The sequence below is a fragment of the Lepus europaeus genome, chromosome 1, assembly GCF_033115175.1.
Source record: "Lepus europaeus isolate LE1 chromosome 1, mLepTim1.pri, whole genome shotgun sequence".
NCBI lineage: Eukaryota > Metazoa > Chordata > Mammalia > Lagomorpha > Leporidae > Lepus > Lepus europaeus.
This window is the reverse complement of record NC_084827.1, coordinates 38,599,735-38,671,823: the sequence shown is the minus strand read 5'-3', so window position 1 is coordinate 38,671,823 and position 72,089 is coordinate 38,599,735. Positions and strand designations below refer to the sequence as shown.

At 38.9% G+C, this 72,089-nt stretch overlaps 1 non-coding gene across 1 annotated transcript; it reads right to left on the bottom strand.

The window, feature by feature from the left end:
- Window positions 1-56,782: 56,782 nt before the first annotated feature.
- On the bottom strand, window positions 56,783-56,884 carry LOC133768520 (U6 spliceosomal RNA). The gene has a single exon (XR_009866989.1). It is a non-coding gene; the product is annotated as a U6 spliceosomal RNA (small nuclear RNA).
- Window positions 56,885-72,089: the final 15,205 nt, after the last annotated feature.

The following is a 72,089-nucleotide window of genomic DNA, read 5'->3' as shown; positions in this document are numbered from 1 at the left end:
AAAAAATCTAATATGCTGTTCATATCTATTTTAACATACTTTTAAGACATCCTTCTTTTATGCATGTTTACTTAATGCCACTAAAATGTGCATTATACTGCTAGCAAACATTCATAGGCATTTATTTGGTAGAATCTTCCATAAATTTTTCATGGCTTAGTGGAAGAAAAGTTTTCTAGTTAAACAAACAAATATGGATATGAACAGAAATTTTGCCTTCTCATGGCTATTTAAAATGGCTTTGAACTTCAGTATATTCATCTGGAAAATAATAGGAAAAATAATATCAACCCTTTAGAATTGCAGAATCACAGATTGCAATGTAATATATAAGCTATCTTTGTTAATTCCTGAATAATAAATACAATTTTAAAACTTCCTGTTTGCTTATTTGTTTATTCCATAGGTAATGAATGAGTTATGCATCAGGCACTGAATATTCTAAATCAGACTTGTAGGTTATAGGCTGGCTTCTTTCCCAGGGTTTTCTCTGCTTCTTCTTACTCAGATTAATATTGAAGAAATTCCTGTGGTCATAACTAAGTCCATATTTCCCTTTGTTCTTCCTCTCCTACGACATTATTTTTAAGCAGTGATTTCTCTGTATTTTCCAAAGGAAGCCATAAAATGTGAAGCATCAAATCTATGAGATAGCTCCGAGTGGACTTCACCACTGAAAGAGGTAGGAGAGGAAGCTGTTTTCTTAGCTCCTTTCATTTACAAACTCAGGTCAACTATTCTGACATCCATTGTGTAGGGTTGCCCAAATAGATAATGGAACCCTCTTCCATCACTGCAAACCCCATGGGGCAGAGTTTCATCAGCTACACTGTATGGCAAATCCCTGCTATGAGGACAGTTTACATTATGCTGACTTTCAAAGAGGCTGACATGGTGCTTTGCAGATACAAAGGGAAAAGGAAATGGATCCACAATCTTCAATAAATAATGATTTCCTGATATTTAACCTTGGGGTATTTCAATTTATCCATTCACAATTTCTTGTGTGCATTGAAGGTAAATGTTTCTTCTAGAATAGTGGTTTTTAGATGATCAATAAAGTCATTAATGCTTCTATATTCACTGATTTAACAAAGTTTATGTGTGTAGTAGTTCTACACACTTTTGTATAATTTTTACCCAGAAGTTGCCATCAACAATTAGTCATTTTTAAGTTAAGAAGTGTGTACGTGGGGCCAACATTGTGGTGTAGATTAAGTCTCTGCTTGTGGTGTACAGGCACCACTTTCCATCCAGCTTCCTGCTAATGCACCTGGGAAAACAATGGAAGATGGCCCAAGTCCTTGGGCCCCAGCACATATATGGGAGACCCAGAAGAAGCTCTTGGCTCCTGGCTTCAGCCTGGTTGATCTCTGGCTATTGCAGCCATTAGGGGTGTGAACCAGCAAATGGAACTCTCTTTCTCTCTGCTCTCTCGCTCGCTCGCTCTCTCTTTCTTCTTCTTTTCCTTCTTCTTCTATATATCCACTTTTCATATAAATAAATAAATAAAACCTAAAAAAGTCATTTATGTCTCAAATTATCACATAATGCGAGAAATACTTTATAATTCAATAACTTATTCTTACAAATGTATTTGATTAGTGTTAAAAATTAGCCTAGAATTTTAAACTAATTCTACCCAAAACAATTCCTTTTGTTTGGCGGGGAATATTGAGTGGTGGATTATAAAGATGCAATGACTTTTTCCCAGTAAAATATAACACAAATCACTATAATTATTTAACTTATGTATTCATGAATTTGCAATTTTTTTCAGAAATGTATCAATTTACTCAAAAAGCAGGACTTAGATATACTTGATCTGAAGACCTCATTCAATAGGGCAGGCTTTGGGCACATTGGTTAAACAACTGCTTAGGAAGAATTCATCCCATGTTAGAGTGTCTGGATTAGAATGCTGGCTCCACTTTTTACTCCTCCTAATGCATACTCTGGGAGACGTTGGGTGACACCTCAAATAGTTCAATTCCTGTCACCCATGTGAGAGATCCAGGTTGAGTTCAGCTGAAACCCCACTTGTTGCAGGCATTTGGGAAGCAAACAAGCAGAAGGGAGCACTCTGTCTTTCTGTCTGTCGTTTTTTACACAAATATTTATAAATCTCATTCAACTCTTTAATTTTTCAAATGGAGTTTTAGTACATACTTTAGCACATATTTTATGGAAAGTTTCTATTGAATTTAGAATGTTAGAAATTATGAGCCTGGTTTAAAAATAATTATTCAATAAATGAAAGCTATAATATTATGTTAATGGTACTAGCATTTTGGTGCTGCAGGTTAAGCCAACATTTGTGACACTGGCAGCCCATAGGAGTGCTGGTTCAAGTCCTAACTGCTTTACTTCCCATCCAGCCCCCTGCTAATGTACCTGGAAAGCAGAAAATAATGGCCCAAGTACTTGGATTTCCTGACTCCTGGCATCAGCCTAGCCCTTCCTTGGCTGTTGTGGGCATTTGGAGAGTAGGTTAGCAGATTAAAGATCTCTCTCTCTCTCTTTCTCTCTTTCTCTTTGTATGTGTGTGTGTCTGTCTCCATCTGTGTGTGTGTATGTATGTGTGATGTGTGTCTCCCTCTCTCTCTGTCACTCTGCCTTTCAAATAAATAAATAAATAAATAAATTTATTAACGTAATATTATGTTCAATATTCAGTGTGTTTGTATATACTAGAAATAAACAATTGAAATAGTGGCAACATTGTGAATGTAAAATTGAGTTAACCTTAATGAAGATAAATGATTGTAGAGGAAAGACTATGATGATTAAGCAATTCAGCAAATATATGTACACAGACATACCCACATTTTATAGACACTTTCAAAGTCTTTCTAAGAATAATGATGCAAGAAATTTCCAAGGCAAATATTAATAGTTATAGCTGTATAAGAATTAATGTATGTTCTCTGTGTGTGAAAAAATATCACAAACACTAGAAAATAAAAACAATCAAAAGCTAATTTTATCAATTTATTTCAAGCAATAAGTTCTTAGGTCTCTGGAAACACTCACAAAACAAACAAAATTTGACAATTGCTTTAGGTTTAAAACTTAATGAAAGACAATAATAAATATTCCCCTATATTAGCTACAAAGCAATAAATATATGAAAAATATATTAAAACACAAACTGAGGTGAAAATTTTTATTTGCATTACATTTTGTGACAAGGTTATGCAGGACACAGAGGAAAGATCAGTCTCCTACACTTCAAGTTGAGGGGATAACATAGAAGGTGAAACTTTTCAAGGGGACCAAAGACCAAAAAAATGATGAACTTCGCCAAAAGCCATAAAGATGCCATAACATAACAATCCTAATTCCATATACTTAGGCTTATAATGTTGACCAACAGGAATAATTGTATGTATTATTTATAATTACTATTAAAGTATTGCTTTTGATCAGCATTTATGGTCATGGGAATAAGTAAACATTGTATTGTTCACTTTGAAATGAGAAAAAATGTACTTAGAATTATCTGATAAAAAATCAGATAATGCACCTACACATGCACACATACATACATACACACACACACGCACACACACACAGATGGAGAATTCACACATGTCCCTGACAGTTTTTATGTCAGGGTGATAACATGGGCATTTTTAATTTTTCTCAGTATTATTGTATGAGGCAACTTCAAAGAGTTAGTAGACAGTGGAATGAAAGGATAACTTTATTGTAGGACAAACATTTTTGAAATCGTACAGCCTTGCATTTTCTCATTGCTGGAGTGAAACTGGTAAAGGAAAGAAAACAAGATACAAATGAAGCAAAGATGTAGCCAGTTAATTTCTATCATGAACTCTGAGCACCTGAACACAAGCCAATATCAGTATCCCACAGATTCTTTCTGTTTGCTCTTGGATCAACTGTATTATAGGCTTGCCTGTTGGAAAACCTTAGTGAGACAAAATCTATCTGTAGCCTTCCATAATTACAAACACATCTATGTGCCTGCTGCTCTCCTTGTATGCAGGGATCATACAAAAGGTGATGTGTGCCCAGCAGTTCTTTCGACACTGCTGAACATACAAAGGTTGTTCTTGCTTTACATCTGAAGTTTTTGAAAGCTGTGATTTGTGATTCTGCATTTTTACTTTGTGATATAGTTCCATATGTACCCCCACTTCTACTTTCTGCACCTCAGAGTTGATGTGTTGACTGCTCGGTTCTTCATATTCCATCGCTCTGTGTTAAGAGGAGCTAGGTCAGTGTCTTCTTATAACATACTTTTCAAGACCCTGGAATCCTCTTGCCTCAAACTGTTTTCCATAAATAAGAATTATTTAAGAATCCAAGAGAAGGACTTTCCCATTTTACTATGGTCTTGGTTTCTTTGCTTGGTGGATGGTTAGTTTATGTGGCTAAATTTTGGGTTAACTTTTTGGTATTTAGTGTTAACATGTGACTCATAATTGTCTTGGATTTGAAAAGATAGAGTATATGAAAGAGCTATTTTGGAAGGGTTACATAGTATGACATAGTAACAATGGAAAAAGGCAAAAAGGTTACATGGCATGACATAAAAAGAAAGAATAATATTTGCCAAGATACAAAAGAAAGTATAATCATATTGGTGATAATACATCTTAACAGAAGGACGTACCAATCAATGGTTTCAATTATCCAAAATTCTTCCATCTGGTACAATTCTGGCAAGAAAATAAATAGTAAGGTGGAGTACTGAATCTCATTTTACAGAGTTAATAATAATAACAATAATGAAGTGGAGTGAAAAAATTATTCTTGTGTGCTCATATCTTTTGCAATAGCTACAGCTGGGTTCTATCTTTTAGTGTGTATATTATTTAAGAATTCTATTTCTATAAACTTTGGTCATGTAGTTTTCCTACATCTGGTTCTATTTGGCACTTGCAATGGAGAGTGTATACAGGGTCAGGTGAACATTAGTACCCATTTATAATGAGAGAGTGTAGATCTATAAATATGTATATATACATTTTCATGCATGATTTAATTGCTATTTATATTGCTTAGTGTTTATCAGTCTGATAAGAAATGGTGTTAAGTAAAATGGTTAAACTTGTAAGATGTTATTTTCATTCTGAATCTCAGTTTTGGTTGCTTGATTTCCATTTTTTCAATCTACTAGGTATACAAAGGACTTCAAGATAGTCTTGAAAAATGGAATTAAAAGATAAGTTTATTTTGGTGCAAGAAATTGTTGAAATCCATGTATAGATTTTCATGATGAACATGTTCATGAACTTTTGAAGACCCATTGTATGCATGAATTCAAATTTTTGCACTCAAATAAATTCATCTCTTAATTGAATTTTCCACATACTTTTTGGAGTATGCTCAAATCAAATATGTTTTAAATATTATATATACTTTTATTTTGTTACTTAGAACAAACTAGAAAGCAGTTTGAATAGAGGAGAGGCTAGGACCTCAGACTTTGGTTTAATCTGTACTTCAGTGTGCATAACTAAGACCCTCATTGATTCAGCTAACTCAGATGAAAAATTAGTCTAAATACAGTGTTATTGGCTGATAGTAAAGATTTGAGGAGATGATGCAGTAAAATACCAGGTCAATTTGTGGCAGGAACTAAGAAAGTTCCAATTTCATCTACCTGCTCCAAAAATCCACTTCATGTTATTTGTCACCATATAGATGAACCTGGAAAACATTATGCTAAGTGAAATAAGCCAGGCACAGGAATCAAATAATGCATGTACTCATTTATATGCAAAATCTAAAAACATTGGACTCAGAACGGGTGATACAAGGCTAATAGCCAGGCGTTGAGAGTAAATGAAGTTGGGAGATGCTAGTGTAAGGATACAAAGCTTTGGTTATTCAGGATCAGCGAATTCTGGAGATCTGACGTACAGCATGGTTAGTGACTGCCTCATGTTACAGAAGTTTGGGAAGGCAACTGTAGAAACTGGCTTAAACATGTTATTTGACTTTACTTTCCTCACTTAAAAAATGACAATAAGGGGCAGGTGCTTTGGCGTAGCAGGTAAAGCTACCACCTGCAGTGCCGGCATCCCATATGAGCACCAGTTCATGTCCCACTGCTCCACTCAGATCCAGCTCTCTGTTTATGGCCCAGGAAAGCAGTAGAAGATGGCCCAAGGGCTTGGGCCCCTGCACCCTATGGGAGACTTGGAAGAAGCTCCAGGCTCCTGGCTTCGGATCTTTGGATCGGCCCGGCTACCACCATAGTGGCCACCTGGGGAATGAACCAGTAGATGGAAAACATTCTCTCTCTCTCTCTCTCTCTCTCTCTCTCTCTCTCTCTCTTTCTCTCTCTCCTTCTGCCTCTGTAACTCTGCTTTTCAAATAAATAAATAAATCTTTTAAAAAATGATGATAAAAATTATTCCTCTTAGCAGAGTTCTTTGGATCCCCTAAATAAAGAATTATATCATCTGCAAAGAGGGATAGTTTGACTTCTTCCTTCCCAATTTGTATCCCTTTAATTTCTTTTTCTTGCCTAATGCCTCTGGCTTAAACTTCCAGAACTATATTGAATAGCAGTGGTGAGAGTGGGCATCCCTGTCTGGTACCAGATCTCACCAGAGAGCTATTCTTAACGTGCCTTCTCATTCCATTTTCAAACTAAGAGGGGGCTAGCATTGTGTCACAGAGGGCAGAGTGTGGATCCCTGGCCCCTGTGACTATACAATAGGGCAGGAGTTGTGGCTGGGTCTTCAGGCAATCACTGTGTCTGGCTGCGGCGGGGGGGGGGGGGGGGGGGTCGTCCCAGAAGGCTATGCACTCACAGTGAGGCCCTCGCAAACATTTGTATGGTTCCTGAGCCTGAGAGGGAGGGGCACACTCACAGTAGGCTCACCCAGGCAGTAGGTTTGCCTTGGCAGAGAGGGGCTGAGGCTATGAACACGCCAGCCGGTGAGCTCATACCCTCCCCTACCTGCTGATGATACAGGAGTTCTACCACACCATGGGTGTTTCTCGATCCTTGCCCTGCCCTTGAGCACTGACCAGAGCTCCCTGGCCCCTCCCAGCACAAGCCTCTGGAAACCCACTGAAGGAGCAGACACTCCGTGCTAAACCACAGAGCAATAATTCAAAGATAAAACCCTCAGAGAAGAAAACCAACAAGTGTTTCTTCAAATGTCTAAATGTAACTGTAGGAATATAAGAAACATGAACAAGGAAGACATCTCACTCCCCAAAAGGAACACAATATTTAGTGGAGGGTTGCACTTGTGATTATAAAATGAATTGAAAGTATATGATTGTTAAAAAAAATAAAGCAAAAAAGAAAGGAAGGAGAAGGGAGGGTCAGAGCAAGGGCGGATAGGGTGGGAAATATGCTCTTTATATGCAATATACGACATCTGTTCCTTTATATAAATAAAGCACTAAAAAAAGCAATACAATAGAAAATTAAGTAAAGTGATGTAAATAAATTTCTAAAAATGTCAAAAATTATGGAATATACAGTTAGATTATGCTGAGGAAAAAAAATTTAAGAAAATGCTAAAGTTCATGGTAAGTATTTGGCATAGTAATTAACGTAGTGCTTGGGCTACCTGCAATCCATATCAGAATGCCTGGGCATGTGTTCTGGCTCCACGCGGATTCCAGCTTCGTGCTAATACACATTCTAGGAAGCAGCAGGTGATGGCTCAAGGGCTTGGGTGCCTGCCACCAAGTGGGAAATCCAGATTGAGTTTCCAGATCTGGCTTTGGCCTTGTGTGGACCTAGCCACTACAGGCATTAGGAGAGTGAGTCAGCAGAAGGAAGCGCTTTCTCGCTCTCTCTCTCTCTCAAATAAAGAAAAATAAATAAATAAAAATTTAAGAAGAAGAAAAGATTAATTTTGATCCATAATTAAACACGGATTAAAATGGGTTTAATCTATTGGATCAGCAAATATGCTACAAGTTTCTAATAATAAATGAGGGAAAAACGGTCATACTCATACTTTGATGACAATATGAATTGGTGAAGTATTTCTGCAAAACATTTTGACAAAATACATCAAATTTTATAAAATATGTATGCAGAGAAGATATGTGGCCTATGGTTAAGATGTTGATCTGGGGGCTGGCACTGTGGTATAAGTGGGTAAAGCCAATGTCACCGCCTGAAGGGCCAGCATCCAATATGGGCACCAATTTGAGTCCCAGCTGCTCCACTTCCGATCCAGCTCTCTGCTATGGCCTGGGAAGGCAGTGGAAGATGGCCCAAGTTCTTGGCCTTGGACCCCTGCACTCACCTGGGAGACCCAAAAGAAGCTCCTGGCTCCTGGCTTCAGAGTAGCGTAGCTCTGGTTGTTGCGGCCAACTGGGGAGTGAACCAGTGGATGGAAGACCTCTTTCTCTCTCTCTGCCTCACCTTCTCTCTCTGTGTAATTCTGACTTTCAAATAAATAAATAAATCTTTAAAAAGAAAAAAGATGTTGGTCTGGTATCAGAGTGCCCGGCTTCAATTCCCAGCTCTGGCTCCCAATTCTAGTTTCCTGCTAATGCAGATGCTAGGAATGAACAGGTGATGACACAAGTAGCCAAGTATCTGCCATCCATGTGGGTGACATGGATTGCATTCAAGGCTCTCAGCTTTCTCCAGGCCAATGCTGGCCATCAAGAGCATTTCGGTACTGAATCAGTGAGTGAACTATCTGTCTTTTGTCTCCATCTCTGTCTCTCAAATAAGTTTAAAAACTTGTAGATACTTTTATTTACACCAATATCACAGCTTAGAATTTGCCTGTTATGTACATTGCTAGTAAATGTTTAAGGACCTATGCAGTATTGTTCCTAATAGCCACGGCCAGTGCGCTGCGGCCGGCGCACTGCGCTGATCCAAAGGCAGGAGCAGGTGCTTATCCTGGTCTCCCATGGGGTGCAGGGCCCAAGGACATGGGCCATCCTCCACTGCACTCCCTGGCCACAGCAGAGAGCTGGCCTGGAAGAGGGGCAACCGGGACAGAATCCGGTACCCCGACCAGGACTAGAACCCGGTGTGTCGGCGCCACAAGGCGGAGGATTAGCCTATTGAGCCACAGCGCCGGCCGTACTGCATGCTTATTGTTAAACATTTTGCTGCTGTTTAAAAGGAGGAGGCAGATTGGCCTTGCTGAGATGGAAGGTTTTTAAAGTATGTTTTAAATTTAGAAAAAGTCTGTCCAAGATAGCGAGCATCACAAACTTGTGATAAGGGCCTCCTTGTTTTCTCTCTGAGCACACAAGGCATTCCAAGTGCTTTGTCTACATCTTTCACATAAAATAGACACCTTCTGCCATCTAATCCAATCTGTTGTCTTTGGCCTCCAATTGTTGGTTCTGCAATGTGTTATCATGACTCTAGTTCAAAATGAGGACTTTGCTACAGGGCTCATCCGCAGTTTCTTCATTTTAAATCACTGATTTACAATCTTACAAATATTTTGCATTGAACTCTATGTGAATAAATAGAAGGCTGCTGCACACGTTCGATCTGATCGTCTATTTTTTATTTGTCTGATAAGTAGCAATGTAATTAATACAAATTAATGGAAAATATGTGGTTCCCTTAACCTTCGGCCAAACATTGCTCATCAGTTTGATAAATAACACTGCTTTGCTGTCATCCCGTGACCTTAAAATCGCCAACCTTTGTCCTCCCCAAACTTGGCACCTTAAAAGCAAGCATTTATCTCAAAGTTTCTGTGAGTCAACCATCTTGGAGCAGTTTTGCTGGGTGTTTCTTGCTCGGGATTTCTCAAGAGGTTGCACTCACGCTGTCAGCTGAGGTTGTGGTCATTTCTAAGCTCCTTTAAGTCTAGAGAAACTGCTTCCAAGCCCACTCACGTGATTGCTGGCCAGCCTCAGACTCTGCTGGCTCTTGGCTGGAGGTCTCGAATTTCTCCCCACACCCTGGACTCAGTGTCTTCACAGGGCTTGGCTGGCTACCCCAGAAAGAGTGATCTGAAATAGCACATAATTGCAGAATTGCTAAGATTTAATCTCTGCAGCAACATATCCCATCACTTTCCTTATACTCCCTTACCATGGGCACTCAGGATGAAGAGAATTAAGGTCTGTTTCAGGAAGAATTGAAAACGCACACACACACAAACATATATATATATATATATATATATATATATATATATATATAATTATTTCAACTTGGGAGACAGAATGAACTCCTATCCACTGGCTTACTACCTAAATGCATACCAGGACTATGCCAGATCTGAAGCAGGGAGCTAGAAACTCAGTTCAGGTTTCCCACATGAGGAGCAGAAATGCAAACATTTGCACCATCACCTGCTCTCTCAGGCTCTGCATTAGCAGGAAGCTGGAGTTAGGAGCCGCAATTGGGAATCAAATTCAGGTACTTCACCATGGGAACTGGGCACCTTAATCACTAGGCTAAATGCCCTTTGTCCATGACAAATTTTTGAAACACTTCACTTTGATTATAGAACTACTTAATTCTCTTTTTTCTCTTCACTGTGTCATGATTCGGTTTCAGATAAAGTGATTGGATGATCATGAATCTGTAAAATAACACAAAAAGTAGCATTCCACCTGTACATTGCAACATTATTGGTTAATCACTAATATAAAAAATCTTGCCTTGATAAGTATGTTTTCATATAGAATTTATATATAAATAAACTTTTGATTGAGGACATTTCCTTAATATGGAAAACTATTTATTTCTCTTTTTTTAAAGATTTCTTTTATTTATATCAAAGAAAAGGTTACAGAGAGTGAGACAGAGAGAGAGGTCTTCAATCTGCTGGTTCACTCCCCGGATGGCTGTAACAGCCAGAGTTGTGCCAATTCAAAGCCAGGAGCCAGGAGCTTCTTCTGGGTCTCCCATGCGGGTGTGGGGACCCAAGGATTTGGGTCATCTTCTACTGCTATCCCAGGCCACAGTAGAGAGCTGGATTGGAAGAGGAGCAGCTGGGACTAGAACCGGTGCCCATATGGGATGCCAGAACTTCAGGCCAGGGCTTTAACTCACTGAGCCACAGTGCCGGCCCCGGAAAACTATTTGTTTCTACCAATCAATACAAATTAGATGTTTGGAAAATATTTTCTATCCGTAATTTTTAATTAAATCAAAAACTTTCACATATTTTCATAATTAGGCAATTGTATTTCAACTTCTACATTTTAAGTTAATATCTAGAGAATTTCATATTAAATTAATATTTTAATATTGATTCCTACACATAAAGTAGCTGAAATTGTTCAAAGTCAACATGTCTTAATAAAGTTATAGTAATTAAACTATATAAAATAAATATATTTGCATTTCATTTATGGTTATATGATTTATTTCTATTCACAGCCTTCGAACTGGATTGTTTCCCACACATATCATTAATTATGTGAAAGCTTAATTTAACTAGCAGATCTGAGAATATTTTTAAATAAAAATTATACTAGTATCTCTATTTTTTTCCTTCTTTGTAGCATTTATCTTATTGCAAAGATAAAATTTGCAGTTTTCCTGAAATCCTTGTAATTCTATTCTTTCATTACCAATTAAGAAAAGTAAACCACTATTTGCATTTTTAAAACTATACACACCTGACTTTCTCTCATCCCATATCTATTCTTCTTTTATTATAGTAGATTCATACAAAATCTAGAGAGAAACTGACACAGGACACAGAAGCAACTGAAATATGCAGCACTCAGTGTTGGGTGCCCTTTGGGATAATGGCCAGAACATTAGGGTAGAAAACTGAATGAAATAAAATGTGTAGAGAAGGAGTAGGAAGTGGTCTTTTGGTGAGTCTGTAGGACTGAGAAATTGGCTTGAACCAGGAGATCATCCTAAAATCTTCAGCTAAACTGAAAGGCAGGCTTCTCATGCTGGGTTATGTGGGCTAGAAGCCCAGGAGTAGGGGAGCCTGGAGCTGCTAACTGATCCTCAGTGAAAGTCCTATCCAGTCAATAAATAGAAATAGTCATTGACCTTACCAGGGACTTAGAGCAGCTAGAATGACTTAGGTCAGTGTTAACCAATGGCTGATTTAGGGCTTAATATTGCATATTTAAATAGAGAGGGTAAAATGTGTACTATCCTGGAGTGGACAGTTAGTATAATGGATAAGATGCCAGTGTCCCACACTGGAATGCCTGGGTTGGATCCCCAGCTCCCGTCCCTGACTGCAGCTTCCTTCTGGTGCAAACCCTGGGAGGCAGCAGTGATGACTCAAGTAATTGGGTTCCATCCACCCACATCACAAGACCTAGGTTGAATTCCAGGCTCCCGGTTTCATTCTTAGTCCAGCCTGGGGCATTTGTGAGTATTTGGGGAGTGAATGGAGGGTGGGAACATCTCTCTCTCTCTCTCTCTCTCTCTCTCTCTCTTCACTTTCTCTCTATCTCATCCCTTTCTGCCTCTAGGATTAAAAAGAAAATAGTAGAAATAAAATGTGTACTATACTGAAAACATGAAAGACTTAAGTGTTAGATATGCTACTAATTTTGTGTGGCAGATTCAAAGCATGCAAATACCCGTGCTCTTTTGGTTGCACCTAAAAACTTGCCAGCATGCTCTCCTGATCAATGTTAGGGGTGGTGGTTGTCACTCCTTGCTACAATCAGGCTGCTGTCCCAGCTATTTGCACTTAGCACTCAGGATATGCAAGAACCTCTGTTCTCTCCTGGCAAATGTTAAGGATATTAACAGAGAAAATATTTGCATATCACACTTCCTTTCTAATAGAATATGGGATTGCTTTTTGCCTACACAGCTGTGTTAACAGGCAACAACCTCCTGCATATTCTTCATTGCATTCCAACCTCAATGGCCCTTTCTGCTTGGGTCACTTGGGTATGTAGGATTTGTCAATGTGCTGGACACAACTCAATCTGGTTTGCAAAGGCCGATTGTTACGTTTTCAGGAATTTGCCAATTTTTGGTTAAATAGTTGGTAACTTGAAATGGGCCACAGCAAGATGTTAATGTGTGTTCCCACCCTGAGTCCCCAGCTGGCTCTGTATGTCTCAGGAGGACCCTGCCTTCAACTCAAGTCAGTCTGAGCTCTGCTTGCTCAGTTGGTTTCTGCTCAAAGCTTACTGTGAGGAATAGGGAGCATAGACCTGCCTTCCTACCTGTTTGGGGAAAGTGCTTTTATTCTTGTCACGCTTTGCTTGAAATGACCACACCCTTTGCCTAAAGTTTCACAGATTTCTTGTGCCTCATGCATGCTTGTGGCTGGGATAGATTTCCCATTCTCTTCTTAAATGCTGGCCTGTGATTGTGACTTTTCCTGAGTTGACACTTTTTCCTAGTCTCTCTCCAGGTTCTGATCTTTTCTAGACTTTTCTACCCCTATCTCAACAACATTTCAGGGGATGGCTGAGCATCACCAGGGTGTGCTCAATAGAGCCAGCCACTGACAGAGGGAAAACATGTGCCCAATTAGGTCAATGCTGAGAATTTGATTCCTACAGTGAGGCTTTACCACCTGGTTTTTTGCTAAGGCTTTCCAATGTTCATTTTGGTGACCCGTGGCTACTGAGAGAATTGGGCTCATTGTGTACATCAGAGTCCCGTCTTTTCTAGATCTGAATTACATGGATCATTAATTGGGAATGTGGAAAAACTTTCCTTGGCACTACAACAAAACACCTATTTGAAAAGGCAGAGTCTGTCAACGTGGCTTCATGATGTCATTCAAATGGACTTGGTATTGAAAAGTACCTGAATCGGCCATTTGTTCTGAATTTAGATGGATGGGGTGATGATTACATTTAGCTGAAGTCACTGAGCACTTTTCACATACTAGTGTATACATGATTTCTCTAGCAGAATATAATGTCACCCATAAGCACACTTATTCCTTCAACAGTTTTGTTCTTAATATAATTTCAAAAATAGCCTGATTAGTTGTGACTATTAAAAAACTTCAAGCAACATAGAAGCATAAGAATATACTGAGGTTCTATTTACTTCTAGGTTTAAAAAATGATTTTCATTGTATTTGAAAAGTTTAGAGACAGAGAGGGAGAGACAGGTAGATACATACAGACCAACTGAGATCTTCCAACCACGAGTTCACTCGCTAACTGCTTGCAACATCCAGTTCTGTGCCATGTGAACAGTTGAGACTCAAGTACCTGAGTCATCACCGGCTGCTTCCTAAGCTGTGCATTAGCAGGAAGATGGATAGAAAATGAAATAGCCAGGACTTGAACCAGGCATTCCAATATGGCATGAGAATGCTTCAAGCAGTGATTTAACTGTTTCCCCAAATGCCTGCCCTCTTTACTTCTACTTGATCACAATACCACATATCCTCGACTTACCGTAAACAATTTAATAGAAACTCTGTTATTTAAATATCCTTTCATCTTCATAAACTTAAGTGCATTTCATAGATAGGGTCTATTGTGCATGTTTCATTAAAATTTTTGAAAGAATTTAATAATACATTAGATTCTCAGGGTTACAGCAAGTGCATAATTACTACAACACAATTCTCCTGTTACTGTGATATTAATTCAAAGATAACAGATTCAATGTAGTTTATAAATACAATTCTAAGAATATGATACTTCCTTTTCTCTTTCTTTCTTTTTCTTTCTTTTTTTCTTCTCTCTATTTCTTAGTTTTTGAGATAATAGTTTTAATTACATTATAGTCAAAGTTCTAATGTCCCACTAAAAAAGAGTTCAATAAGTAAAAAGTAAAAAGACCCTTATCTCAGTGGATATATAGGCAAGAGACATAAACAGTAATCAAATGAAAATATGACCCTTGCATTCACATACAATAAATTTTAAAATAATCAGATCATTAATGTTATCTACTTCATTTCATCTCTCTCTTTTTTTATGGTTTCATGGTGTTATATTTGAAAATGTAAGCATATCACAATTTATTCAATTAGTTTTTTTTTTTTTTGATGGATACCTAGGTACCTATTTTTATTTTCTACCATTACAACAAACATTGAAGTTAAAAACCTTGCACACCAAAATAAAAAGAAGTTCTGGTGTTCATTTGCACAGTAGGATGAGTACAGTCAATAAAAAGGTATTATATAATTTTGAAATAGCTAGAAGAGAAGATTTTGAATATTCATTACAAAGTAATAATATGTTGGAGGTGATAGATATGCTTTGTCTGCTGAGATGATCATATGGGTTTTGTGCCTTTGTTCTACTAATACTGTGTAAAATACTGGTTGATTTTCCTGTATTGAGTCACTCTTGCACACTCAGCATAAATCCCATAGGTCATAGTGTCTAGTGCATTGAATAGGCTGCTGGATTTAGTTTGTGAGTATTTTATTAAGGATTTTCCCATTATTTTCATCAGAGATACTATTTTGTACTTTTATCAGAATATATTTTCTTATTTTGGTGTCAAGGTACCTTCTTAGAATGAGTTAGACAGTGGTAACTTTTTTACTTTTTGTGAGGAAAAAATCTGAGAAGGATTAGTGTTAAATCTTTATGTGGTTGGTAAGAAATTACCATTGAGGTCATCTGGTTCTGGATTTTTCTTTATTTAAATCTTTGTTTTTCTGTGAGTGTGTTTTAAGAAAAGGGGTTTTTATTTCTTTATTTATGAAAATAGAGTGGTTGGCATTGTGGCACAGCAAGTTCAGCTGTTGCCTGTGATTACAGAACACATATGAGTGCCAATTTGAGTGCCGGCTCTTCTGTTTCTGATCCAGCTCCCTGCTAAAATCATGGAAAATCAGAGGAAGATAGCCCAAGTACTTAGGCCCCTGACAACCACATGGGAGATGCACATGGACCTCCAGGCTCCTGGCTTCAGCCTGGACCAGCCCCCACCATTGTGGTCATTTGGAGAGTGAACCAGTAGATAGAAGATATTTCTCTCTCTCTCTCTCTCTCTCTCTCTCTCTCTCTCTCTCTCTCTCTCCGTCTCTCTCTCTCTCTCTCTTTCACACACACACACACACACGTGCATACACACACATGCAGACACACACTCTCCCTTTAAAATAAATATATAACATTAAAAAAATAAAGACAGTGAGAGAGATCTTCCAATCACTGGTTCACTCCCTAGATGCCTTCAGTAGCCAGATCTGGGCCAGGCAGAAGCCAGGAGCCTGAAACACATTCCAAGTCTCTCACGTGGGTGGCAGAGACCCAAGTACTGAGCCATAATATGCTACTTTATAGAGTGCACATTAGTAGGAAGCTGAATCCAATATGGAGCCAAGACATGAACCCAGGGACTCCAAAATGGGATGCAGGCACCCCAAGTAGAGTCTGTATTGCCCTGTGAAATGCCAGACACTATTAAAAATTTTAGTTTCAAATTCGATTTCCTAACTTGTGAGAGGACTATTCAGATTTTCTATTTCTTTTGGAATTAGTTTGGGTAGTTTATGTGTTTATAGGCATTTGCTGATTTCATCTCTACTATCTAATTTCCTGGTTTCTGCAGAGCATCAAGGTCAGCAGGAAACGAGAACTTAGAGCCTTGAGGGATCTTTCCCGAGTGGACAGTGAGCTCTATAGATGCACATGGCCGTCTGGAGTCCCAGGAATATGTTGGAGCCCTTGAAAGACCTCAGACAAACAATCCTCAAGCTTTCCACACAAGTGCTTTGGCTGTTCTATTCTTTGTCCAGTTGTTACCTATTACCTTAGACAGCAGCATCTATGACATTATGAGCTTCGAGTAGTTCCAGCAAATGCCCTCCATAGCCCAGACGTCAGCTTCAGCACTGGAACAGTTTCAAGCTTTAGGGAATAAAGCCAAGCCTTGTGAGCTGTTCTGCCAGAGAGACACCAACCAGATTAGAACAAAAAGTTAATTGGAAGTATTTGTGGGGCAACTGCTGTGGCACAGTAGGTTAAGCTTCTGCCCGTGGCTCTGGCATCCTACATGAGCAGTGCTTCATGTGCGGGCTGCACCTCTTCCAGCCCAGCTCTCTGCTATGGCCTGGGAAAGCAGTAGAAGATGGCCCAAGTCCTTGGGCCCCTGCACTCATGTGGGAGACCCAGAAGAAGTTCCTGGCTCTTGGCTTTGGATCAGCTCAGCTTTGGTGTCCATTTGGGGAATGAAACACAGTTCTGTGGATTCTGCCAGGATTTGTTCATTTTTTACTTGACATTGTTTCAGGGTAGAGTGGGAGTTCCTTATTCTGCCATGTTTTTGGTGTCATTCCTTACCTAATTTTGAAGTCGTAGTGATGTGAGAAAGTCTATTTAGATAAGTTTATGTTTATGAGCTGGAAGCTGCACTTCCTTTAATCTGCATTGCCATATTCACCTACCTGTCAATCAGGGGATCCCTCCCCAGGAAGTACTTCCTCTTACCTAGAACATGGAGGTGGTACCACATAAACATGTCTGTTTTTCTAAAGCTCATAAAAAGCTCAGAAGAACAGAAGTGTTCTCTCTCCCCTTCGTGGACTCAGGACAAGCAGAGCAGGGTATGATAAGTCTCTTTCTTTGAGCCACTCTCCTTTAATAAAGCCCTAAAGAGCTTATGTATTTTTCTTACTTTGTAAATAAAGTATATCACACGCATGCCGTGTTTGGGACTGTACTCAGAATTCTTCTCTAAGTAAAAGACAAGAATCTGGAAAATTAATTTAGGTCCAAGCCAATCCATAATATTTGGCGCAGCCAGCCAGGAGACAAATTTATTTTCAAACACGGCTGTATGATATGCTGAGCAAACACAAGGGGTTTTCGCCTCAGGCGGTTTTCAGTTTTCAGAAGTGGTAGACATTGAGCTGTTTCAGTTTGAGAAGCAGTGGAGCCCTGTTGGCTCTTGCCTTGGAAATGTGCAGCTTCGAAAGCTAAAATGCAAATCTTAATGCCTTTTTTATTACTAATCTTGGTAGCTTCAGGTGAGCAAAAGCCAATACAAAATGGTACCGTTAATGGAATTAGGGAGAAAAGGTGAGAACAAAAGGGGCCAGTTTATGAATGCTTGCTGATATTTAAATTATTCCAAGTTGCTTGTGACATATTTTGGAGGATAATTGATGTATTTGGGAAAATGAAAACTTAAGCCTTTAAGTCATATGGAAGGATTTCTTGCTTACTGAAAATGAATTTGCCTCAAGTTTGGTTTTAAAAATCAGGAGTGCTAGAGCGACCTCTCATTTGCAGGTTTTGGGTAGTGCAAACTGGCAAAAACCAGTTCTGTTGTAACCACATAGTCTCAGGAAGTAGGAGTTCACTTCCTGTAGTGAGGGGTGGGACTTTCACCCCAAAATGGCAGTTTCTTGTAAAAACATATGGTTGCCAAGTGGGCAGACACCACGAGGACTTCCATCCTTTCCAGAAGATGGGCAACAGACTCTACCCCCAAGATGGTAGCCCCCATGGCTGGTCACATGATGCATGCCTGGTTAGACTTATTATTTTTTTTATTGTAGTCTGTTGTTTTCTTGGCTATGCTCTGGATGGTGGAATTCATGTAGTAGGACTTCTGGTCTTTTTATTTTAGCTTTTTTTTTGTTTCATGGCTCTACACTGGTCACCTCTTGGATTCCCCATTTTTTTTATCCTTTTGTCTTAGTGCCAGCTCCCTTATTATTTATGGCTCCGCACCAGTCAATTTTTAAATTTTTTTCTTTTTGTTTTTCTTTTCTCTGTTGTCCTTTTGGCTTCATGCTGGAATCTGTGGGCCTCCTGGAGTTCAGTATCCCAGGCATGGTGGGCCACCAGGAGGTTTTCTCTTTGGCCCCTTGGGGTCTGGTAGCCCAGGCATGGCAGTATTTCTGTTTTTATTTTGGTATGGTATTTTGGCTTTACACTAGTTTACAAAAAAAAGGAAAAAGGAAAAAATTGTGAGCCCCTTCAGTGGGCTGGGTAAAACAATGAACCCCATTTTGTATACAAATTTAGACTCTCAAGTGTCAAAATTATAGCTAATGCAATGTATCTACGTCACATGCTTAAGGATAATTAAGCTCAGAAAGAGCTCTGTCTGTTTTTAATCTTCTCAGGTCCTACAAAGAGACTATTCAACTATATAGTTCTGCATACATTCCCATGGACTTACTTCTAAGGATACAGTTTAAAAACTTGCCATGGGCTCCCAAGTCCCCATGAGCTGGATGATAAAAGTAGCATTTTAAGTGTTTAGTGATAATACAGGGAGGATTGAAGAGAAAGAAAAGCTCCAACATGGGAAGCTGTCCATGTAGCAGACTCGTAGAACAGCAATTGCTCTAAGTAACACTCAGTGACTTCAGAGTCAGAGCACAAGTCATTCTGGTCTGGCTGAAAAGCCCAGGAGAGCATTTTAGGCATGAAAAGCCAGGACACTGGTGCAAAGAGTGTCTCCCACCATGAAGGACCTCTGTGGGTGAGACAACAGTGGAAAGAAGTCATCATCAAAGAAGGATGTACTCTTCTCTGAAGGGAAGAGAGAGTTTCCACTTTGGTCATGGCCTTATCTGAATACTGATGGAGTTTGCAGATGCAAAAGGGCTTCCACAACCTAGACATCTCATGCCAAGATCCTTGGGTGGTCACTGACTTCACAAATAAGAGTGTTAATTGTTAAATTAACAGCAGAGTCACTGTGTACTAACTTCCCATGCAGGACCTCTGTTCTCAAAAAATTGTATTATTAGAGCTAATGGTAAAACTTGTTCTCAAAGATTTGCTTTATTTTAGTGTGTTAAGTAGAGGGTATTTTTATATCTCATAAGTTTTAGTCATGTCTAAGTGTCCAACTCCATTGCTTAAAAGAGATTTGTTATCATCCTTAGGTGCTTCTTTAAAGTTAATTATGTTTTCTACACATGGACACTTGGTTCTGTGTCATTATTCCTATAACACTTGCCTGTTTTAAGGTCAAATGGAGAGTACAGATGGTAAAGACCTTAGAGCTATTGAGACAACTGTTTCAATGCATCCTATCATGTGCTAAACCCTTGCCAAAGAGATATTTTCTTCTGCATCCCACTGAACCCAGGATCTAGCAGAAAGAGGACACAGAGTTTCCCCAAGAAAAGCTCAGGTTTCAATACAAGAGGTAGGTTACCTGGGATATATTCTAACCCCAGGAAAGTATGCTCTTTCAGTCAAGACAAAGAAAGCTAGTTTATGTATAAGGTCACCATAGACAAAAAAGCAGTTAAGAACATTTCTGGGAATGGCAGCGTTCTGTAGAATATGGATTTCAGGATTTGGATTAATAGCCAAGCCTTTGTATGAAACTTTAAAAGCTACTGACACAGACCCACTTTGCTGTTCAGGGGAGTTACAGAAGGTATTCCAAAGAATTAAAGAAGTTTTGACAGAAGCTCCAGCAGGGAGTCCATAAAATCCTCTCCATCTTAAAGGGCACTTCACTTGCAATTTGTTTTCTTCCAGTTTTGCACATGCTGATTGATAAACTTGTGTGTTTCAGAATTCAGTAACTTCCAAAAATAATGATGACCATGCAGGGGACACAGTCGGTGACTGAAAGTTCTCTAGCTAATAAAACATAGTCAATAGATGAGATAGGAAGAGATTTCTAGACCTGAGACAGGCTGGACCTGAATCCATGATCAGCAGGAAGGAGATATAGAAAATATGATGAGTCTACATCCTTCAGCATCCCCTTAAGGTTAAGGATCAGAAATCTCTAGGGGCAGGGGTAGGTGGAATGATGTGGGAAAGCTTAGTTAGATAATTTTAAGTGTATGAGCTGTGAGTTGCACCTCCTTCACTCTATTGCCATATTCACCTACCTGTCAATCAGGGGACCCCTCCCCAGAAAGTACTTCCTCTTACCTGTAATGTGGGGGTGGTACCATGTAAACACTTCCCTTTTTCTAAAGTTCATAAAAAACTAGGTAGAACAGACTCAGGACGACCAGAGCAGGGTATGATAAATTCCTTTCTTGACCCACTCTCCTTAATGAAGCCCTAATGAGCCTGTGTATTTTTCTCACTTTGTATAAAAGTATATCACACTGCATGTCATGTTTGAGCCTGTATTTAGAATTTTTCTCTGAGTAAAAGGCAGGAGTCTGGAAAATTAATTTAGGCCCAATCCAGCCCATAACAATAGCAACTTGCTCAGTATTTGATCCAATGAATGTTGGTTGATTCAATGAACACCTTACCAAATAAGGAAACTTCAGCAGTGCATTCCAAGGAAAAATAAGCTCTACATTATAGGTATCTTAGGCAAAATAATATTTCAGGGGATCAGGATGGGTAAGATATAAAATTACTTCCTCTCAACAATTTAATTCCTAAAATAATACCCCTCACAGGGTAGCACTTTCTCTAGGAATGTTTCTGTGACATTTAGAACACACAGTTATGTGACCTATGTGTTCACAGATATTTTTAAAAGCTACTTATACTTTAGTGTGTGGCATGAGATAAATCTAATAGGAAAGAAGACAACAACCAATTTTTAAAGGTGGAAGGAGGCTAAGCTGTGTGTTTCAGCACGGATAAAATAACTCATCCTGAAGCACATGTATGTTTTTAAAACTCCAATAAGAGTTTGAGGAAAAAGCTTCTATGAAGTAAACATCACACCAGGAATACAGAGATTTTATATTTCAAATGATAAACATGCTAATGGAATAAAAACATTGGTAAAGAAAGTCCTGGGGGTTTTAGCAACATCTTAAAGTGAATTTATCTATTTTTTATCTTGTTTCTTTTTATGCTAACTTTGGGACTTTTGGATTAAACGCATTTTTTTTTTAGTTGGAAAGAGGGACAACTTTAGTGCCTCGGGGGCCCTTATCAACTCCAGTAGTGTGAATCCATAGTTTTGTGATATCAGGTGAGACACAGTTTCTGAGCCTAACCTACTTTACATTTAATATGGGGAGATAAAGAGAATTCATCAGATTGTTCTAAATATTGAATGTGATTGAGTATGGGAGAACATAAAGTTCACAATGTTTGATTCATTTTCTGTTTTTATAAAGATTTATTTTATTTATTTGAAAGGAAGAATTAGAGAGAGAGATCTTCCATCTATTGGTTCACTCCCTAGATGACGGCAATGTCTAGGGCTAGGCCAGGCCATAGATTAACAGGGGTTCAACCACTTGGGCCATCTTCTGCTGCTTTTCCAGGAGCCTTAGCAGGGAGTTGGATCTGAAGTGAAGCAGTCAGAATTCAAACTGGTGCCCATATGGGATGTCAACATCTCATGCGGTGGCTTAACCAGCCTGCTGTGCTGTAACACCAGCCCCTTGATTAATTTTCAAGCTAGAAAGGTATATGTTTCAGATTTCCAGTTTATATTCATAAGGCTCTTCATATTTTATAATAAATTATATCTGCAATTTAGTTTATTATGTGCCTCTTCTCCATGAATTATGGATAAAATGTGGAAGCCATAAATGATATGGAAAGAAAGAAAACATTTACCACAAGAACAAGAATGCTTCATTCACTTTTTAAGTATAATAGTGATCAGGATCTGGACACCATGCTTAAATAAAAATAATTTTACTAAGTATATTTGGAAAGACAAAAATGAACATGTTCTGTTTGTAATTAGAGTTGTCTGCTAGATAATGGGACTTGAAATCTAAAAATGAAGTAACTGTGTGTTAGTAAAATGGTGCAGTCTTATCTATGGCATGATCTACATCCTGACACCATGCTAGGCTCTAGCCCCTGCCACCATTGCTGGAAGCCAGGTGGCCACATGGCCCAACCACCAGCGTCAGCTCCACCCCCTTCCTAATGGGATTTGCCGCTCCCACTTCCTTACCTCTGCAAAGCTATATAAGACCTATTCTCCCAGTACAGGCTGCTGTTCTCTCTGTGCACGGAGAGGCAGTCTGTCAGGTCTTCCCTACTCGACAATAAATCTTATCCCTTACTCAGATATTTGGTGTGTTTTGTGGTGGCCTTTCCTTTCTCTGTGTAACAAAAACTGTGCAATAACAATGGTTGAAGTCTGATTGCAACTATAAATGTAGTAAACATTTATGGGAACTTCTTTGGATACCAATTTTAACTATAGTTATATTTAGTGTCTGTTTGGAAATTCATATTTTGCTCACTATGGAGAATTGCATACTTCCAAATCAAACCATAAAATCATTATTCCATCCTTTCAACATAAATTGATGCATGTCCTTCTATGGTTTTTCATTATGTAATGGATAGCTCTTATCTCATTATCATAAGTGAGCCTTTGATTTACTATGTGAGCAGGTTTAAATCACTGCAATGTCATCCCTGCCACCACCAACTGTGGACTAGAATTATAAGCCAAGAAATGGGTAAGATGCATCAATAGAATGGCACTCTGCACCCTGGAGTCTGCTCTGTATTCCTAAACCATACTGTGTCCTACCAACATTTTTATGCATGCTTAAGTATACTTGGTTAATAACTCAGCAAGACACATACTTCTCTGTACAGAAATATTGGTCTGATATGTTCATGTTGGCATTCCAACCAAGTTCACTTTTCCAAAACAGCTTCTTTTACAATGATCTCTGGTCTTGGGTGCCTCACGTGGGAAGCATATAGAACTGCTTCTGACTTTAGCAATTCAAAGGTCACACTTTCTCAAAAGAAGAAGCAGTACCCTATTGATGCACATCAAAGTCACAGGAGTTCGTGGCCAACACCATGACTACCCATATTTTAGTCTGCTAAAGCTACCTTTTCTCATCTGGGTTGTTTGCAACCTGATGCTTTTTTCTGTATCTATTAGATGCCCATTGTGCATTCCAATTCTGCTGCTAGTTACCTCCTACAATGTCTTCAATAATCATTGAGAAAGTAGCCGATAGCTAGATCTATTAGACGAGGAAGTAAAAGTAAGTAAAAATACCTATATCTTTCATAGTGATAGTTAAAAAAATTAAAAGACTATTCAAAAATATAAGGACCTATGAAAAGCAAAGCTAGTTGCATTTGTAGTTCTAGAAAAAAAGAAAAATCATCTCAGAGCATGTTCTAGGACAAAATCAGCTGAAGAAAATGGAACTGCTCATGCCCCATACCATGAGTCCCATGGGGATCCATATTCCCAACTTGTTTTTATGAACTCTAGGTAAGGCACATCTGCTTCCTTCTTAAAACAGAAGAATCTGGTATGACATTTACATTGTCTTTTACTTAATTAACTATGCTCCAACTAAAATCACTCACATAAAAATATTTTATCAAATAAATGAATATTATAAGCTTTTTATCATAGTTGAATGAAAACCAGGATATCCGAGGCATTATTAGATGGTGGGTTAGGCAGCTCGTGATCACGTATGCAGAGGAGAGTCTGGCTGATTTTCTGGGAGGGGTGGATAGCAGTATAGAGGCTGGGTTTGGTGCAGCAGTTAAGCTATCTCTTGGAACTCCCACATCCCACACCAAGTGCCTGCATTTGACTCCTGACTCTGGTCCTGATTCCAGCTTCCTACCAATGTGAACCCTGAGAGGCAGCAGTGATGCCCCATGTAGCTGGGCCCCTGCCACTCAAGTGGGAGACTTGAACTTTGAGTTCCAGGTTCCTGGCTTCAGCTTGGCCCAGCATCAGCTGTCGCAAGCTTCTTGGGAGAGAACAAAAGGATGGACAATCTCTCTCTCTCTCTCTCTCTCTCTCTCTCTCTCTCTCTCTCTCTCTCTCCCTCTCTTTCCAAATGCAATTTTTAAGAAAGAGGGGTAGAACTGATTATACAATAAGTGTAAACAATTGGACATGGAAATGAATCAAAGTTTCAAGGATGTGATATAGTACTTAAGGAGAACAAACTGTGGCCTGTCTTCCAAGTGATCTTTGTTTACTGTAAAACCTGGCTGCTTTTGTTGGTATTCTTTTTTTTTTAACTTTTATTTAGTAGATATAAATTTCCAAAGTACAGTTTATGGATTACAATGGATCCCCCCCATAAAGCTTTTGTTGGTTTTCAATGCTAGAAGGACACATGTATCATAGTCTCCACATTTAGGATGACTCCCTTTGTGATTATATATCTACTGCATGATCCTTTCTTCAGGAAAGTCCACTTTCCACTCGTTCTTAGAAACTTCTCACATGTTAGCCTAACCTTTCCCTTCTCTCAAAATTTTCCAGGAGTTTTACAATATTTGTGGTATTATTTTACTACCCTAGCATTTACTAGCTTGTTTTTATGGTTCTACATTTCTTATCTCCTTCCCTTTTACCATTTAGTCGCAAGATACAAAGTTTAGAGGCATTCTCTCTCTTTTTTATAAGAGATATTCCAGTAACGGCAAAAAAAGTATTGTCATTTTTATGATGACTCACAATGCCTTTATGAATCCAGCAATTGAGAGTGGCTAAAGTAGACCAGATGTTGACTGTGGCAATTTCAGAGCCCACACCATATCTAAAGAAGCAAGGGCTACATATGATTCCTAATGATGCAGAAATACTCAGTCAATATTGTTCTATCAGCCAGGCTAGACATGAAACAACAAGATCTACTATCTATCTACCTACCTACCTACCAGCCTACCTACCTATCTATCTATCCATCCTTCCATCGTCATCATCATCATCATCAACCATCTCTGTGTTATCTATCTATCTATTCATCCACCTATCTGGAAAGGGAGAGAGATAAATTAAAAAAAAAAAAAAACTGACTTACACAATTGCAGGTGAATGGCTAGGTAAATTCTAAGCCTGTAAGGTGGATGTCAGAAGGGAAGGCTTGATCTTTGTAGCAGGAGCTGCTGGTTGTCTCCAGGCAGAATTTCTTCTTCAGGAAAACCTATTGTATTCTTAAATCCTTTCAACTGATTTACCCAAGCCCTCTCTCCAAGGTAATTTGAGCTCATCACCTTTCTTGAAGCAAACTGATTGCTGATCCTGATCAAATTTACGAAATACCTTCAAAGCAACACCTTATGTAACTGACAAGTTAGTTACTCTGAAACATGAAATTGAGTAGCACAGTGACCAGTGTTGTGTTGCAGTGGATTAAGCTGCCACCTGCGATGCCAGAAACACTGGTTCAAGTCCCAGATGCTCCTATTCCAATCCAGCTTCCTACTAATGAGCCCGTGGGGCAGTAGAATAGGGCCCGAGTGCTTGGGCACCTGCATCCCACAAGAAAGACCTGGATGAAGTTTCAGAGTCCTGGCTTTGGCCTGGCTGTTGAAGTCACTTGAAGAGTGAACCAGCAAATGGAAAAATCTTCCTCTGTCTTTTCTTCTCTCTTTGTCACTCTTTCAAATAAATAAATATTTTAAAAATTGACAATCACTGAAAATCCTGACTTTCAAAACCATCAGATCATTTGATTTTAAAATAGATTTCAAATTCAAACAAAAGAAAATAATACAAATTATTTTCCATCCAAAACAGTAGGGCAACTATCTCGTGTTGTCCAGGACTTCAAATTTCCTGGGACACAGGATGTGTAATGATGAAACCAAAACTGCCCCATTATTCACCCTGCAGCCAAACAAAGCCTTCATCATGTTTTATGATTCTTTCCCTTGATTTAAGGCCATCTTGAACCAAGAGATAAAGAGGTACCTGTAGAACTAAGTAGCACAAGCAGAGGTTATGGGTTTTATATGTCTTAGCACATGTAGAGACAACCACATATTGGGGTCCATGGCTTTCCTACTCAGACAATGACATCAATCAAGGTGAGTAGAGGATTGGAATTTTGGGACTGAATAGAATATTTACCAGAAATTTTATGGAGATGCATTTGGGGAAAAACCCTCACTTGATTTTGACATATATTTCTATTTCATTAGAGCAAACCACTAAAGTAGCATACCAGGGATATTAACAACTGACTCTCTTGTCATAGAAAGTCATGGTGTTGATCACCAAGAAAGTGAAGTCTGGGATGACAGCTAAAGGATGAGGACCAAGAGTTGTACAAATAAAAACTCAGAGGGAGAGTAGAGATGATGGCGGATTTGATCTGTTGGGTTTTGCATGTCTTCAACAATGTTTGCCCGCATTAAGTAAACAAGGATTTTTATTTGTTTGTCAAAACACCTCAGAATGCAGGCTCAGTTTAATAAAATAAATTTGAGAGAATACCAAAATTACATGTTCTGAATACTAAATTCCCTGATGATTTGAGTATGTTCAATGCAAGGGTGATTTCCATTTAATCAAGGCAGAGGCATTTAAGTTAAATGCATTCTGCAATAGGAAGCTACTTTATTTCTACAAGTAGGTAAATTTTCAACCAGGTACTTATGATAGAATCATTGAAAATTCCTTAGATTCAACTTCTTTGGTTTTAAAATGATTTTAGTAATCCTAAATTGAGAGCTCTGTTTTAATGACTAAATATTATAATATAAATAATGAAATTACCTATGTCTAGTTTTCCTTTAAAGAATAGAAACTTGAACCTCATTTCAGCATAATTTTTGTTTGTCCTTATCTTATGGATCTAACTATAGAACCAGCATCCCTTAAAAAAAACTGAAGTTAATTGATTTAATTGTTGCTCAACATCGCTGTAATATGAAATATGCATAATCCTCTATGAAATATGCATAGTATTCCACGTAATATGCATGATCTTGACTCACTTAGTATAGCAGGGTTCTTGTGTTTTACAAAAAGCTTTAACTTTAAACACTTACTTATAAAATAAACTGTAAATAAAAGCATAGCTGTAAGACAATACAGCCTGAGATGCACTACTGTATATCTACTTAACAAATTGCAAATTAATATATGTTATGTTTAGCACTTCCTGGAATCTAGTGATTTTTGGCAAAATCAATCTTTCAAAAATGATAAAACCCATCTCAAAGACAAAAATGCAAAACTAGGAGAGGGTACTGCATCCATACTTCATTCTTGTCAGCACTGGAGACAATTGATTGAGCATTTGAAAGAGGATTTTCCTTCATATTTCTTTGTCCTGCTTTCCAGACAAATTATTCCTTTTTCAAAATTTATAATGGAGTTAATTCTGAATTAATTATTGGACTGATGACAATGTATTCACTTCAATGGTATTTAGACAGATCCATTCATTACAGTTACTTATTAACCATGAGGAAATCCAATATCTTCACAGATATAGCTGTAGTATAATGTGATGACCTCACCCTACATTCTATGCCAAACCATTATTCAGTATCACAGTAGACTCTCAAAGGGGTAACATTGCTGTACCATGAAACCATCTATAAAACATGCTTTTTTTAAAGAATTCTTTTCATTTGGTATTAGAACTAAGACATATGGGATGCATTTAGAACCAGTTTGCTTTAGTAAAACTTGTCCAACTTAGACAATCATTGAAGGCATAAATCATTCTTATAATTAAGATCTGTTTATTGCTTCCAGTTGTAATGAATGATTGATGCAAATAATTGTCTTTGTCTTATAATAGGTAGGAGTTATCATAAGCTATATTCTTAATGTAAAATTGTATTTTATTACTTAAAATACTTTGGTGCATGCTGAAATATTTAGATGAATATATCATTAGTGATATTATAAAGCAAATCAAATTAAATATTGCATATTATGAAATAAATTCATCAAAATACAGATCAATTGGAGTCAATTTGTCAGATTGAATTAGATACTACATCAGCTCTTTTTTTAAAAAAGCAATTTATTAATTCATTTGAAAGAGAAGGTTATGGAGAGAGGGGAAAGGAGGGAGAGAGAGAGTGAGAGAGAGAGAGAGAAAGAGAGAGAATCTTCCATCCACTGGTTCACTCCCCAAATGGCCACAATAGCCAGAGCTGGGCAGGTTAGAAGCCAAGAGTTTCTTCCAGGTCTCCCATGTGGGTGCAGGGGCCCAAGCACTTGAGCCATCCTCCACTTATTTCCCAGGCCCATTAACAGAGAGCTGGATTGGAAGAGGAGCAGCCAGGACTTGATGGGATGCTGGTGTTGCAGGCAGCCCTACTCTCCACACTACAACACTGGCCCCAATCCATCAGTTCTAAATAATTATCTAACATGTATGAAGTGTTACTATGTCCTTGATAAAGTAGATATGAAGAGATATGGGTTATATCTGATTGCAATATTTTTCAAATTAGTTTGGTGTAGATAACAATTTTTAAAACACTTAGCAAAATGGTAATAAAATTCCTGTGTCTGCATAAAGTTGCTGAGAATTCAGAAAAGAAAGATGTGCATATTGTAGTAGAGAGAAGATGCTTCATGAAGAAGCAGAGAACTGAGTTGTTTCAAGTACAGATCTGACTAAGATAATAGAGAAACACTGAGGACATTTAGCTGGTCAGAGCAACAGGCGAAGGGATGACGCCAATACACATTTAGTGATAGTACATCTGGTTTTCTTCTGATTTAGTTCAGTGAGAGACAGAGAGACTTTGAAACCTAGAATTATATGTTAACATTGATTTTATAAATTATAAATAAAAGTGAAATGCTAGTAAATCTGAGAAACACTACAATCAAAATATTCCTGAGTTGATTGGATTATTGAAGTGATTTGAACTATGGGAAGAATTGGATAGGATGGACTTAGTAATAACATAATACACATATAGAGCAAATTCAGGCCACCGCTGCGGCTCAATAGGTTAATCCTCCACCTGCGGCGCCAGCACACTGGGTTCTAGTCTTGGTCAGGGCACCGGATTCTGTCCCAGTTGCCCCTCTTCCTGTCCAGCTCTCTGCTGTGGCCCGGGAGTGCAGTGGAGGATGGCCCAAGTGCTTGGGCCTTGCACCGGCATGGGAGACCAGGAGAAGCACCTGGCTCCTGGCTTCGGATAAGCACAGTGTGCTGGCCACAGCGCACCGGCCGCGCAGCCATTGGAGGATGAACCAACAGTAAAGGAAGACCTTTCTAAACTCTGTCTCTCTTTCTCTCACTGTCCACTCTGCCTGTCAAAAAAATAAATAAATAAAAAATAAATAAAAAGAGCAAATTCGAATTACAGATTGAAAATTTTTAATTAAACTATAATGAATAGTATTTATTTTTAAATTTACTTATTTACTTGAAGGGCAGAAAGAAAGAAAGACAGAGATATCTATCTGTTGGTTCACTCCCCAGATTCTTGAAACTGAAAGAAAATGGCTATAACAAAGCTAGAAGTTGGGAACTCCATCAAGGTTTCCCATGTGGGTAGCAGGTACTCATGCTTGGGCCATCCCCTCTGCCTCCCAGGGTGTGCATTAGCAGGAAGTTGGACTCAGGAGCAGAGTCAGGACTTGAAACCAGGCACTCTAATAAGGGAGACAAGGTTCATAAGCCCTACATCAAATGCCCATCCCAAATAATATTTATGAATTAGAGAAATCTATATACTGAAGTTATGCTGTATGTTTATATTCAAAAAATATTTTCAATAATTTAATGTTCAGTACAGTTTTTAAGAAATAATGCGGAAAATTGTATATTTAAAATGATATGCATTAGTAAGCTCAACTTAAACCAGAGCTCTAAATAATTTTATTAAGTGTACTGTTCAACAGCAAAAAGCCATGTCTTCTAAACAAATACAGATGCAATAAGTACTAAAACTATTTCTAAATGTATTTTGAAATTAGTATTTTCAAATTACCAACCAATTAAAAATAATAATACTTGAAATGTAATCATATAAGTTATGCTATATGTCATTCATTAGAAGGCATTAGCTTAAGAATGGATTTCTTACTATGTCTATATATCTTATTTGGTTCACATAGATTGATAAATCTTTTTTTTAAGATTTATTTATTTATTTGAAACAGAGTTACAGAGAGAGAGAAAGAGAGAGAGATCTTCCATCTGCTGGTTCACTCCCCAAATGGCCACACGGGCTGGAGCTGTGCTGATCTGAACTCAAGAGCCAGGAGCTTCTTCTGCATCTCCCACATGGCTGCAGGGGCCCAAGGACTTGGGCCATCTTCTATTGCCTTCCCAGGCCACAGTAGAGTGCTGGAACAGAAGTTCAGCACCCGAGACTCAAACTGCAGTGGTGGTTTAACCCACTATGCCACAGCTCTAGGCCCACTAAATATTTTTTTTAATTTTATTTATTTATTTATTTGAGAGGTAAAGTTACAGAGACTGGAAAGACAGAGAGAAAGGTCTTCCATCTGTTGGGTCACTTCCCAAGTGGCCATAAAGGCTGAAGCTGAGCTGATCTGAAGCCAAAAGTCAGAAGCTTCTTCCAGGTCTCCCATATGGGTGCAGGGACACAAGCACTTGGGCCATCTTCCATTGTATTCCCAGGCCATTAAGCAGAGAACTGGATCAGAAGAGGAGCAGCTGGGACAAGAACTTGCACCCATATGGGATGCCCGTGCCACAAATGGAAGCTTAACCGATTACACCACAGTATAGGGCCCAATTGCTCTCTTTATCTTCTACATTTTCTGATTATAAGGAGCCCTTCTCTAGGAAAATTATAACAGTGCTTGAAATATATTCCAATATTATATTATACAGGCTTTGCGATAATTTTGTAAAAATCTTGGCACAAGCACAATTATATTATAAAGATACATTTTGTTATTCCTATATAAGGCTTAAAATATATTTACATATAAAATAGCTAAATTACATCTTTAAGTCATTTCAAGAACACAACACAGTGTGTAATTATGAAAAAGAGTACAAACAACTTAAGGCCCTGCGATTTCCCTCTGATCCATTCTTTTTAACTTTTCATTATCTCTGGGTCTCTTAAAATACACCCTAATGATAAGGTGCAATCTTTTTTTTTTTTAATTTTTTTATTTAATTTTTTTTTTTGACAGGCAGAGTGGACAGTGAGAGAGAGAGACAAAGAGAAAGGTCTTCCTTTTGCCGTTGGTTCACCCTCCAATGGCCGCCGCGGTAGGCGCGCTGCGGCCTGCGCACCGCGCTGATCCGATGGCAGGAGCCAGGTGCTTCTCGTGGTCTCCCATGGGGTGCAGGGCCCAAGCACTTGGGCCATCCTCCACTACACTCGCTGGCCACAGCAGAGAGCTGTCCTGGAAGAGGGGCAACCGGGACAGGATCAGTGCCCCGACCGGGACTAGAACCCGTATATTAAACTGAATAGTCATTCTGCTATACTATTCACAAAAAAATTTAAGGGTTTTTCCTCTTTTAGTTTTGAGAGAGAGAGAGAGGGCTCATTCCCATTCCATGGCTCACTTACCAAATGCCTGTAGCTTCTTGGGCTGGGTCAGGTGAATCTCCCAGGTAGGTGGCAGGGACTCAACCATTCAACCTGCTTCCTCACAGGTTACTCATTAGCAGGAAATGGAAATAAAGAGTGGAACTAGGACTCAAGCCTAGGAACTTTGATGTGGCGTCACTAGGTCATCACTAGATCAGATATTTGTCACAAGATTTAAAATGTTTAATTAGAAGTTGAATGACGAATGACTTATTCCTCTTTTAAATGTTCATGTTAAGATTGTGTGCATAGATCTCAGTTTGTGTGTGTTTGTCCCAAAACAAATCCATGGTCGGCACAGGCATTTGCCACACTGGTTAAACAGCTGCTTGGGATGAAGACATAGCCTAATGGAGTGAGTGGGTTTGAGCTTCAGCCTCACTCTCCATTCCAGCTTCCTGCTAATATGCACTCTTGGAGACAGGAGGTAATGGCGCAGTTACTTGAATCCCTGTCTTTACGTGGGAGACCTGGATTGAGCACCTGGCTCCCGGCTTTGGCTTGCCCAGCCTTGTGTGTTGCAGGCATTTTGGGAGAGACCTAGTGGTTGGGAGGTCTTTCCCGTCTGTGTCTATCTCTCTCTCTGTGTCTCTGTCTTTCATATATATCAAATAAAATTTTAGTTAAAAAAACAGGTAAATCTTTCCATTCCATTTTCAACAAACTTTTGAAATATCCTTGTAAGTTAGAGTTTTTAAATTTTAATATTTAGTTTTTACTTAGAAAAGATTTGCCTCCTGTTGTGCAAAGTTGTATATTGTGTTTGCTTTGCTATGAGTAGTTGCAATAATAATATCTGAAAAAAGATTTGATTTAATTTTCCATAAGGAAATAAGATAATAATCTTTTATCCTAAATAATATATTAGAATATAGATTGCGTTAGGATGATTAAATGATGGTATGAATTGATGTTTCAGAAACAGCCAGTGTTTTGTTTACATATCTTATTTTGTTTGTCTTTAATAGTAATCTGTGACTAAAAAAAAATGTGACTCCACATTATATCTTATGACATATTATATTCCCTAAACAGAATGCTGAAATCAACATTAGGATTGACAGTTCCTGTAAGTGAGTGAGGAGAATGGTCTACATTTTTCACTTAAACTTCAAATGTCCTTGGAGAGAATTTGATTTTCCCTTACAAGATTTGATTAATATCCTACCAAGGTCTCAGATGCATAATTTCCGATCATATTCATCTTCCTTCCCTCTTAACTACACCTGGTACCAAAAGACTCTGTTGTTAACAAGACAGCAAAGTAACAAGTCAGAGGAAAAGACAAAGTGAAAATTCTAGGTTCAGATCCTAGAGATTGAACTGTACTTCATATTCATACTTTTAAATTTATATATCACTTACATAAAATCATAGGTGTGAAGTCTCAGTGGGATATAGAAGAAGTCTTTAAAAATTTGAAGAAAATACATCTATGGGGGCCAACACTTTGCTTAGTGGGTAAAGCCCCTGCCTGAAGTGCCAGCATCCCATATGAGCTCTGGTTCAAGTCCCAGCTGCTCCACTTCTGTTCCAGCTTTCCGTTGTGGCCTGGGAAAGCAGTAGAAGATGACCCAAGTCCTTGGGCCCCTGCACCCATGTGGGAGACCCAAAAGAACCTCCTGGCTTTGGATGGGCACAGCTTCGGCCGTTGTGACCATCTGGAGAGTGAACTAGCAGTTGGAAGACTTTCCCTCTGTCCCTCTCTCTCCCTCTCTCTCTCTAACTCTGCCTTTCAAATAAAGAAGTAAATCTTAAAAAAAAAAAAAAAAAAGGAAATGGCATCCATGAAAATACTTTGCACAGATTTCAAATGTTTATTGCAGCTCCATTTCTACACATCAGTCATCAGCTCTGAAATTACAAAAACTGCTTTATCAAGACTGCAGGTGAAGGAGAGCAATACTCTAAGTATATGAAAATTAAATAATAGCAAACTCCATTGATTTTAGTGCAGCACAAAATGAAAAGGGGGCACTAGTCTAGAATATGGTGCTTTTCTAAAGTGACCGGTAACTTGACCACATCCTATTGATAACCCTATTTTATGTTTATGTTTCCACAGAATGCTGATTTCAAAATCACTCTGCTGGTTACCATAAAAATTATACTGGCTTATGAATGACATAAAAAACTTGTGTTTATGGGATGAAGCAGATGATGACTAGTTTTCAGTCTACTAGTCTTTATTCCCTTGGATTTATATTTCTATAATTTGAAGAATTCAGTTCAACTTGGTCTTTGGAAATATTAAATCAAAATCAGATTGAGGACCACTTTTTTTAAAAAGATTGATTGATTTGAAAGAGAGAGGGAGAGAGAGGGGGAGAGAGAGAGAGAGAGAGAGAGAGAGAGAGAGAAATACCACCCATCTGTTGGCTCACTCCTCACATGTCCACAACAGGTGGGGCTGAGTCAGGCTAAACCCAGGAGCCAGAAACTCCACCTGAGTCTCTCACATCAGGCACTCAGGCACTTGAGCCATCCTGGGCTGCTTCCCAGGCCCACTAGGGGAGCTGTTTTGGAGGTGGGGCTGTGGGGACTTAGGAACTGGCATTTTGATTCAGGATGCAGTTGTCTCCAGTGGTGGCTTTACCTGCTGTGCCACAGCACCCACCCTGATCACCACTTATTATTCTGTTTTTATATTTCAGGTGGGAACTATGACGGCATCTTTGTGTGCTGATGTAAAAGACTCAGTGTAGAGGAAAGCTGGGAAGAGAAGAGAAACCTACAAGGCAGATATCTTGAGGTGGTTGGAAGAGGACTGAGACTGATTGAAGAGGTCAACTTCAGACTGAATTGAAGAATTATGAAAGTAAGAGGACAGTGGTAGGGAGTAGCAATTCCCTTCAGATTGTTTCTGAGACTGGTTCATGTGCTGAGGTCAAGGGAGGGGAGGATTAGCAGATGTTTAGGGAAACAAGAATCTCAGAAATTAATTCCCAGACAGTGGGGGAATGAACTAACAACAACAACAAAAAATGTAGTTGTATTACTTGTATCTGTAAGAGGTAAACTAAAATTACATAACCATGACTTCAAAGTCAACCTGATAGCATGCAGCAAAATTGTCCAAGGCATTGAGGAGGCATCAAAGGATATAATTAGAGAATCGGGCTCTGGACTCTAAGCCATGTCTGGAGTATTTAAGAAGAAAAAGAGGCTGAGAAACAGTGAAACATGTCTAGGTCCTGGGACGTCAAGGTGAATTTTTAGCAAACTCTATCAAGTGGGTACCTGAGGATGGGAGAACACAAGGGATGATGAAGCAGCAGGATTGGAAGAATAGTTGCAGGACTGATGATGTAAGGGAAATAGTTGTTGATAGAAAAGATGCACATATTGGTTAGAGTTTATCATGAGAATGGGGATGGGGTCTTAGGGTCCAGGCTTCAGTCACATTCCAATGGCCTGGGAAGGGGGATGGTGCTGGAACCATAAGCATCCACACAGAACCACTCAAATTATTCTCGTATACATAAACATCAGTACATAGATTGAATCATAATCCAATTTTTGCTCCTTATTGGCTCAAAGTTTCTTGCTAGAACTTTCTCTTTAAATAAGATTTATAATTTTTTTATATATTTCTAATCAAACAGGCAAAGGTTGTAAACATTTTCAAACAGTTATAAAAACAAAAGGAGGGTCACTATTAATTTTCTGGGAATTGTATGACTACATTAGATTACACAGATGTCAGTCAACAAATGAGCCTTGTAATAGCCTGAGAGCCTTATGTTACTCTGAAGCTGTCTCCATGTTTTCATCTAGTTTGGTTACAAGGAGTAGAACTTCGCCCAATGAAAGTCTAGCAAAGTGATTTCATTTTGCGGATTGCAAAGAGTCTAATGAGTTCATTGAATGATTTAAAGTAAAGCTCACCCTAATAGAACCTGAAATACTGTGTAGTTTTATTTCCCATTGGCTCTCCTCCTTCAACTTCATGTTCTCTCTGAGCTTTAGCTGTCCCTTCATATACCCAGCCTCCAGCCAAGGGATGGTGAAGCAGGGTGAAGCAGCAGCAATGGCTCAAGTAATTGGGTTCCTGCCACCCATGTGGGAGACCTGGATGGCATTCCTGGCTCCCTGTTGTCAGCATTTAGGGAGTGAGCCAGTGCAGAAGATGTGAGCTCTCTCCCTCTGCCTCTCTGCATTTCAAATAAAATTTGTTTTTCTAAAAGGAAACCTATGCAGCTTGTTCATAACCTAATCATCTGGATGTAGAAGGGACGGGGATTGCTGGTGGAAGGAGAAGTTGATGCAGAAGTTGCACATTTTACAGTCTTACTATGGCCAGCCTGTCTGTGGCACAAGTTACTCAAGAAGATGACACAGGTTGGGAGGAAATGAGTGGCTTCCTACTTGGGAAGGAATTATCAGAGTACCAAGAAGTCAATTGAGTGGATTACTTCTTTGGGGCTATAAACTCATCACAAATGCCCATTTTACAGATGACATGCTATGTTCTAATCACTTATTAAAAGTCACCTTAATAAACATACAGGGTATGTGTTTATGAAAACTACTGACCTTAGTGGGGGAAATGTGTATCCTGCTCTGATTTACATTTAGTACATGGAGTTATCCAAACATCCCAGCAACAGTATCTAGGGTACAACCGTCCTTAGGGAATGTTGCTACAATGGAGTGTTCATAACCTGGAATTTAATAATCTGTACGCACTCCTCACTGATGTTCTTTGTAGTACTTTACAATGCTAAATCATTTGCAGAGATTAAATGGTTTGCTAAATATCAGCACAGTCAGACTGTGAGTTCTGCCGAATCCAGAGACACTTGGCTGTGGGATTCGTTGACCTGCACGTGCTTGTGGCACATAAATTCCATGTAACTCTAATAGAACGTATTTTCTCCAGGAGGCTAACAGAAAGAATATGTCCAAACAAGTTTAAGAACATTCAGCGTGGTAGGAAAGTATGCTAAATTTTAAACTTGAAGCTTTTTGTCATTTGTTGGTTACTTTTCTCTGAGTTCCAACCAGGTGACTCCAAGGACATTTAGAAATTCTATGAGCTTTGTTTGATATTCACTCAGGGCTACCTAGCATAATTCCAGTGCCACACTGAAACACAGTACTTTAGCACAGTCTTTAATTACCACTTATTGATGCAAGACTATTTGGCCTGGGACAGGTCCAAGAAGAGAAGCCACTCTCTGTTGACAGGGAACGGTTCTGTTTCTCTTTTTAAAGTAACACTGGTTTCTCCCTTCCCTCTTTGTGACATCTCAAATAAACTCTCTATTTTCTTTTGTAGCTTTTAAAAGTTCTTTAGAAATTTACACAAAATCATGCAAAGGTATTTGCCAGATGAAACATTTCGAACTGATACAATACAAGTTACTCTTCGTACCACACCTACTCCCACCCCAAGTCTGTTTTGTCTCCTTTTACCGGTTTCTGCTGCCAGAATCTTGTTTTTCTCTTTGAATTTATAAACCTAGAATGCATACCTCATTCATTCATTTCCAGAAAAACCTGTATTTATAGTCAACGCTCAAATGTGCTTTTAAATTATTTTGGAACCCAGTCATGATATGACGTCAGGCACCACCTAGGTCAGCTGAAATGCCAAACCTGGGTCAGTAAGGGCTGCTCTGTGAGCCCATTAGTGCTGTTCACAGGCATAAACAGGCAAAGCCAGAAAGCAATGATTTTATTGAACACAAGGGAGAAAGCAGAGCTTTAATTAATCCCATTTTTCTTCTGCATGATATTGGTTACGGTGGACACTGCCCAAATGCACAATTGCCACAATTGCAGCCATTTTGACATAAAACATCTTTTGCTGAAGCTTTCTGCCCCAATTTTCTTGTAAACATCAAATTAAAAATTGCAAATAAACCCTGTGAAGAATCGCAGTACACCTTCAGTTTTTTTTCTTTCTTCTTTAATCTTAAAGAAGAGATATCAGGTAATAGAACCACAGGTGAAGACTAGCGTTTGCAAGTGATATATGAGGTTCTACACTTAAATGGAGAGTTTAACGGAATAAATGAAAATAGAAGAGGAGAGAGAAAAATCAAAACTGACTCTGAACTTTTATTATCGATACATAAGTCAGAAGAGTTGGCTAAGTAAATTTCTGTTCTCGCGCCTTTACTTGTAATAGTCAAGTAGTTTTTGCTTCTAAGGCCTCAAACCTGCAATTTGGAAAGTTGTCATCATAAAGCAGCTGTGTTTTGACTAGATAATGAAGAATTCATGGCAGGGGATTTGAAAAAGTACTAACATGATTTATTGTGTTACTGGTGTAATAAATGTTCAATTTATAACATGAGTATAAATTTGATAATTATTATAATTATAATGCTTATACAACCAAACAAATAACATATGTATACTTTCAGCATTTAGAGGCTCCTAAGAGTCCTGAATTCCAACATGTGTTTTTGCAGTCAAAGAGCTGGAAGGAACCCTCTCAGAAGATGTCATCCTGTATCAACCCATCATCAGGCATTATCAGTTTTCAATTTCACCTGAATTTGCAGTCCTGGTTGAATAAAACTATTTTTTTTTTTCACACTACCTTGAAGTCATCTCACTCTACGTTCTTCTTTGTGACATTTAATTAAAATTTTTCTACAGCTTCTACTGTTTCTGTTTTCTAGTTTTGGCTTGAAAGTTGAGTGTCAAAGTTTTATAGGATCTATGAAGGCACATATTGTGTGAAGGCTTCAGTCACCCTGTGTGTTATCTATCAAAGCTCTGGTGAATTCCCAATGATATTCAAAATTCTTTTTGTTTTTAAGGATCGAAAATTAGTAAGATTGTAGTACTTTTGTAATCCCTAAGGAATAACATTGTAGGATCAGAAAAGTTACATCTGAGGCCAGTGTTGTCATGCAATGGATTAAACTTCTGCTTGTGACTCCAACATCTCATATTGCTGCAAGAAGCTTAAGTCCCAGCTGCTCCACTTCCAGCTCAGCACCCTGTTAATGTTCAGCAGAAGACAGTCCAAGTGCTTGGTCCCCAGCTATCCACATGGGAGACCTGGATGAAGTTTCTGGCTTCCGGTTTCAGCCTGATCCACACCTTGATGTTACAGCTATTTGGGGAGTGAAACAGTGGATGGAAGATCTCTGTCTGTCACTTGTTCTGTGTGTGTGTGTGTGTCTCCATTCTCTTTCTCCCCCTACCCAGTTGCTCTGCCTTTTAATTAAACAAAAAAAATTAAAAATGGAAAAAAATCACATTCATGTGAAGTTGTGAAAGGATGCACTTCTTGTGCTGTTACCTTGAATAAAAACAAACAACAAATATGTTTATTAAACCCTGTTTATTGATCTAAGATTATAGGCAATATCCCAGATGTGGTTCCTATACAGAATCTTTTATAGAGTGCATTTTCCCTTTATTATTAATGGAAATATTAGAAAATGAATAATCCAAGAGAGAATAGGTTAAGTAGCAAGTAAGAGTATCAAAAGTACACAAAAAAGTAAACAAAGCCGTCAAATTACTCATTTCAAGCTGCTGAGACAAGGTACATAGAAACAAATGGAACTGGAAATATTAATGTGAATTATCATAAGGGCTCTTATATCAGAAGTGAAGTAATATTTATCACCAAGAGTTTTATGATCTCCTCCACACAGATAGGATCATCCTTCTCTATGAATAAATTGGATGCAAAAGCTGATGTTATATGAAAGTTACGGGGGCCTGTGCTGGAAGCATAGAAGGTGCAAGTACAATGAGCCCAGGGCATGTTGAACCTTTATGGTGGTAAAGGGATGGAGCTAGAGAAGGGTTCCCCTCAGGACATATACGTGCTGCCAATGCCAAGGACTTAAGAGGAGCCCTAATTTTCCTTGTATAAAGGGGGAATCTGATGGGCAGGGAAGGGAGGAGGCCTAAACGCTGCCACCAATGAGGCAACATTGAAAATGGAGTCAAACTATTACATCAAGTTAGGAAAAATGTGTGTGCACTGGTGATTTTTACAACTTTCCATGTTGTTAATAAGATGACAGAGTTAACATCTTGCAGACTTTGGAGAAAATGGTATCCTGAGGTGTAGAAAATGAAAATGGACTTTCAGACCATACAGCTCTACCTCCTACTTTCTATAGGAACGTCTAGTCTTGGGGCTTCAGGGACTGTTGACATCACCCTGGTAAGAAACACTCAGAGGTCTAGGCTTACATCAGAGGTTCTGGGTTTCCAAGCTGATGCACTTTCTAATTCTGTGTAATTATTGTGAAATCCATTCAGAAATACCTCCCAAAAAAACAGTTGGGTGAATGTAAATGTGAACTGTTGGTTACTTTGTATTTCCAATAAAACACTTCACCAAATATTTAAGTTTCTATGTTCCATCATGGTATTAGGAAATTTGTTGATTTCTGGTTCTGATTTACTTTAAATAAACCTTTTGTGCTGCATTCTGGGATAAATTCTGAAAAGATTCAATAATGAGTCTTGATTCTGTAGAATGAGCAGTCACAGCTTTCTTGTGAATGCAGCGTGATGGGATGTGATGCCCACAGAGGAAACAACCAACCTCCGAGATTGTGATGATGTGAACACACCTGTCAACTTGAAGGTGATTTAAAGCCATTTCTCTCAGAGTTGGTCTTGGTACAGCAAGTTGAGCCATAGGTTGCACTGCCTGCTTCCCATAATGATGGGGTACATTGGTTCAAGGGAGCACTAGTTCAAGTCCTGGCAGCTCTTCTTCTGATCCAGCTTCCTACTGGTGCATCCTCAGAGGTAATAGATGATGGCTCAAGTGCTTAAGCCTCTGTCACCCACATGGCAGACCCAGATGTAATTCTGGGTTCCTGGCTTTAGACTGGCACACCCAAGCTGTTTCAGGCATTCGGGGAGTGAATAAAAGGGATGGAAGCTGTCTTTCTCTTTGTCTCTGCCTTTAAAGTAGATGAAAATAAATAAATAAACATTTAGAAAGAAATAAAATATTTACTCCCATGGCATGTCTATGTGGATTGTATGCCCTTGAGTGTCTGAAGAGGCTTCCTCTAACCATTAGAGATCTTTAATATTCTATACCTTGCCAGGGAACTTGCTAATGACACATTGGGACCCAACATTATTTTTTTAATTTTTTTTTTATTTATTCAAGGGAAGAATTACACAGAGGCAGAGGCATAGAAAGAGAGAGAGGTCATCCACCTGCTATTTCACTCCCCAGATGGCCGCAATGGCTGAAGCTGCACTGATCTGAAGCCAGGAGCCAAAATCTCCAGGTCTCCCACTTGCATGTAGAGGCCCAAGGACCTGGGCCATCTTCCTCTGCTTTCACAGGCCATAGCAGAGAGTTGGATCAGAAGTGGAGCAGCCATGACTCAAATCGGCCCCCATATGGGATGCTGGCACTGAAGACAGTGGCCCTTACCCACCACTTCACAGTGCCGGCCCCTGGACCCAATATTATTAAACAATTATGGAATATCTTATTTATATAATTGTAGTTTATGAATAAAAACTAAAATTTTATTTTCAATTATGTGATTAGAGATATTTGAAAAAATATTTATTACTATCACTTTTTAAATTTCTACTGACATCTAGCACCTGGGTCATAATTCTTTGGTGAGAGGAACCAGGACTCCTAAGACAAATGACTGATCTGGGGTTGGACAGGAGGTTTACAGTCGAGGTTTACAGGCGGTTTCAGTTGAGCCTGAAGCATCTTACAGCCCCAAGAACAGAGAAAGTGTTCACAAAATTTTTTCGAAAACCCACAATGATGGGTACATTGAAGGAATCCAGGAGCCAACTATAAGAGTTCCTAATGGCAAAAGTTGGAAATTTGGGACAAGATAAGTAAAGTATTAATGGATCATAATCCAAAGTATAAAACAAATGTCTGCAAATGCATCCCAATATAAATAACAAATAAACAGACAAATGAAGTAGAGATAAATCTTCCTTGCAAAAAAATTTGAAAAAAAACGTGTTATCCTTGAGGAGGGGGGCACGGATTCCCATTCCTTAAGTATGGGCCATACATAGTGATGTACCCTCAAAGACTACAATAATGGAAAATGAAAAAACAAAAGAGTGGCTTAAATATGGGGAAATTGGACCACCCACATCCAACTAGGACTCCCAGGTTAACAGGTGGGACATGGGGACAGCAATCAGATGTGTCTTTGTCATGATGTGCTAAGAAGGATACTTTGTCTTTAAGCTCTTCCTCCTCCAGGTATATTTTTTCCCCTGTGATGATGAAAAAACATCAGACAACTCCAAGGAGAGGGATATTCCGTGGATATCTGACTACTAATCCTCAAAACTCTCAAGGTCACCAAAAATATGGTGAGTCTGAGAAGTTACCACAGTCGAAGGGGCTATGGCGAGTAAGCATAACAAAGTATCCTGGATAGGGTTCTGGACAACAAATGGGATGGTGAAGCAAACTTAGGAAATCTAATCAGAGCAGGGACTTTAGTTAACAATAACTGAGTATTGGTTCAGTCATCGTGCCATAAATCATGTGAATGTAAGACATAATAAAAGGGGAACTTGAGTGTAGAATATATGAGAACTCCCTGTGGTAGCTTCATGCTGATTCTGTAAATCTAAATGGTTCTAATATTAAAAAGTTTATTTAAAATACTTCTAGGTAAATAATACACACATATTAACATACATGTTGTGAAGTTTTGAAAAGTTATACATACCCTATTTATTTTCTTTTAGGCAAAAGTCATAACTTCAAAATAATTTCTTTGATTATTTTATTTATTGACTGAATTATGATTTTCTGGTTTAAACACAGCATACATTTTGTTTAGAACACATTTTATAATTCAACTGTAAATAAAAGGAGCTGGTTTTTCAGCAGTGAACAGATGTTTGGTATCTGATAACTATTTGGATTTTTGACAATAGTCTAGGTACAGCTGGGAGTCTTTGTAATAGTATGATTATTAACTCTTACAATAAATAATCCCAAAGCAAATTCTTTGTTTATTAGAAAGATATTTCTTAAAATCAGAGGATCAGGCACAAGGGTGTTTCCAAATTCCTTCGTTTCTTCCAAATGTTACAGAATTTAAACTCTTTCTCAAATGGAAGGCAGATTTATAATTTGAAAAAAATGAAGCACTTATTCATAAAAGTTAAGTATTTAAGTCACTAAGTACTAGGAAGGGTATAAGACAGCCTGATATTTATGCCATGTGGGTGAATATATATGAATCCTAGGTGTACAATATTTGTAAGTCCAAATGTCATGTCCTTCCTCATGGCGTACTTACAGAGTTTTCACCAACGAGAGACCTTTCAGATTAACTATTCCAGTTAACCTATTACCCAGATGAAAAAAATTAGGACAGCAGAGGGTAACTATGTGTATGTAAACCAAGTGGAGACTGCAGCTCAGTCTTTCTTGGTTACAAGTCAACATTCCTTCTGCTCCATCTGCCAGACCAAGTTAACCGAAGCATTGACCAGCCCTGTGGAAAACTCTGAAAAAAAGATGTTAAACAGAAAAATGTTATATCATGATACACGAGGCGAAAAAATACACCTTTTCTTGACAGCAACACCAATTTGAACTCACTTCTCTCTGAAAAATCTCTGGACTTTAATTTCTGCAGTGCATTTTTTTAGGACACTCATTATTTGTACAATGGCCAAAACTTCTCTAAATTTGTCATGATTGATTCTCACTCAATGAATGGACACCTTAAATAGACTCATGAAGAGAGGTTTAAAATAATTTTATTTCAGCACGGAGATGGCATTGTTAAGTGATAATCTAACTTAATTGGGGCATGTGTCTGAAACTGCTTTGTAACAACCATGCATTATGTGAATACTGCCTGCTTGATTTGTTTGCTTTTTTTCTCTTACTCCCTTCATCTTTAACCCTTACTTGAAGTCCTAAATTCATTTCTTTTCTAATCACTAGTCATTTTGAAAAGGACTAGGAAAAAAAAAGTAGGATGAAAAAGAACTGATAAAAGAGCCAGAGTATGAAATTTACATAGCTGGAATATTAGAAGGAAAAAGAATCCCAAACATAACTTAGTCCAATTCTTGATTTTTACAGAATGGAGAATAGGCATTGAGAGAGATGAGCTGGTTGTTCAAATACATAAAACTGAGTGGTTGGAATCTGGTGCAGTGCTTTGCCTAAACATTTACATTATTTCTACACAATTTCTAGAGAGTATTAAAATGTTCTCTCACACTCACAAGCACTCACATTCACAATGACATACAAGCATCACACAGCAACAGCTGTGATAATCTTTTTCACACTGTGCCCTGGAAATAATTCCCAGATGTCAATTTTATATTTATAGTCATGTAGTTTAATTCTTAGAATAGAAATACAAATGCATTCTTTAAATGACTGCCAAATTTGTGTCCATGCTATTTGTGTAGGTGATTCAGAATATGTTAGTCTTCCATTATACTAAAAAAAAAAAAATCTACAGTTGATAGGCTTGTTTTGGAATGTGTCAGGTCCTACTGTAGCTTCTCAGTGATGTCCATTTCCAAAATTGGGCTTAGTTTGTCATTTATTTAAAGATTCATTTTATCTGAAAGTCAGAGTGACAGAGACAGGGAGAGAGTAAGAGGCAGAGACAAGGAGGGAGACAGTTTATCCATCCACAGGATCACTCCCCAAATGGCCACAATAGCCAAAGACAGGAGCTAGAAACTCCATCCATGTCTCCCATGAGCGTAGCAGTGGCCCAAGCACTTGCAATCTTCTCCTGCTTTCCCAGGTTCACTAGAAGGGAGCTGGATTGGAAGCTGAGTAGCGAGGACTGGAACCAGTGCTCCAATATAGGATGCCGGAGTCACAGGCAGCCTCACCTACTGCACCACAATGCTGGTCCCGTTCTTAGTCTTTTAAAGGGGAATTAATTCACAATTCCATCAAGGGTGTTCCTTTTTGTTTGTTTGTTTGTTTAGGTATTTTTACTTGTATTTAATTTTTACCAGTATTCAAACTGCATTTAATTAAAAGTAATTCAATTGCAATCTTTTATGGAGGAAAGAGAATTCTCTAAAGATGCACTTATTGAGCTCTTTTGGTTTTTGTGTGTGTATGGGTATGTATCTGTACATGCATGTACTGACAAAGAAAGCTCTCAGTAAAGATATTTATTCTACTAAGTTAAAGTTTATAAAATGTTGAGAAACATTTCTTATAGGTCCCAACTTTTCTCTTAATTCTTGAAATTAGTTTGTAAAGAAACCAGCCAAAAGTTCGTGAGGGAGTATTCCATTTGGCTATGAAGAACCAAGAAAACAAAATTAATCATCGTCAAATAGACAATCTGACTCATTTGTTCTACACTGAGTCTTAGCCCAGCACAAGAAAATCAGATTTCTTTTTTACTTTTGAAACATATTTTATGATGACAAATTGAATCACAGAAGAGGTTTTTGGCATCACCTTCTGCCTAACAGTGTCTTAGGGATGCATGATCATCAAAACCCCACCTAATTGGGCACAGGTTTTAAGATTTAGCTATTTCCATAGCAAATGTGGAGAAACGTATTACTGGCACATTACATCTTTGCACTTTATGAGCTGCTTGCTCCACTCCCTAATCTCATACCACTAAATATCACATCTCTGAGGAGTCTTAAGAAAGATTAAAAGTTGGCACAAATATAAATCTCTGTCTGTGCCATAGTTGTCATGGTCCTTCCACCAGTTATGGAGAAGAAAGGCTATGGCTTTGTGTACAGAATGCCTGAATGACTCGTCAATCCATTGGATATCACTGAAGAAAGATTGGCTCATGCCTAATTGGCTCATGTCTTTGTGTCTACAATGCATGCACGCACACTTCTAAAGGATTGTGATCTGTGTATCATAAAGAAACAAACTCCATAAAATCAAAGTAATAATGAATAATGTGGCCGGCACCACGGCTCAATAGGCTAATCCTCTGCCTTGCGGCGCTGGCACACTGGGTTCTAGTCCTGGTCGGGCACCGGATTCTGTCCCGGTTGCCCCTCTTCCAGGCCAGCTCTCTGCTGTGGCCAGGGAGTGCAGAGGAGGATGGCCCAAGAACTTGGACCCTGCACCCCATGGGAGAGCAGGAGAAGCACCTGGCTCCTGCCATCGGATCAGCGCGGTGCGCCAGCCGCAACGCGCCAGCCGCAGCTGCCATTGGAGGGTGAACCAACGGCAAAGGAAGACCTTTCTCTCTGTCTCTCTCTCTCACTGTCCACTCTGCCTGTCAAAAAAATAAATAAATAAATAAAATGAATCATGTTTGATTTGGAATTAACATATGTCCATATTCAGTAGCCGAACTTCAATTTTATTACCCAGAAACAGGGGTATAAACCACTGCGAAAAATCTTACCCCTGTACTCTGGACAGGCCTGTTATGTAATCTGAATCAGCCACAGATACTTGCTTGATCTTGGATAATTAATTCTCACAGACTCAGTTTTGTTCTTTGCTAACTGAGCTGACAGTTATCGTTAAATAACACAATGTGCATATAAGGCTGGCATACACACAGCATGTACTTAAATGACAAAATGTAAATGACAGCCACTCTCTTGAGAAATACTTCTGCGAACACTCATATTTTTTGTTTGGATCTTTCTCAGTAAAGTGTGGGACTGAATGACATCTTGATAATGTACATGATTATGAGGACCGGGCCGATCTGCCTGCTTCCTGAACTTCACCATCACGAGAATACAACTTTCCCTCACTGCTCACTGCAAATGGAACAAACTTGAATTAACTTGAAAACACCTCTACACAGCTTTTTTATATTTTTAGCTTTTTCAACATTCTCCAGTCTGAATGGTAGTGAATTTCTTTTTCACTTATAGAGTGCATGAAATCCATGCCTAATGTAATCACTAGTTTTAACATGAAAATGAACTAGTTTTGATGGAAGTCCCATACCCAGAAAACCTCTGGCGGGGGAGGGGATGGGTAAATCAATGGTGAGGCTATTTAAGGGTAGGGGCTGTTTGAAGAAAGGCATTTCAAAGATTTCTAATTGTTTAGATGCCTTAGACATTTTTAATGATCTGTAGGTTTTGTATACCCATGGAGTGTTTCCACTGCACATAAATTTGGACAAGACAATGTGATCTAATGTAAGTGATGCTTCTGTATTCGGATCTTCCTCAAGAAGATGTACCCATAAGGCAGGCACCAAAATATGACAAAGGAATTGACGAGGATGTTTGATTCACTCTGATGATTACTTAGTGTCAATATCAATACCTTGTTTTCAGGGAACTATGTAAATAATGGGCCCCTAGTTAATATGTTCTGTGGGATTGATTGAAGTTAAACTGTGCTTGTGATAACATGTATCCTTTAAGAAGGAGGAATGCAAACTAGTTTTCCTTAAGAAAAAAAACAAAAACCAAGACACTTTGTATTTTCATGCAGGAACAGGTATTTTCATTAGGAACATGTGTTAAATTCTTAAGATTAGATCTAAGACTTCATTCTCAATAGTGATTTTTTTTCAGTCCTGCAATCCATACTTGTCTGCCTCCAAAGACAGACTGCAGCAGTGAGTGGACGGGAGAACTACAGCTGAGGTATGCAGCCATTCTCAGCAAGATCTCAAAAAGCGATGGAACCCAGTGGATTCACCAGGGTCTAGGGTTTGAATGAGGCTTCTACCTCAGACACCTCCACTCTGTGCATAGAGTCACCTTGTTTCCTTAGGACTGACCTGTCTTGAGGTGCAGAGGTGACATGTGACCAAACAAGCAAGGTTTATTCATTTGAATCAAGAAACCTGGGAATGGTATCCTTTTAGAAGGCTAAGCTACCCCATTTCTCCCACAATGAGAAGACTCTAGTAAGCCCTCTAGATTTTTTGGAGAACTTCATATACATTTACAACACTAAGTCTTAATAATCCTCTACTTCCCAGGAAGGAAATCAGGGGTGCCAAACTCTCCAGAATTGCCCATCCACTTGAGTCGAGAGTAACCCCACAGGAAGTCTGTCTACTGTTGGCATTGACCTGAGGGTCATGATTGTGAATTAAGAGCAGAGCCCTGCAGTCAACCCCAAGACTTCCAGTGGGCAATTAGCTGCTGTCAGATCACATGTGCATGTACACCACACACACACACACACACACAAAGTGGTGCTAAGGTAAGTAAATAAAACTGTCCAGACTTTTTTTTTAAACTTTTATTTAATGAATATAAATTTCCAGTGTACAGCTTATGGATTACAATGGCTTCCCCCTCCCCATAACTTCCCTCCCACCCGCAACCCTCCCCTCTCCCGCTCCCTCTCCCCTTCCATTTGCATCAAGATTCATTTTCAATTCTCTTTATATACAGAAGATCAATTTAGTATAAAGATTTCAACAGTTTGCACCCACATAGAAACACAAAGTGAAACATACTGTTTGAATACTAGTTATAGCATTAAATCACAATGTACAGCACATTAAGGACAGAGATCCCACATGAGGAGCAAGTGCACAGTGGCTCCTGTTGGTGACCCAACAAATTGACACTCTAGTTTATGGCGCCAGTAACCATCCTAGGCTGTCATCATGAGTTGCCAAGGCTATGGAAGCCTTCCAAGTTTGCCGACTCTGATCATATTTAGACAAGGTCATAAAAGACAGAGTGAGGGTAGTAACCAATGATCCTAAGAGTGGCATTTACCAGGTTTGAACAATTATACAGCATTAAGTGGGGAAGAGGACCATCAGTACACACATGTTGGGAGTAGAGCCATTGGTGGTAGAGTAGAGGTTATGATTACAAAGGAATGAGGCCCCAGTGTGCTAGACAGGGTCTAGAACAAAGGACAGAGTCATTATTAGAGGAGCTAAGAAAGGTGCTGTCTAAGCTACAATTAAGTTTTCTGATTGAGAGGCAAATAGAACCTGATAGAAGGGGCTTGATAATAATCTGGTGGGCTTTAGGCCTTGTAAATTCAGAGGCCCAGACCTATCTATCTCTTCACATAGGGTATATCCTAAGGGAGGTATGAACCTCCTAGGGGAAGGCACTCTGTTGACTTTCATTACTTGGCTGGGCTGGGAGGAGAGCTGGCCAGGTAAAGGCAGGTGGCATCTCTAACAAGAAATTTACATGTCCAGACTTTTACACTGCTAGTTACCTTGATGCATGGTTTATCTAATTTGAAAAGATAGCTATGGCTGACTTCCAAATATTACATATTTTGCTTCTTTCCAGCTGAATATCCTTAAAAGAGGAGTGGAGTGAAGTGGATAACCCCCCAGATGATAAGAAATAGTGTGTGTGCATTTGTGTGTGCATTTTTGTGTGTGAACATCAAAGAAAATGGGGATATTTCTCTTGGAAAGTAGAAAATCCATGTCTAGATAAAATTATAATTTGAAAGCTAGTGCTTCCATACATTTGGTGATAACTTGATTTAGAAAAAAGAAGACTGAAAATTTTTCAGAAAGCCGCTGATAAAGAAAAGTATTTCTACTGAATCCAGGATACAGGACTATATTGAAATAGAGTGACCTTCCAAACCATAATTCTGCTTTATTTTGTGGTTTATACCCATAGAAAACAATTTACTTAAAAACAAATATCTATAATGTGGTTAACAGGTTTTTCTGATGAATTGGCTGGTTCTGGCTTTATAGGAAACTCCCATCTATAGAATTATTCAGTACAAAAATTTCAAAATATTATTTTAGCAATATGGAAACCAAAAACTGAAGGCAACAATTAAGTATACCATTCATAAAAATTTATTACATAACTTGATTTATTGCTTTTATTCAATGTTATATTGGTATAACTTGTATTCCTTATTCCAAATTTTTTTTGACAGGCAGAGTGGAGAGTGAAAGAGAGAGACAGAGAGAAAGGTCTTTCTTTGCCGTTGGTTCACCCTCCAATGACCGCCGCTGCTGGCGCACTGTGGCCGGTGCACCTCGCTAATCTGAAGCCAGAAGCCAGGTGCTTCTTTTGGTCTCCCATGCAGGTGCAGGGCCCAAGCACTTGGGTCATCCTCCACTGCACTCCCGGGCCACAGCAGAGAGCTGGCCTGGAAGAGGGGCAACTGGGACAGAATCCAGCGACCTGACCGGGACTAGAACCCAGGCGGAGGATTAGCCTATTGAGCTCTGGTGCTGGCCCTAATTCCAAAATTTTATATCCAAATTTATATAATGTGGTAAAGAATGTAACACCTAGAAGTGATAAAGGATGCTTGTAAAACACAGATATAATATAATGATCACAAAAAGTGGGTTTTATTTTCCTTGTGTAAGATCATTACTTCTGTACTGTTAGTGTATTATTATCTCTGATTTAATCCCAAGTGATTTTAGGAAGGAAAGAGGGAGGAGGAAAGAGGAAGGAAAGGGAATCAAAGAGGGGAGAGGGAAGGTGAGGAGGGGAGGGAAGAGGGCAGAGGAGAGCAGGGGAGAGGAGAGGAGAGGAGGGGAGGGGAGGGAAGGAGAGGGGAAGAGGGGAGAGAAGGGGAGAGGAGAGGAGGAGAGGGGAGGAGGGGATAGGAGGAAAGAGGAGGGGAGGAGAGGGGAAGGGAGGAGAGGAGGAGAGGGGAGGGGAGAGGAGAGGAGAAGAAGGGAGAGGAGAGGAGGGGAGAGGAGGGGAGGGGAGGAAATGAGAGGAGGAGAGGGAAGAGAAGGGGAGGGGAAGAGGGGAGAGGAGGGGAGGGGAGAAGAGGGGAGGAGAGGGGAGGAGGGGATAGGAGGAAAGAGAAGGGGAGGAGAGGGGAGGGGAGGAGAGGAGGGGAGAGGAGAGGAGGAGAGAGGAGGAGAGGGGAGGGGAGGAGAGGAGGGGAGAGGAGAGGAGGAGAGAGGAGGAGAGGGGAGGGGAGGAGAGGGGAGAAGAGGAGAAGAAGGGAGAGGAGAGGAGGGGAGCAGAGGAGGAGGAGGGGAGGGAAGAAGCAAGGAGGGGAGAGGAGAGGAGGGGAGGAGATGGGAGGGTAGGGGAGGGAAGGGGAGGAAATAAGAGGGGAGGAGAGGGAAGAGAAGGGGAGGGGAAGAGGGGAGAGGAGAAGAGAGGAGGGGAGAGAAGGGGAGGGGAGGAGGGGAGAGGAGGAGAGAGGAGGGGACCCATATGTGTCCTGGCTCATGCCCCAGCTGCCCCACTTCTGATCCAACTCCCTGCTAATGGCCTGGGAAAAGCAGCAGAAGATGGCCCAAGAGCCTAGGCCCATGCTGCCCACTTGGAAGAAGCTTCTGGCTCCTGGCTTCAGCCTGGCCCAGTTCCAGCCATTACAGTCATCTGGGGAGTGAAATAGGGGATAGAAGATCTGTGTGTGTGTGTACTCTAACTTTCAAATAAATAATTAAATAAATAAATCTTTAAAAAAAGAAAGGAAGGAAGGAAAACAAAGAAAAGGTTTCTAATAATACTACTGTAGACATCCAACAATGAAATCAGAGAAGTTACCAACATCTGAGATTCTTCCACATCACAGGTTGTCTTCACAATACTTCTACCCTTCTGGTTATTTCACTAAACCTAATTATTCTCACTTAAAAAGTAATAACTTATGCACAATTCATATCCCTAGCTCAGCTCTTTAGCTATACATTTCTTTAGTACATTGTTTCCCTTGCTTCTTGCAATTTTTATCACCCAAGGGCAATAGAAAATTCCTTTACTTTATATATATATATATATATATATATATATATATTCAAAATTAACAAATGTAAGTATATAACTATGAAATAATTACTAACTGCTGTGTTGTCAAATTATTTTTATGTAAACTTCATGAGTTTTGACAGTAGAAAGTATAGGTAGGCATTAGGACTACAATGGGATTTTTTTTTGTAGGCAAACGGGCTTTCATGGTCATCCTAATTATGTGGGGTTCGAGAATGGAAAAGACATAGGATCTGCTTGTACTCTTTAAGTAAGAAAAAGAAAACATACATTAAAAATTTTAAATCAATCTAAGTAGTGTGCGTGCTTAAAGATAAGTAGGTGTTGCATTTTTTAAATGAATCTTGATGTGAATGGGATGGGAGAAGGAGTGGGAGATGGGAGGGTTGTGGGTGGGAGGGAGGTTATGGGGGGAAAATGCCACTGTAATCCAAAAAGCTGTACCTTGGAAATTTATATTTACTAAATAAAAGTTAAAAAAACACTTTAAAATACAAAAAATTTATTTATTTATTTATTTATTTATTTGACAGAGTTACAAACAGTGAGAGGGAGAGACAGAGAGAGAGGTCTTCCATCTGCTGGTTTACTCCCCAAATGGCCGTAATGGCCAGAACAGGGCTGATCTGAAGCCAGGAACCAGGAGCCTCCTTTAGGTCTCCCATGCGGGTGCAGGGGTCTAAGAACTTGGACCATCTTCTACTGCTTTCCTAGGCCATCAGCAGAGAACTGGATCAGGAGAGGAGCAGCTGGGACTAGAACCAGAACACATATGGGATGCCAGCACTGTAGGCAGAGGATTAACCTACTGTGCCACAGTGCTGGCTCCAATAGGTGTTGCATTTTATATGGTGTCCTCACAGGTAAAATAATGCACAGATATGTTTTCAGATTTCCCATGCCATATATTAAAATGGTAGAGGATTTGACTGCTCTGGTGGATGGTGAAGAGTTGACGATTTATAGGTTAAGGAATGTAAGTGTGGACAACATGGATGTTAATGCCATTCACATCAGTCCAGTGCATGCCTGATGCTGCCACATACACAGTGGGTGCAAAGATCATTTATTGTCCCTGGAGGGCTCACTCTAGTAAGGTGACCAATAAAATCGAATATTTAAATAAATTGTAAGTGCCATCGAAGGCATCCATAAACATATATAAGAGCATATGTAAGAGGGAAATGTGTTTTTCGAAGCCATGGAAATGTTTCAGAGATGGTTTTTCTGCATCTAGTTGAAGGAGGGTGGAATAAAAAATATGGAGTTGATGTGTTCCCAGAAAACACATAGAATGTTCCAAAGCAAAGATGTGCCTTTACTTATGACTGCAGAGCTCATGTCGTGACAGATTGTGTATGCCAGCCTATAGATTTTGGGATTTTACTGAATGGGGTGGGGGAGCTTTTAGAAGAGAGTTATATTTGAACTTCAAGGAGTTTTCTTTTGTGATAATCCTGTGAACGGGTTATGGAGTTGCCATAACCTAAGGCAAAAAGACAATTCAGAAGGATCTTGCAGTAAACTAAGAAATAGAAAGCACCTGGATTAAAATGAATTCAAGAAATATGGAGAACGGAGAGATCAAAGAGATCTTAAGGGTGTAGAGTAAACTGAACTGGATAAAGATGACTAGAGGGGCAGGTGTTTGATGTAGCTGTTAAGAACCCTCACATTGGCCCCAGCTTCCTGCTGGTGCAGACCATGGCACTCAGCCATGAGACTGCTAAAGTAACTGGGTTCCTGCCACTCACAGGAGAGACATCGATTGAGTGCCCAGCTCTTGGCTTTAGTGAGGCCCAGCTCTGACCTTTTTCAGCATTTGGGAAATGAACCAGTAGATGGGAACTCTGTCTATCTCTCTTCCTCTCTCTGTTTCTTTGTGAAAAGGAAAAAAAAAAAAAAAAAAAAAAAAAAACAAGCAAACAAAAAAGGAAATGACTCCTATAGTTCTTCTGAGAAAAGAAGATCTTAAGCAATGGTTGTAATTTAAACAGAAAATATATGAGGAGGATCAAAATTGGGATGTAAATGGTCCTTTTAAAAGCACTGAGGCTGAAGTCAAAGAACCTACAGTTAGGTGAATATTTCCAGAGATAAACGCACATGGAAAATTCAGGATGAAATTAGGATTAACTGCTGATTAAAAATTATGCTAAGAATGTATCTTCCAGATTTTCTGAGCATTATCTGCCTCCAGCACAAATCATCTTCTATTCTGATGATTTTTGTTGCAGTTAACACATTTTCCATGTCTTTCTTTTGCATATTTTGGAGATTTTTCTAGGATTTGATATTTCCTTGCCTTCCATTCTCACCAAATTATTCTCTGCCACCCCCATATGACTGAGTCTAATCCCAAGGTTCCAGGATTTCTTTGTGTTTCTGTTCCTAATAGTTCAATCATCTCAGACCATTCTTTTGTCATCGTTCTACTCTAGATACTAACTTTTTTTCTTTCCCAAGACTAAAATAATTGTGCCTAATGATAGATGCTTTAAAATACTGATAAGAATTTCTACCTGAAAAAGTTAGGACTGCAGAAAATTAAAAGAAAACTACCTATATTGTACTCTCAGTAAACCAAGTTTCCATTTCAGTGCAAAGATGTAAATTTAAGTCAACTCAGCAAACATGTATTGAGTGCCTCCTATATGCTTGGTAAAATGGTGGACATAAATAAAATGCATATCATTGGTTGTCAAAGCCTTCAAAGTTTAATAGAGAAGGCTTTCAAGTGGATCACTGAATAGCAATTTGGGCTTTTATAAATAAATTTCTTTATTTATTTGAAGTGCAGTGCAGAGAGAAACGAGGGAGAGAGAGAGAAAGAGAGATTTCAGCATTTGCTGGTTCATGCCCCCAAAAGCCCACAAGAGCCAAGACTGGGCCAGGACTGAGCCACAGTTCTGGAACACAATTTGGTCCACCAGTGAGATGGCAGATACCCAACCACTTGAGCTGTCAATGGCTGCCTTCCAGGATACACACCAACAGGAAGCTGGATCAGATCAAAGTTGGAATTCAGGCCCAGGCACTCTGACACACAATGTGGGCATCCCAAATGGTGTCCCAATCACTGCACCAAGCACCTACTGCTGCAACTTAGATATTTTTGTTAAAAAAAAATAGGTAAGGTACCTAGACATAGCACAAGAGAAGCACTGACCAACTCTATCTCTGGAGAGAGTTCATTCAAAATGGAACTTACCCACTATGCTTCTAATTTTTTATGCATTCCTGATAATAATTTCACTTGAGCATTTAAAAATTAAAACTATATAAGAAGATTTAGAAATGTCTGCTAAATTTGTCATAAAAATCACTGGTAAGTTACCAAGAAAAGTGAAGTTCAATGGTTATTTTCATGTAATGTCCATCCTTATAATTTTTCTATGGATTGTGAAAAATGCATTCATTGAACACATTTCTTAGGGTTTCTTAGGGTTTTTGTAAATTCCAGGTTAAATTCTGTCACTGTTCTTTTGTTACACTAAAAGGACAACTTATAAATGCATTATAATCATGTGTCCATTTTTTCATGACAAGGAAAATGATTCAATTGCCATTTGTTATAAACCCATAAAAAAAGTTGTTACAGGATAACTGATTTCTCAGAACCACACCTAACTATGATATAATACAATGAAATTTAAGAAGAAAGCAGCCAAGTTTTCCACAAAAAGTACTTTAACCAAAAAGAAACTTATTATAAAGTATGACTCTATTTCATTTTAACATGTAAATGCTGTCTCATTTTGAAACTAAAAATAACAGAAAGTCAGCACAATAGTTAGCAATTAAATGACGAAATATCAGATATTTTTCAGGGACACATACATGTAGGGCTTTTTTAAAAATACCCTTGTTTGACTTCAGGAAACCTAATAACTCATTTTGTGTTTTAGATTTATAACAGAACTCTCAAATACAGTTCAAAGATTAGACATATTGGATCTTGAAATTTCAGGATGGTCATCCATTATAGCTGCAAGAAACATCTTCTTTATGTGATTGGATGTTACATAATGTACAAATGTATCTAAAATTGCATATTAAGATCCAGTATTTATAAAAAGCTCAAGAAATTCAACAACAACAAAACAAACAATCAAGTTTAGAAATGGGCAAAGGACTTGAACAGGAATTTTTCAAGAGAAGAAATTCAAATGGTCAACAGATATATGAAAAAATGCTCAGGATCACTAGTCATGAGGGAAATGCAAATCCAAACCACAATGAGGTTCCATCTAACTTCAGTTAGAATGGCTCTCATACAGAAATCAACAAAAAACAAATGCTAGTGAGGATGTGAAGTGAAAAGTGCCCTAATCCACTGTTGATGGGAATGAAGCCTGGTCCAGCCACTATGGAATGCAGTATTGGAGTACCTCAGAAATTTGATTATATACCTACCATATGATCCAGCCATCCCACTCCTGGGAATTTACCTAAACCAAAAGATATTAGCAAATGAACAAGTAATCTGTACCCTATATTCATTGCAGCTCAATTTAAAATAGCTAAGATATGGAATCAACCCAGATGTCCATCAACTATTGATTGGATAAAGAAATTGTGATGAATATATACTATGGAGTACTATTCAGCTGTTAAAAAAATGAAATCTTGTCTTTTACAACAAAACGGATGCAAGTGGAAACCATTATACTTAGTGAAATAAACAAGTCCCCAAAAGACAGATATTATATGTTCTCCCTGATCTGTGGTAACTAATAAATTACCTAAAATGAAATGTATTGGAGTTAAATGGACATTTTGAGATTGGATGGTTGTTTAGAGCCCTTGTCTCTTCTTTTAAGAGACTTTTATTTTGTCTTCATACTATTTGCTGAACTGTTTACTTAATGTAGGGTTAACTTTATGATCATTCAGTAAACTTAAAGTATATCTTAGTAAAAAATTAAGAGTGGAAATGGGAGAGGGAGGAGGAAGAAAGGTTGGAGCATGGGTGGGAGGAAGGATAGGGTGGGAGGTATCACTATGTTGCTAAATCTGTATGTAGGAGATATAATGAAACTTGTATAATTTAAATAAAATTTTAAAAAATAAAATTGCGTATTACTAATGAATATATATAATTTTTATGTATCACTTAAACTTATTTTTGAATATTCAATGCTTCACAAATTTGCAGGTCATCCTTGCACAGGGGTCATGCTAATTTTCTCTGTATATTCCAATTTTAGTACATGTGCTTCTGAAGCAAGCATTAGCAAAAATTTTAAACAAAACCACTATGTTATTTCTTATGTTACACATTTATGTTTCAAATGTAATTATACTTTTCAAATGACAACATTTACAACTATTATTTGCTATCTTATCAAATGTTAAACTAATTGTTTTTAATTTGTGCTTAGAATGTTCAATAAACATATCCTTTAATGGCTCTTATAAAACCTGTTTATATTTTTGTAAAAATCCCTCCAAAATTCATTATTTTTACCCTACAAATGAGTGGCCTTCAAAAATTCATGGAAAATATGTGTTACTAAAAAAAAGTATGCATGAATTTTAAAATGTTTTTATGCAAAAATAAAATTATCTTTTAATTCCTTTTTTCCATGAGTGTTTAAAACTACCCTTGTATAGTTGTCATTTTGAGTAAATGGTTTACATGAAAAAAGAATGTCAAGCATGTATTCTATTTATATTTAACCGAAATAAATAAATGTAATGTTATATACTCAAAGGCAAATTCTGAGTTATATGATGAGTAATACATTTGACTAATCATTGTCCCTGGAAACAAAGCCAAGAACTTCTTTTGCCTTTAAGCTGATGGTAGAATTGTTATAACTTTCATGCTATTAAATTAGCTCCAATCACTCAATACAGGATTACAATTGGAGACAGATGGTGCTGGATTCTTGGCGATGGATTATAGGATTTGGAAAAACAGATAAGATCTTATCAAACTGACAGAAATCATAGTGACAATCTTTAGCGTTTCAAACACTTAAACTATAATACAGTTTAGGTGATCAAATTCAATATGGGAGACAGCCTTTCTAACCTGAGCTATCACCTGCTGCCTCCCAGTGTATGTATTAGCAATAAACCAGAATTAGCAGTGTAGCCAGGGCTCCAACTCCTCAAACACTATGGGCTGTGTCAAATGCCCTTTCCAAAAAGCATTGTCTTGATGAATAATTAATATTGGTGGAAATGTAGTCTGTTGCAGTATTTAAAGGACTGAAAGCAATTAATTGGCTCTTGAATAATGTATGCTAATTATTTTACTTGTCCTAAATTAAAAACTGTTAACTTTCAACTTAAATATTCCAGTTTCCGGATTGACATTGTGGCAATAGTGGGTTAAGCTGCCACCTGTCACACTGGCATCCCATATAGAAGTCACTTCAAGTCCTAGCATCTCCACCTCTGGTCCAGCTTTCTGCTAAAGCACCTGGGAAAGCAATGGAAGATGATCCAAGTATTTTGTCTCCTGAACCCAAGTGCCCAAGTGGGAGAGCTGGACAAACCACTTGGCTCCTGGTTCAACCTGGTCCAGCCCTAGCAGTTGCAGCCATTTGGGAAATGAACCAATAGATAGAACATTTCTCTCTCTCTCACTCTCTCTCTTTCTCTCTCTCTCTCTCTCTGTAATCCTGCCTTTCAAATAAAATAAATCTTTAATAAATAAATATTCCACATTTTCATAAATTTTTCTATATTGTTCTATAAAGCATACCATGTTTTGCATTTATAGTTTCATTTTGACATTGTCATTATAGGACACTACAATAATTATTTTGAGTGCTTGCTTAGGGGTCAACTAGTGACCTCTCAAAAATTATGGTATACATACACTTTGGAATACCACATATTGGGGTAAGAACATGAAATCCTATCTTTTGCAATAAAATGGATGCAGCTGAAAACTATATACATAGTGAAATAAGCTAGTCCCAAAAAGACAAATACCATGTTTCCCCTAATATGTGATAACTAATCAAGTACAAAAAATATAATGTATAGGAGTTGAATGGACATTTTGAGGCTTGATGATGTTCAGAGCTCTTGTCGCAACTGTTGAGGAACAGTGTTTTATTCTTCATACTATTTGTTGAACTCTTCACTTAGTGAAAAATTAATCTTATGAGTATAAAGTAAACTGAAAATAGATCTTTATAAAAATTAAGAATGGGGATAGGAGAGGGAGGAAGAAGAATGGCAGGAGAGTAGGTGGGAGGGAGGGTAGCATGAGAAGTATTGCAATGCTCCTGAATCTGTATATAGGAAATACATGAAATTTGTATACCTTAAATAAATAAAAAGATAAGCTGCTATAAAAAGATAAGTGATTTATTTTTATGTGACATCATAAGATACATTTGGATTTTGCATATTATTAAAAGGAAGCAAATGTCAAAATTCCTACTTGCCTTTGGAGCTACCAAGTGTTTAAAGGGAAGTATATTTGTATCCATTTTATTATGTCTATCAGACATTTATTATTCTGTGAGTTTAATTTAGAAATATTTCAAATTTTGTAACTGACATAATGCATTGAATACAAGATTTTTTTTTAAATTTATTTTATTTATTTGTAAGTCAGAGTTAACAGAGAGAGGTAGAGGCAGAGAGAGAGGTCTTTCATCGCTGGTTCACTCCCCAGATGGCCACAATGGCCGGAGCTGCACCGATCTGAAGACAGGAGCCAGGAGCTTCTTCTGGGTCTCCACGTGGGTGCAGGGGCCATCTTCTACCAATTCCCCAGGCCGTAGCAGAGAGCTGGATTGGAAGAGGAGCAGCCAGGACTCGAACTGGCACCCTTATGGGATGCCAGGGCTTTAGGCCAGGGCTTTAACCCACTGTGCCACAGCACCGGCCCATTTTTATATGTCTATGACATAATAATTTTTCCAGGTACATAGGCTAATGAGATTTATATTTACTTCCAGTTCACACAGAGAAGATTTTTTCAGAGAACCGTGTGGCTGTGGTTCTTTGTGGACATCTGTCCCATAGTTTCCTAAAATTATAAAGAAATTATGGGACATGTACTCTATAGAAACAGTTTAATATACTAAAACATCCTACTTCCTTTATTTAAAAACATTTATTTATTTACTTGAACAGCTGAGTGAAAGATAAAGAGTAAAGATGGAGAGAGAGAGAGAGCTTCCATCTCTTGAGTCACTCCTCAAATGGCCACAAAAGTCAATTCTAGCCAAGGCTGAAGCCAGGAGACTGGAACGACATCTGGGTCTCCCACAAGGGTAGTAGGGGCCAAGCACTTGAACAATCCTCTGCTGTTTTCTCAGGTGCATTAGCAGAGAGCTTGATCAGAAGTGAAGCAGTCAGGTTCTAAACTGGGACTTTGACAAGGGATGCTGGCGTCACAAGTGGTGGCTAAGTCTAAAGCTGGGTCTCAGTGCCAGCCATGACATTCAAGCTTCTTAAAGGCAAATCATTTCTTTGTACAGCTGAAGAAAAAAGTCTCAAAAGTAGTTTGCTTTGAGCCTTAACAAAATGGCATCTAGGAACACATATGACCAAACTCAGGTGTTTACAAAATACTATAGTTAATACCTTAAGCAGATTTGAATCAATCTTTTCTAATGCACCACTGATGTTGTTATTTAAGATATCACAATAAATTCAAATTGACCCATTTAAGATGGGTCTCTTTTGGTTCTGTAATTTTGGAAAAGCAAAACACACTTTTTTTAAAAAAACTTTTATTTAGTAAATATAAATTTCCAAAGTACAGTTTATGGATTACAATGGCTTTCTCCCCCTCATAACTTCCCTCCCACCCACAACCCTCCCAACTCCCGCTCCCTCTCCCATTCCATTCACATCAAGATTCATTTTCAATTATCTTTATATACAGAAGATCAATTTAGAATATATTAAGTAAAGATTTCAACAGTTTGCACCCACACAGAACATAAAGTGAAAAATACTGTTTGAGTACTAGTTATAACATTAATTCACATTGAACAACACATTAAGGACAGAGATCCTACATGGGGAGTAAGTGTGCAGTGACTCCTGTTGTTGACTTAACAATTGACACTCTTGTTTATGGTGTCAGTAATCACCCTAGGCTCCAGGCATGAGTTGCCAAGGCTATGACAGAGTTCACCGACTCTTATCTTATATAGACAAGGTCATAGTCAAAGTGGAAGTTCTCTCCTCCCTTCAGAGAAAGGTACCTCCTTCTTTGATGGCCCATTCTTTCTACTGGGATCTCACATGCAGAGATCTTTCATTTAGGTCTTTTTTTTTTTTCCCCAGAGTGTCTTGGCTTTCCGTGAATAAAATACTCTCATGGGCTCTTCAGCCATATCTGAATGCCTTAAGGGCTGATTCTGAGGCCAGAATGCTATTTAGGACATCTGCCATTCTATGAGTCTGCTGTGTATCCCACTTCCCATGTCGGATCGTTTTCTCCCTTTTTGATTCTATCAATTAGTATTAGCAGACACTAGTCTTGTTTGTGTGATCCCTTTGACTCTTAGACCTATCAGAGTGATCAGTTGTGAACTGAAATTGCTCACTTTGACTAGTGAGATGGCATTGGTACATGCCGCCTTGATGGGATTGAATTGGAATCCCCTGGCACGTTTATAACCCCACCATTTGGGGCAAGTCAGCTTGAGCATGTCCCAAATTGTACATCTCCTCCCTCTCTTATTCCCACTCTTATATTTAACAGGGATCACTTTTCAGTTAAAATTTAAACACCTAAGAATAATTGTGTGTTAATTACAGAGTTCAACCAATAGTATTAAGTAGGACAAAAAAATACTAAAAGGAATAAAGTATTAAGTTGTACATTAACAGTTTGGACAAGGGCCAATCAAGTTACTGTTTCTCATAGTGTCAATTTCACTTCAACAGGTTTCCTTTTTGGTGCTTAGTTAGTTGTCACCGATCAGGGAGAACATATGATATTTGTCCCTCTGGGACTGGCTTATTTCACTCAGCATGATGTGTTCCAGATTCCTCCATTTTGTTGCAGATGACCGGATTTCATTGTTTTTTTTTTAGTGCTGTGTAGTATTCTATAGAGTACATGTCCCATAATTTGTTTATCCAGTCTACTGTTCGTGGGCATTTGGGTTGATTCCAGGGCTTAGCTATTGTGAATTGAGCTGCAATAAACATTAAGATGCAGACAGCTTTTATGTTTGCCAATTTAATTGCCTTTGGTTAAATTCCAAGGTGTGGGATGGCTGGGTTGTATTGTAGGGTTATATTCAGGTTTCTGAGGAATCTCCAGACTGACTTCAATAGTGGCTTTACCAATTTGCATTCCCACCAACAGTGGGTTAGCAAAACACACTTTTAAAGATACAATATCAAAACCAAAGTTTTAAACATCAAAGTGAACTTATCTTAACAGTAATTTTATTGTTTTATTGATTTTCATACTAGTTTTAATAAAGGCTACTTATAAGAAAAAATATTTTCAATGAAATATTTGTTAATCTATTGATTATGAATCTATTAATATTATTTGAAAATACATAAACCACTTCAGGATGTACTCATTAGAGTTGCTTAATTTTTAGCAATTGATCTACTCATTTCCTGAATAGTAATTGGGTTTCCAGTTATGGTCCAGGCTGGCTTCTGGAGCACACATTGATAAATAAGGTACATATGATTTCCTGCCCATAGGAGAGCACAGGTCCTCTTTGGGGCTAGAGATGGTGCAAGGCTGGAATCCATGGAAAGGATTCACATGTTCAAGGACAGTATGACTGAGGCCACATAAGCGGACAGAGGTTTTGCAATGGCACATGCTGACATGAAGAGGAGTAAAGGAGGGGCAGTCTACACACAGTGTTGGTAAGAAGTCAAAGTGTTTGTGGGACTTGGGAGTGAGTTTCCATGCACATACTACATTCTTAAAAGATTTCTGTGGATAATGAATACAGAATGGATGAGACGGTGAGGGTAGAACATGACCCAAGCAGGGACCATAGTAGAAACAGATAGCACACATTCTTTGGAAAAGGAATCAGTGAAAGGACTTATTATAGATGGATAGGTTTCTTATGTTTTGGCCATGAGCAACTCAAAAGGATATAATGTGAAAGAAATATCAAGAAGATACTGAATTTAAGATTTCTGTTATGATCCATAAGAAGATGTCTAATATATGAATAAGAATTGAGGAGAGACTTGCAAACTGGAGATGTACTTACATAATTGGAAGTAACCGGGAGATTAATTAAAGATCTAAAACCAGCTTAGACTTTTTAATGCCATATCCATTTTGCCACATATATTTATCCCTTCAAAAAACACATATTTCCAACTTACTATGACAAAGCCAAAAAATTCCTACCTCTATGTATATTACATGAAAATAGAACTTATCTTTTATTTTTGATCCAGATTAATTTGAATAAGAGACATCATTTTAAGGAAGAGAAAAAAGCATTATGTGAAAATATGGACGTACATTTAAACTTTCAAAAAGAGCAACAAATTTCCATACTAAAGTTCTTCTAAATGTTGAATCAAAAATGAAAGGCTACCATATCATCCATAGACACTAAATTTTAAAATAATCGTAGATCATTAAAAAGAAAACAAAAAATAGGGAAGGAATGGAGGACAAGAGTCAAAAGCAAAGCAATGCTATGCTGAGTGTCAAGGTATAAACACTTCGCAGTCTGTGCTTAACCATGACCGTATTTGGCACAGCTTTATTGGGAAATCTTATAAATGATGCATAAGACACAGTAAGGAATGGTAACTCGGTGCTGTTATTATTCTGCAGTGTAGTTGCAATGGTTATATTAATCGGGACTTTCCAAAGTTCTGTATATGACATGAAGGAAGATGCTAACACAGTAAAAGGGCTTTGGGTCTGAAACTGACAGAAATACTCCGATTTGGAAGGAAATGAAAATTCTATACTTAGAAAATAATGAGTTTGGGTTCCCCAAATGCACCACAGGTGTCACACCTTGTCGTTGGCAGTGACTTACAGGAAAGATTACACTCATGATGGATCTCAGCACGGCAAAGGGTGAAAATGATGAAGAAGAAACAGCCAAGGGACAGTAGGTAACCAGAGCACCAGCCAAGGTACAGATAAAACCCAGGTAAAGAGTTAAGCTTCAGCGATTTGCACATACAATGAGCAGCCTGCTTCCTTGCTTTCATTAGCATCCAAAGAAGGCCACAGAGCACAATTTGGCTCCCATAAATATTATTGCAATCCTAGGCTTTTAAATCAAGGTCACTCATAGCCAAGCATGATTAGGAAGTCAAGCCCAAAGGCATAATCTCACACCAGGGTCCTTCCTCTATCCCTCTGATAACACAAGCCCATTTGAGTACATAGGTTCTCACGATCATGCATGACAACACAGGGCCATTTTCAGACTTGCTTTCAGAAAGTAAGCCCTAGTCTTGAAATTCTCATGAGCACTTAGCACATTCTAGCGCTCCAGCCCTGCTTTGTTTGCTCTGGAGATGGGGATGCTGCAAGTGAACCTGAAGCTTGTGGGTTGTTTATTGTTCCCAGCTGCAACATACAGCTGCCAGATAACACACAGGACCCTCCCAGTGAAAGTTGAATTCAGATAAACAGTAGATTTTTCATTTTAGTGTAAGTATGTCCCCGATGTTGCGAACTGAATGTTCCGTATAATAAAACTTATTTGTTGTTTATCTGAAAGTCAGGTATCACTGTGTGTTCTGAATTTTTATTGCAGACTCTGACATGAGTCTCTCCTGACACTAACTGCCTGCTCGATCCCTAAGCACATTCCTCGGAGCTTCCTTCCTGGGCCAGTCAGTGCGCGTGGTTGTCAGTGTCATGGTATTGTATCTCTAGCGACTTTTCTGAAGATCTGTCTCACCATACTTTTGATCCGAGTGAAAAACTGAGGCATATGTCAAAAGTGCTTTGGATTTTAGCAGCCAAGTGGCTATGATTACCTTTCCAGAACAGGAAATTAATAAACCTCCCAAATCACTAATGAGCTCGTTTGAACAATTCATCTTAAAGACATACTAAAATCAAGGCAGGGTCATAAGAATTGCTAATAGTCTATTTTCTGAAGACAAGATGTTGTTCCAAGTTTGTCTCTATGTCTCACTCCTCCTGGCTTAACTCCATGGGGTGAGAAGTATTATATTACAACTTAAGGAAACTAAAAAATAGAAACAAAGCAGGAATACTTTGTTAATTGTTGCCTATAGTGCATCAGTAAAAATAGAATCGAAATAGAGGAAATGTCATATTAAAGAAACTGATCTAGTGTTCTCTGGTCAGGATAATTGAGCACACATTTAAACATATCACATATCTTCCAGGAATGAATTCCAAAGACACCATGAGTTGGGCTACCAAGGGAGCCCTGCCACTACTATCAGGAAGGTACCACGTCACGAATCTCACCCTCACTGCTGGGATTCAGAAAGCTGACTCGTTCAGGTACGTGTTATGATCAGGAAGCCTTAGCTACTTCTGCAGTCACTTGCGTGATTACACCTAGCTTATTATAAACCACATCAGCAAAATGGGTATCTCAAGCCCTGCCTCCGCACAACTGTAAAGTAAAAGACGGGAAGCTGAAACCACTGCCCCTTGCTTCAGAAAATGAAATGAACTTTGCAGCAACAACGGTGGTTTCTGCAAAAGCTGGGGTTCCACCTTCTAAGTGTCCTGCACACTTACCTTATTTGGCTAAACCTAAACTCCATCCAGAACCCCAGTTCCAACCACATCTGGAAAGTTCAGCCTGTTGTCCAGCATCCAAATGCAAGGGGCACTAGAAAGAGAACAGATCACTTACTGTGTGCCAATCCACTACATATGTATAGAATGTCATAATATTTTGTTAAAGTATGAAACAAAACAAAAATCTAAAAGTGTATGTTTATATCAAATAGAACCACTGGGGCTAGTGTTGTGCCACAGCGGGTTAAGCCTCCTCTTGCAATGCCAGCATCCCATATGGGCACAAATTTGAGTCCTGTCTCCTCCACTTCTGATCCAACTTCCTGCTAATGTGCTTGGGAAAACAGTAAAAGATATCTCAAGTGCTTGTGCCCCTGCCACCTCCATGGGAGACCAGGATATAGTTCCAGACCCCTGGCTTCAGCCTGGCCCTGCCCTTGCCTTTGCAGCAATTTGGTGAATGAACCCACTGATAGAAGATTCTCCTCTCCCTTCCCCTCCCCTCCCCTCCCTTCCCCTCCCCTCCCTTCCCCTCCCCTCTTCCCCTCCCCTCCTCTCCTTTCCTCTTCTCTCCTCTCCTCTCTACTCCTTTCCCCTCCCCTCCTCCCCTCCCCTCCCCTCCCCTCCTCTCCTCTCCTCTCCTCTCTTCTCCCTCTATGTCTATCTCCCTCTATCATCTCTGTCTTTTTTCTGTCTCTTTCACTCTGTCCTTCCCTCTCTCTATAAATCACCCTTTCAAATAAGTAAATCCTCATTGTACTTAAGAAATGCATGAAGTTTGTATTCATTAAATAAAATGTTAAAATGTAAATCTTAAAAAAACATACAGTAACTGACTGTGAAATACTGGCATTAAATAAATAAACCTTAAATAATGTAAATAGTGATAATAATTCTATAAACTTGATATAATAAATGCTGAAAATAATGCAGATTGGAAGGCTGAAACTTCAAGAACTACTTTGATACATTCATGGATAAGGGATAGAGTTTATTAGGAGAAATGAGATGGTACAGTTTTTGTGTTTGCAACCTCTTGAAATTAATGCCCACACAATATATCTGGCTACTTAATTTAATCACTTAAGAGCCTCAGAAAAATATCAATGTCCAGGCTACTTCCTAGACAAATTCAATCGGAGCACCTGGATGCTCAGAAATCCCAGGTGAATGTAATATGCATCTAGTTTCAAGTGTGTGGGTTTTTTTTTTTTTTTTTGACAGGCAGAGTTAGTGAAAGAGAGAGACAGAGAGAAAGGTCTTCCTTTTTCCGTTGGTTCACCCCCCAAGTGGCCGCCACGGGTGGTGTGTTGTGGCCGGCGCACTGCGCCCATCTGAATCCAGGAGCCAGGTGCTTCCTCCTGATCTCCCATATACATCTAGTTTCAATACCATTAGTTTGGCTTGAAAATCAGATCTTACAGAAACAAAACTTTAATAACAAATTATGGACTGTTGAACTCATGGATCTAACCTAGAATAGCAGTTATTACAATGGTCTCCTTTTATCTGCAGGGAATGTGTTCCAACATCCCCCAGTAAATTCCCAAAACTGCAGCTAGTACATGCCCTAAAAACACCCCATGTCCTTTCCTATGCACACATGACTATAACAAAGTTTCATTTATAAATTAGGCACAGTAATAATGACCACTAATAAAATGGAACAACTACCACAATGCATTGCCATAAAAGTCATGTGAATGTGGTTTCTCCCAAAATATTTTATTGGACTATACTCACCTTTCTTCTTGTGATGACATGAGATGATGCAATACTTTGTGATGAAATGAAGAGTGGTGAATGGGGACTGGCAGTGGCATAGAAGGTAAAGCTGTCCCTTGTATCCTACATGTGCACTGGTTCCAAACCCGGTTGCTCCACTTCTAATCCAGCTGCCTGCTAAGCTTCCTGGGAAAGTAGCAGAAAATAGGCCAAGTGCTTGGACTTCTGCACCCTGTGGGAGACCTGGAAGAAGCCCCTGGCCCAGCCTCAGCTGTTTAAGCCATTTGGGAGAGAACCAGTGGAGTGGATGGGTGCATATTCTCTCTCTCTCTCTCTCTCTCTCTCTCTCTCTCTCTCTCTTCTTTCTCTTGCTTTCTCCCTCTCTGCCTTTCAAATAAACAAAATAAATCTCACAAAAAGGGTGGTGAATGATGTATGTAAATGTAGCACTTTGATACATCAACCATCAGTCTGAACTGAAGTAGCTGAGTGATTCACAGGAAGATAGCACGTACAGTATGGATGCACAGGACGAAAGGGTGATTCACATCCAGGTAGATGGCAGAAGATTTCATCATGCTGCTCAGAATGACTTGCGATTTAAAACCTATGAGTTGTGGGTTTGTATTTTAAGATTTTATTTATTTATTTGAGAGGTAGAGTTATAGACAGTGAGAGGGAGAGACAGAAAGGTCCTCCCTCCACTGATTCACTCCCCAAATGGCCGCAATAGCCGGAGCTGGCTAATCCAAAGCCAGGAGCCAGGCGCTTCTTCCTGGTCTCCCATGTGGGTGCAGGGGCCCAAGCACCTAGGCCATCTTCTACTGCTTCCCCAGGCCAGAGAGCTGGACTGGAAGAGGAGCCTCCAGGACCAGAACTGCTGCCCACATGGGATGCCAGTGCCACAGGAGGAGGATTAACCTACTGTGCCATGGTGCTGGCCCCTTATGAATTGTTTATTTCTGGAATTTTCCATGTAGCATTTTCAAGCTGCTGCTTACTTTAGGTAACCAAAATTACAAAAAGCCAAACTGGGAGGCCTTCTGAATGATGATTGGAAATGGGGCACATACAGAAACTTTTAGGGACAATTCTGCAAGAAAATAGTTTGTAATTTTGATCCCTCTGGCTGATGATTTGAGTCGTACAACTTTATTCATTTGGCAGAAAAAGAAGTCATTTAATTACCCAACAATAACAAGGAACATTTAAAAATTAGATAACAAATGGGAAGTTAAGCAGTCTTCTCTGACTACAAACAAGGTTTAGCTTGGACTTACGTTTAGAGATTCAAATTCTTGTTGTGCATGGACTAATTTATGCATTTCTTTTGAAAACAGACATTATACCTTTGGATGAATCTTTCCTTAAATTAATAATTTTGGGAATTTTTTAAAAGATTTTTATATTCCATTGATAGAATACAATCTGTGAAAAATATGATGTACCTAAATGTGAAGCTATATATTCTCCTAGTTATCTTCTAGATGTTTTATATTAAATGTAAATATATATTGAAGAATTTGCTATGACCCAGTACCTACAGTTATGGTTAACATTCTGTGAAAGCTACATATGAATTCTCCTAAAATCCTTCTCAACATTTAGCACAGGATACTGCACACTATAAACAGTTAATAAATGATTTTATTAGGTTCAGGCTTGAATTATTCAGTGAAAAGGGAAGATAATCAGTACCAAGTGAGGAAAAAGCACATTACTCATCTTCATGAAATTCTCTTTCCATAAACCCGAGGTTATTTCTACACAGTATGAAGGAGTTTTTAGGGTGGAGTTGCATTCCTTGTATTTTTCATCATTCCTTCAGTTTATCAAATGTCCCATTGGTATTTTATAGATATTTATCTTTTAATTTATTTATTGAATCAAATTTCCACATTTCACAAATAAAAGGTTAAAAAATTTACAAGTTATAAAGTTAAAATAATTGGTACATTGCTAGTAGATGAAAAGAAATTATAACATAGGGGACTGGCACTGTGGCTTAGCAGGTTTAGCTATCGCCTGTAGTGCCAGTACCCCATAGGGTTGCCAGTTCAAGTCCCAGCTGTTCCACTTTCCAATCCAGCTCTCTGTTAATGCACCTGGGAAAGCAGCCAAAGGCGGCCCAAATCCCTGGGCTCCCATATCTGAGCACTGGTTCAAGTCCTGGCTGCTCTGCATCCTATCCAGTTGCCTGTTAATGTACCTGGGAAGGCAATGAAAGATGGCCCAAATGCTTGGGTCCCTGCCAGCCGGGAGGGAGACCCAGATAGAGTTCCTGACTCCTGGCTTCAGTCTGGCCCATCTCCAACTGTTGTTGATATTTGGGAAGTGAATCAGTACATGAAAGATTATGTCTCTATCTCTATCTTATCTCTATCTCTCTTTTCTTCTCTCCCTGCCCCAACACATGTATATCTGTATGTGTATGTCTTCATTTCTAATGTTCTGTCTTTCAAATAAATAAATAAATCATTAAAAATAAATATAATTGAAAACATCACTTTGATGATTCCATGCCCTATTACTCAGGGAGAATATAATTCACAGAGAGTATTACCTACACACTCATGAGGAAGTTATTAAAACTACTTTTGGACATGAAACTAAAAAGAAAAAAAAAACAATAAGGGTGTGATTAGTTTGGAGGAATGTACTCAATTTAGTCACAACTGTTGCTAGAATCATGGCTGGTACCAGGAAATCTGCACATACTTTCATCTTATCTAATAACTGCTGGAGAACAGAATGTCTTCAAAGTGCCAGGAGATATTTCCAACTCACTTCCAAACCTTCTCAGAACACAGCTAGTTGAAGCAGTTATTTCCCTAGGATTCTGACTAAAAGAGGTTGTGGGTAAGGAAGTTTTACACGGGTTCTCCTCTTCAGAACAAGCAGCATTCCAAAGCAGGATGCTAGAAAGACTGATCAAATCACTCCATGATTTTCATCTAAACAACTTTTCATATCTACTGGTCAAGACTACCTTCTACCTTGATATGTGTTCTGTTGCTCAACCTAACAAGGGGGCCGATATTGTAGCACAGGGGATGAAGCTGCCACCTGGAGCACCAGCATCCCATATAAATGCCGATTTGAGTCTGGGTTGCTTCCCATCTAGCTCCCTAATAAAATACCTGGGAAAGCAGTGGAAGATGGTAGCACCTGCCACCCATGAGAGAGACCTGGATGGAACTGCAGGTGCCTGGCTTGAGCCTGGCCCCACCCCAGCTGTTGAGGCCAATCAGGAAGTGAACCAAGGGATGGAAGATTACTCTGGCCCACTGTCTCTCTCTATATATATAAAACTGTTTTTCAAGCAAATAAACACTCTTTTTTAAAAAAAAATATTAAGCATAATGATGATTGCCATCATCTGAGTGAAGACGCAGAAGTGAGAACTACACATTTTGTGGAATTTGGGTAACACAATCAAAGCCACCAGTTAACCCACATCAGAGTGCCTGGGTTTGGTGCAGCTCTAGCTCCTGCATCCAACTTCCTGCTAGTGCAGACCATGGGCATTGTGACATTTAGAAAGTGAATCAGAAGATGGGAGCTCTATCTGTCTCTCCATCTCTCTGAATTGCAAATTTAAAAAAAATTAAAAACTGTATTTTATTTAAAAATAAACATTTTTGCATTACAGGGTGTCCTTCTAGTGCCAACTATACAACCTAAGAACACCCACTCACCCATACAAAATGATGGCTCTGGAATTCAGTACTTTTTATGTGGAAGGAAAACATGAGAGTGTTGAAATGTTGCACTAGAATTCTATTTTATTTCTCACACAAGACAGGTAGCACAGTTTTAAAGTAGAGGCCTGAAAGCTAATTGACAATATTCTGATTTAATCTTTCCCTTATTTTTAATGCCAATAGGATATTTTGATTGCAAAAAAGTAAGACAAACCAGTTCATGTTTTATTGAGCCTTTAATAAGGAGCCTTATAATTCAAGAATCTCAATTTGGTTTATTTAATAATAAGACAAAGACCTCTTAGTATATGGATGGTAAGAAGTAATCAAACCTCAAACTCATCAATATGCTCCTAAGCATCCATATTAATCAAAGAGCCTAGTTATGGTTCATGGTAGGAATTAAGACGGCGGAGTAGGGAGAGAGATTACTACTCTAGTGTAGGAGAATATAGTTTTAAAAAGGTGGAGAGACTGCCTGTGGCACCAGCACACCGTTCTGTTTCGGTTGCTCCTCTTCCAGTCCAGCTCTCTGCTGTGGCCCGGGAGTGCAGTGGAGGATGGCCCAAGTCCTTGGGTCCTGCACCCGCATGGGAGACCAGGAGAAGTGCCTGGCTCCTGGCTTCGGATCAGCGCAGTGCACCGGCCACAACGTGCTGGCCGCAGCGGCCATTGGAGGGTGAACCAACAGCAAAGGAAGACCTTTCTCTCTGTCTCTCTCTCACTGTCCACTCTGCCTGTCAAAAAAAAAAAAAAACCGTGGAGAGTGCAGTCTCAGGGAAGAGTTAGGGAGAAAACAACAGAGGTTTCTCCATGCAAATTAGAATGACACAGAAGACCTATGTGGAGGGTGTGGACCCCAGCAGCTGAGAGCCTCTGCACCAGTTTTGGAGAATGAGGTGAGACCAGACTGCAGCAGCCCAGTCCACTGGCAATAAAGCTGCAGGAAAACCCAGGAGGGAATCTGGCTTGGAGCCCTGTAGGTGATAGTGTACCTGCTAAACTAGAGGAGGAAAAAGGGGGGGTGGGGGTAAATTTCTCTCTCCCCAATCACCCTGCAATGGTGTCCTGTAATGCTCCATTTTGGTCATACATAACAGCTACACCAGCTCATGTCTGCAACCAGCAATGAGCAGAGTCTAGATTCCTGAGTCTGTTGGGGAGAACAGACAGGGAGCTGGGTGCTCATGACTGTGTGAGGCTTGTGTGTCAGGGCTGCAAAAGCACTGAGACTGCAGGGCTTTGAAAACATTGAGGCTGCGTGGAAGGCTCAGCATGTGGCTTGGATTTGGGGCAGAAACTGCGAGAGGCTCCACAGG